General features: G+C 41.0%; 6 protein-coding genes across 9 annotated transcripts in view; 2 read left to right on the forward strand and 4 right to left on the reverse strand.

The window, feature by feature from the left end:
- Nucleotides 1-4,597, reverse strand: part of selenol (selenoprotein L) — a 9,335-nt gene extending 4,738 nt beyond the window's left edge. Inside the window, exons 1-4 of one of the 2 annotated variants that reach the window (XM_030405742.1) lie at nt 4,402-4,597; nt 3,568-3,646; nt 3,383-3,436; nt 2,888-2,933 (exon numbers count right to left, since the gene is read on the reverse strand). In XM_030405742.1, coding sequence (XP_030261602.1) covers nt 2,888-2,933; nt 3,383-3,436; nt 3,568-3,646; nt 4,402-4,507 — 285 coding nt within the window. In that variant the 5' untranslated portion in view covers nt 4,508-4,597. Of the gene's footprint in view, nt 1-1,555; nt 2,163-2,887; nt 2,934-3,382; nt 3,437-3,567; nt 3,647-4,401 lie in introns of those variants that run through there. The other variant, XM_030405743.1, reaches the window with a different exon arrangement.
- A 2,002-nt stretch (nt 4,598-6,599) lies between these two features.
- Nucleotides 6,600-32,963, reverse strand: ttc13 (tetratricopeptide repeat domain 13). Of its 2 annotated transcripts, none has more exons than XM_030405196.1 (23): nt 32,650-32,963; nt 31,193-31,287; nt 29,470-29,545; nt 29,300-29,370; nt 29,111-29,176; nt 26,972-27,064; nt 25,155-25,271; nt 24,957-25,067; nt 20,343-20,425; nt 20,049-20,190; nt 19,658-19,832; nt 18,615-18,771; nt 18,139-18,269; nt 17,925-18,057; nt 16,432-16,524; nt 16,137-16,220; nt 15,665-15,749; nt 15,272-15,378; nt 14,762-14,897; nt 12,613-12,692; nt 11,020-11,098; nt 10,188-10,267; nt 6,600-10,111 (listed from the first exon to the last, which is right to left on the reverse strand). In XM_030405196.1, the coding sequence occupies exons 1-23, from the start codon at nt 32,816-32,818 to the stop codon at nt 9,997-9,999; spliced, it is 2,478 nt and encodes an 825-aa protein (XP_030261056.1). In that variant the 5' UTR covers nt 32,819-32,963; the 3' UTR covers nt 6,600-9,996. The 2 variants fall into 2 exon arrangements, with proteins under 2 accessions (XP_030261056.1, XP_030261055.1); XM_030405195.1 differs by having other exon boundaries at nt 15,272-15,381; nt 32,650-32,962.
- Nucleotides 32,964-33,811: 848 nt separating this feature from the next.
- arv1 (ARV1 fatty acid homeostasis modulator) lies at nt 33,812-38,858 on the forward strand. Of its 2 annotated transcripts, none has more exons than XM_030405198.1 (5): nt 33,812-33,968; nt 34,418-34,537; nt 34,774-34,927; nt 35,014-35,238; nt 36,215-38,858. In XM_030405198.1, the coding sequence occupies exons 1-5, from the start codon at nt 33,873-33,875 to the stop codon at nt 36,340-36,342; spliced, it is 723 nt and encodes a 240-aa protein (XP_030261058.1). In that variant the 5' UTR covers nt 33,812-33,872; the 3' UTR covers nt 36,343-38,858. The 2 variants fall into 2 exon arrangements, with proteins under 2 accessions (XP_030261058.1, XP_030261059.1); XM_030405199.1 differs by having other exon boundaries at nt 33,831-33,864.
- Nucleotides 38,859-43,920: 5,062 nt separating this feature from the next.
- Nucleotides 43,921-52,514, reverse strand: fam89a (family with sequence similarity 89 member A). Its single transcript, XM_030405719.1, has 2 exons — nt 52,087-52,514; nt 43,921-49,998 (listed from the first exon to the last, which is right to left on the reverse strand). The coding sequence occupies exons 1-2, from the start codon at nt 52,333-52,335 to the stop codon at nt 49,711-49,713; spliced, it is 537 nt and encodes a 178-aa protein (XP_030261579.1). The 5' UTR covers nt 52,336-52,514; the 3' UTR covers nt 43,921-49,710.
- Nucleotides 52,515-57,822: 5,308 nt separating this feature from the next.
- On the reverse strand, nt 57,823-62,996 carry sprtn (SprT-like N-terminal domain). Its single transcript, XM_030405678.1, has 5 exons — nt 62,316-62,996; nt 62,010-62,109; nt 61,120-61,248; nt 60,719-61,016; nt 57,823-60,521 (listed from the first exon to the last, which is right to left on the reverse strand). The coding sequence occupies exons 1-5, from the start codon at nt 62,645-62,647 to the stop codon at nt 59,494-59,496; spliced, it is 1,887 nt and encodes a 628-aa protein (XP_030261538.1). The 5' UTR covers nt 62,648-62,996; the 3' UTR covers nt 57,823-59,493.
- A 471-nt stretch (nt 62,997-63,467) lies between these two features.
- On the forward strand, nt 63,468-68,002 carry exoc8 (exocyst complex component 8). The gene is made up of 4 exons (XM_030405677.1): nt 63,468-64,747; nt 66,047-66,300; nt 66,408-66,656; nt 66,775-68,002. The coding sequence occupies exons 1-4, from the start codon at nt 63,598-63,600 to the stop codon at nt 67,180-67,182; spliced, it is 2,061 nt and encodes a 686-aa protein (XP_030261537.1). The 5' UTR covers nt 63,468-63,597; the 3' UTR covers nt 67,183-68,002.
- The last annotated feature ends 2,368 nt before the right edge of the window (nt 68,003-70,370 follow it).

Below are 70,370 nucleotides of genomic sequence, written 5' to 3' on the forward strand. Positions count from 1 at the left end.
AGTGCTAAGATAAAGATATAAATAAAACAGTAAAATACACTATAAAATGAAATTAGATAAAATATACAATAAAATGATATATTAATAAAGTAGACAATCTGGGAATATATACAATGAAATGGTTAGCGTTTATAAATGAAAATGAGAATAAGTAATTAAAATTTGTTTGTCCGTTTCTATAAATAGCCATATGAGTCCGATCATCAAGGCAAGGAATGGTACAGTTTTAATGACCACAGGCAAGCATGACTTCCTGCTACTTTTTCACCAGTGTCCCCACTCTACAAATGCTTTTATCTGTCCCTTAATAAAGTCTATCTGCTTCAAACAGAAGCTGATGATGTAGAAAAAATTCTATGGAAATAGGAAAAAGTTTATTGAACTCCCACCTGACCTCTGGGTTGGTGTAAACGGCCTCCCAGTACTGCCAAAAGCCATACTTCCCTTCTTTGCAAAGTTTGACACATGGTCTTGACCATGTATCAAAAGGGAGGACGTAGAATATTGTAAATAGATTATGGCATACGGCAGGATTTTTCAACTTTTTGTTAAAAACTTTGTTAAAAATTGTGTGATTTGTTAAACTTAAAATGTCGTCAGAGGCATAGCCTCTGTCAGCCCATCCTAAACATTAAGATATTTTTTGAGCATTAAATAATGGATTTTATTCAACTCACTCCATGTAATAGGTCTAAATGTTGTCACATTATTGTGAAAAACATTTTCTCAAAAGGGATTGAATGCTTTCCATGTAAATATGTAACAGCGATCTAAATTGCTAAATAATTGCTGAGGGAAATAATTCCCCATAGGTCTCTCCCCTAAAAAATAAATAAATAAATAAATAAGAATAAATAATTAACAAGTAATAATGGATCACACTTACAAATAAATAATAATAGTAATGAGTGATAATAAAACATGATAAATAAATGTAGATAATTTTATTCAAAACAACTCAAAAAAAAAAATAAATAAATAAAAAACCTGCACATAAACCTAAAATCACATTGTGATAGCTAGTGGAGGTGCAGTGGAACCCGCTAACTAGACCTTAAAAACAAAGTTGACTGAATTGATAGCAGAAACAGATATGTCATGGATTAGTTTTTTACCTTGCATTGATTTTTATGAGAGGCTGCCTACATAAAATGACGAGACTGTGTCCTTACGAGATAATCACTGGCTGTCCTTTGAAAATAATTAACACCCCGTTTCCCCAAAACATTTTAACCATTTCAACCCCCTGCTGATAGTTTAAGCTAGTGTTGTGCATTTAACCATATTTCTTTGAAGCTAATCTTCCATGAGGTGAAAAGCGGTCCTTCTGGAGCCTACGTTGGTGCAAACTCCACAATATCCAGCCTGGAGACTAGACAGTGATAAAAGAACCTGAGGAGGAAGCACTGGAGTCAACCACGGTGGACAGGACCACATCAGATGCTGCTAACAATGCCCACTGCTGTCCGGATAGCTGAGAGGGACACCTGGATATATGCATCCTAGTGCAAGCCTTTTCCGAGCCATGCCACTGAAGGAAGGACAACGACCTAACCTGCGGAGTGCTGAGAGAGGACGCCGTTGGACGATTATGACTGTGGTCTTCATCCTTGTTTTTGGTCACCACAATGGCCATAACCCAATCCTGTTTTTCAACGGAACAAAGTTTCAAACCACCAACTGATTCACCTGCAGTCATCAATCACACTAATATCATCCATACTGATACTCATACACCCCATCTCTTATAAAAGGGTAAAAATGGACTGTCTACGAGAGCAGAAGAAGACACAGAAGAACCGATGCATGATCAAACAATCCTGAAAGGACATAAACTAAAACTTGCCACAGAGCAGGTGATCAGGAGAAAAAGAGAACTGTTTGAAAAAGAAAATAAGTGGAAACCCAGCGTTTTTGATGCTGATGAACTCTTTGATGGAACGGGCTCCAGGAAACCCATATGATGATTTAAATGATGAGTTGATATAATTCTGTTCTTTAATACTAACTGTTTGAATGAATTTTTTTTGTGTGTTTGTATTTTTGTTATTCACAGTAGAAACTGATAGCTGTAAACATTTCGAAGCTGTTAAAAATTTCTTTTCCTATTTTTGAAACTTTCAATGTAATTTCTCAAAATGTTGTGTTGACACTTTTGTGTCAAAAGGGAGGAATGTGAGAAAATTACATAGGCTTCCTTTTGTTATCAATGTACTGTAAGGACAAGAGGGGGAAGAGAGACTGTCACACTGCCTGAGGTGTCACAAGAGCCACAGGTGGGGGCACATCCCCACATGGAAAGATACACAAGTTTAGATAAGATAACATTTGCTGTCCCATCTGTTACATCAAAGGGTCACTGTCCTGGGAAGACAGGATACACTCAAATATCAAAGAGTCATTATTCTGTAAAGAAGATGTTTTATGACTGTTGTAAATGAAGGTAACCTCCTCTCTGTTCTGTACTTAAGGGATAACAATTTAGAGTTTGTCAGAGAACGCGTTTACGCCTTCTACTCCACGCTGCGTGTTATTAAATGACATCTGATTCATACGCTGAAGTCTGAAGTTCTTCGGAGACTTAGCAACTCTCTACCTCACAAAGGAGAATTTCCACTACAATACACAGTGCAGAAACAAGTGATACAGACACCGTTCACCCTGTTACGAGACACTGCACCAAAAATGTGATTCTGAAGCTGTTACTAAATGGTAAAGTTACGTTACCTTTAAAATGATGCAAACATTAAAGCAATACCACATGTATGCCCATGAATGTGTTTGTTCACCGCGTGAGAACTCCAGACTTGAATTTCAGCCATCCTATGCAACATCGAAGTCAAAATAGAAAGGGCGAAAGAGACGACGAGGCTTCACAGATACAGACCTCCAGCTGCAGAAGTTCGTCCACCTGCTCTCTCACCGCTGCACGGCTGCAAAAACACAAAAGTAGCGTGATAAAGACGTGTCAACACCGAGCTCTCTTTTCCATTAATAACTAACAAGACAGCGATCGGACACAGTAACCGTACCCCTTGCCTCCATCAGCGGATGAATAGACGGAGGGTTATAATACCTGCATTCTCATATTTTTCCTTGGTTTCATACAGATACTTTTTTCCTCAATGTTTGGCCTTGATTAATGTCAAATTCCCCCCTCTACTCAGCATCGACAGGATTAAAAGCAAGCATCGTGAAGCAGCTTTTATTTTTTCTGCTCTCCACCTGTGGAATAAGTTTCCTTATTGCCTGAGGTCAGCTAATACCGTCCGCCCAATTAAATCAAGGCTAGTATTGACTCATCTATCATGTTTTATAACAAGCATCAAATTTAGGTCAATCGTTGCCGGTGTGTGAATGAGGAAGAACATCTGATGCTTACTGATAAAACTTCTGCCAAACAGCTTCTGCTTCGCTCTTCTTCTTCACTCCGAGGCTGCGCGACAGTAAAAAAGAACATGATTACTTCACTGTATAAAAAAACAAAACAGCAAAGCTTGTTTCACTTGATTTCCTTTGCCAGCGACACACAGCTGGATGAATCTGTGAATACTGAGATCACCTCACCTTTTGAATAACTGCGCTCCGGCTGTCATCAAACCGTACAAAGTGGTGATCTTGTACGGGACAAACCTCTCCAGGGACTCTGTTTGAGAACAAAGGACCATAGTTATTTATTCAGGCTGATTTGTGCAATGTCATTGGCAATGAGCATGACAGAGATTACATTACACCACATTCGCCAGGGGGGGACTTAAAATCCAGTGATTTGATCACACTGATCTGCTTAACAACTCACAAGAGGCATGTGTGACACCACAATTATGAAATAATCAAAAGGAGCATTGTATTTTATTCATATTAGATGGTAATGTGACAAAAGTTACCACAGCCTCACTGATGAAAATTGAGAGTATTTTATTTTATCTACTTCCGTTAGATTTGAAGTCTTTCTTGAAAACGCAACCACGGACTTCATTTAAAATCCACGCATTTTTATGATGTATGCTTACTGGAAACAATTTATAAGCTATAAAACGAGAATAAACATTAGCACCACATACATCTGATCGCTTCTTCAATTCGGCGTACATTTAATCTGCTGGGGAGCACTAAATGTCGTCGTACTGATGTAATAATGTTGTCTTTTATAATTGTGTCTGGTGTTTCTCCTTACCATCTCCTCTCGTATAACGTGCAGTATTTTAAGCGCATAATAAGTGTTTTTGTGTATCTTCTCAATGCCGAATTACTTAAAAGACCAAAACAATTCATTCTCGTTAAATAAAACATTTTTTCTACGTGGTGTCTACTTCTCTGTGCACCAAAACACATTAAAACCTTCAAATTTCCAACGTGGTCCGTCACGCGAAATGCATCCTTCCTCTGAATCAGTCCTACCTGCTGCTTCCTGCTTGGCTTTCTCTAGAAGGACTTTGCCCAAGTTGACCAGCAGACTCAGACTGCTTGTCAGAGTCTCCTCTGACACAGTCACGTCCTCAGCCATGGCCACCTGCCGCCACCTTCTCCCACCTGTAGCGCTCGCGACTGACAGTGAAGAGGCACCCACGAGACGAGAGCCTAAAAGCAGCCGGACCACGTGACACAATCATGTGGCGCCGGGAGCCTTCAGGGTTCATGCAGCACCCAGTGGTGAGCAGTGACACCTACAAGAGAAGAAGAAAATTAAATTTATTTAAAAACACATGATTATAAGTATCACAATCCTGAATGCAACGTTTTCTTCAAGCACTTGTCAATAAGAGAGGAATATGATTAATATATTTTGCAGATGTTGGAATCCATTTCACTGCACAGCCTACGTAACGCACGTATAACTTTATGGGAAGTGGGAAGTAGTTGAGTTAAACTACGATATTTCCCTCCAAATTGTACTTGGCTACTGGTAATATTTAATAGTTGGTGTATTTTTGATAATACTTTAAAGGATAAGTTCACCCAAAAATCAAAATTCAATCATTATCTGCTCACCCTCATGCCGATTGAAAATTGGATAATGGTTTTGGATAATGGTTTTGTAGTTCACACAATTCTGGAGCTTCACAGCAAAAAAAAAACAACAAAAAAAAGGTGTTGCAGCAACTGCTGAAGTATCAACTAAAGTAGATGGGGACTTGTTTTAGTACTTATAAAAACAGCAGGGAAAAATAATACATAAAATGGTTTCATACAGCTCACCCGGTTGATCCCAAATTGATTTTAAATACAACATTTACATCCTTTTTTACACCCGTTTCAGTGTAAACTGGTCTGAACTGGTTTAATTAAACCTCTGAAAGACAACTGCTTCTGTTAAATTCACTTTAACACAGGACAATGCAAACAAAACATCTACCTTGTATGGAAGCCCATTCCTGCCAAGGAGACAAAACAGTAGTTGTACCTGATAAAAATAGAAATACTCACGGAAAATCCAAAGTATGAAAGTGAAGATGGTGGCCCCCCACAGCAGTGTGAATCATAAGTATCTCACCAGTGTTCACCCATCGTGACGTCAGCCATTGGTTTGTAAACTATGTTTGACACTAGGGGCCGTTACACCTTGTTTATTTAGTCAGACGTGACCATATTTGGACAAGAGATTGGAATCACAAGGCAGCCGTGCCCCACAGCATACCCGGCTTTATCATCTGTTTGACTCTAAACAGGGCCATCATTTACAAAATGAACATCATGCTGCATTAAAGAAGACTTGGACTGGAGATTGAGACCATAAACCATTTGCTGAGGTAGTAAACCAAGTGAGAAGTATGGTCATTTTTTTCATAAGCTTACACACAGACTTCATTTTGAAACCAGAGTTGCACCCTGCTGGCCATTAGAAAGAATGCAGGCTTAAGGGCTTTCACTGTTAATGGTATATCATTATTTTCAACCTAGTAAGTCAAAAAATAAATTATTAAAATTTGGACCGTTCAATAACCATTTAAAAAATTGTTTGCAGCACATTTCATATCTTGAGTTAAGTCAGAGAAACAACCATTTTGGTCGACTATGAAAGCAGCCGATTACCACCCATTTTCATGTTTCTTGTTAGTGGCGACCTCTAGTGGCCGTAGTAATTGTTGAGGTAGAAAAAAAGGAAGTCAGAAAAAGTGGTGTAAAGAGCAGAAAAGGCTGCAAAGGGAGGCAGTTTGGGATAGTTGAAGGGATAAATTGTTTCCATTGTACTTGCTGTCTTTTTAATTGTTTTTTTAACTTATTACCCGTTACGCAGTGTTTTTTCTTCCCATTTGTATCTTTCAATTCAGAAAGGATCGTTTTATCTGTTTGTGTCCAGCTGGAAACCAACAGTGAGTTACTCTAACTTGCACAGGTAAAGCTACATCACCTGCATCACATAATTGAAGCTGAATACATAATGTAGTTTCTTTAAACCCAAACCGCCATGTTTTCCTATCCTAACCAAGTATTTTCTTGCCTTAACCGAACCAAACTTTGACCATATGACGAAGGTTAAGTACTCCTGTTGCTGATACGCTGCAACAATCATGCTGTTTTAAGATTCGCCTGCACCGACCCACTCACTCATTTAGGTACGAGGTGTTTTGAGAAAATAAAAAGAAGAACAGAGGCTGTTAAAATTGTCAACCAGATTTTATTGACTGCTGAACATTCATTCACTCATTCAATAAAACATTCCCTCCTTCAAGTTTTAAGCTCTGAAGCCCACCTTAGCACTTAATAACCGGGTCACCCAGTGCAAGAAAGAAAAATGACGACCAGTCAGAACAATCATTGATGTGAAAAGGAAAAAAAAAAACGACACAAAGTAATGCAGGAAACAAAAAGTGGATATGCTGCCAGACAGATCAGCTTGCTCTTACTTCCTGGAAAGCATTTAAACTAAAGACTGGACATTCAATTAAGAAATTCGGCAGCATTTACACAACTATCAGTGATGATACTTTGTCATTAAAGGCCTCTGATTCATTAAAGAGAAAGAAAACTGTTGACATTTGTTCCAAAGACTGAAAACGTTCAGATCATACCAGGTGATTTTTCTACTTGTGCTTAAACCAACATTGACGAGTCATAAAAAAAAAAAAAAAAACACAGGCAGCAGTCGCATACACACCAAAATGGAGCCTCAGTGTCACTCACTCAGGTATTTTGTTTCATCAGGTTGCTTCATGTAAACATCACATCCCATTAAGTTCCCTCGCGCGACTCACCCTTTGGCCAGGTTAGAACAATTGTATCAGGAATTATGAACAACGTAAAGCAAGAGCAGCTTTGTGATCTGAATCTGTGCACGTTAGACGCGCGCGCTCAATCTTGTCAACTACGTTTTTTAAACTAGTAAACATTCACTACAGAGAATACCAAACAGAAAACTGCCAAGTAAAAGTCCGTGAGCATTTTCTTTTCACCCGATTCGGTTCTCCAGATGTCTGTGAGCTTGACAGAATTAGGCTGTGAGAGTGTTTGATGGTTAAGACATTTGGAGGGATGTGAGCTCCTCCGAACTAAACTACTGCTGTGCGGTGTTTCGAAGAACGGCTCATACACACAAAATTTTATCCATGAGATCATAAGAGAATGTAAAGAAAATCTGACATAGATGTTATCAAATGCAAGCTAAAGGAATGATAGCTGAGAAAAAGAACAGTATGTGGTGTGCTTTCCCCGCATCAACAACCAACCCTCAACAGTCAGAGATGTCAGAGAATATTCTGGAGGATTTATTTCTATCGCTCATGTTTGGATTATTGCTTTTTATATGACAAAAGGTCAGATTACATTAAATTAGGATATAGAATAATAGAATAATAGTACTGCTTTGCATCCTTTCAATTTAAATCAGCTGTTTAATATTGATTTTGTATTAATGATCGTTCTTCTCTGCTTTGTAAAATTGTGAATGTAAAAGAAATTAAATACTTAAGCAAAAATACCAAACATATTTTAAGATTTAAGTCAAGTCTAAGTCAGTTAAATACTAATAAAAATCTTTTTTTCCCAGCTGTTTAATTGGCTGCTGATCAAATGATCCATCAACTGACAAATCTTTTCAGCTCTGTGCTTGACTAAATGTCACGAAAAAATAACTAGTCGCTCTCTGAAACGTCTCTAAAATCTCTGACTGTTCCTCACAACTCAGTTCAGCAGCCACCTATCTTCATACCAACCCCTCTATTGGTCACATTAAAAGAAAGCGAGTTTCAGAGAAGAGACACGTCCTGTGAGTGTCTAGAAAACTAAATAAAAGAGACTGCTTCAAGTATCCCAAGTGGAATTCAATAGCCCTGAAAGTTCTTGTTTCATATTTTTTAAATCCCCAAACCTCCTCTCAGGCTGGACTGTGTGAGCACAACAGTGGTTCAAAAATAATCTTAAAATGCCAATTTACAATCTTAAATGTTGAATGAAAACTTGTTTTGAGATTTAACACTTAACAAATTTAAATTTAAAAGGTGATCTAAAGCTCGGATTTTAACCGGGAAAATACAACATAAGGTAGTTCATGCTGACGGTTCATGAGATGGACTTTGTGCTTTGGGTGTTTCAGTGTGAGCCCTATAAAGCAGAGTAAAAGAGGGTGGAAAGAATCACTTCTGCATCCCAAACTGTGACACTGATGTTCTCCGTCGTCTTCCCCAAACAGCTCGACTGTGGAAATACTGGGATGAATTCGAGGTGGCGTTGTCACAAGCATCAAAATGTCCGTATTTTTGCTGTCTGATCAAAAAACTGATTCAATATTGAACTTCAAATTATTATCTGTGGGCTGAAAGTCTATCATTAAAATGTATTTTTTAGTTTTGCTGATTGTACGGAAGCCAAGAACAGCCATGTAATTATTATCATTTTGTTCATGCCTAGATGATGAGCAAACTTTTTTGCTATCTTGAGATAACAAAGCTTGTTTTTTTTTGTGAGAACAGGGTGATTTATCTAATTTAGCGGTAGATCGATTATCAGGGCAGATATTCAGCATTTTTTTGATGGTCAGTATCTTTGATGTTTCCGTCAGATTACAGATCAAATATACCAATTCAAAAATGTGCTTCTTTGGCTCTGATGCAACAATTTCTCACACGAAAGGTAGTGGGGAGTAAGTAGTAGGAGTAGAAGTACCTCAAAATTGTAATCAAGAACAGCAATTGAGTAAATCATCCTTTACGTTTCCAAATATTACTTATCAGTCTCCTTGATTGCCAAAAATGGGTATCAGTCGGCCACTAATCTTTTCGCAAGAACACAAAAGGGCAATTTCTTGAGATAATCAGTAAAGTACAGTTAGGGTAGAGAGAGAGAAAACAACTTGTTTCTCAAGATCACATGAAGATTAGGCAGAATTTGAACCTGAGCTGAAATAACAGGAAGCAACCTTTGGTGTTCCTGTGATAACAAAGATCATGCTCTCAAAAGGAAAAAATGTAAGGACGGCTGTTCTTGGTTTCCATGAAACTTCAAATGTGTCAACGATTGTTGCTTTTTTCGGTCTTATATGGGTCAAACTTTCACAAATGTGTTGTTCAGAGCCACGTGTGAGGGAGTATTTAAGGGAGGATGACGGAGAAACGAGCAGGATTTGGAGGTGTGATCTGATATCAGAATAAGATTAATTGTAATTCTATAGTGCTATATAGTTGGCTACCAGACTTGTTTCAGTTTCTTGAAGACGTTTCACCTCTCAAAACTCTCCAAACCTCTTGAAACTGATACAAGTCAAGTTGCCTGAGATATAGCACTTAGACTTACCATGTCCTTGCCGACTGAGAACCTTCATCCACGAGATTAATTTTTCACAAACCAACCCACCTACCTGCCCCCCAAATGTGTCAAGTAACACTTTTGATTTTCCGTCTTTAAATTGAAATAATAATCATGAAGGCTCAGATGCTTTTGGAGAACTGACTCAATCAATGTTTAGGCTACAGAAGATGTCAGTCCCTTTGTTCTGCCCAGTGTTTAAGCTCCATTTTAAGACTTTATCAACCCCGACTCATCCACTGCGCAGAAGTCTTGTTAGGACTTCTTTGGACAGTGTGAAGACGAGTCTGTGTTGAGGACCTCGATCATCGTTCTGGTTGACGGGAACGTCTCTGCTACGGATGGAAGGCTCTGGTACCAACCTGGCAAACTGTTGAGGAAGCAAAGTATTTAAAAAATGGTCTCAGCCAAGAACAGCAAACAAAGAACATTGTTTGTCTGATTACCTCTTGAGGTTCATCCAGCTCTTGGCAGTTTTACTGAAGCTGTCTGGACTGGGTGTGGTCATGGCTTCAAAATCCACCAGCTGAAACAAGATTCGACAAGCAAACAGCAACTGTGAAGCGAGAGTTTTACGCACCTACACATGATGCTCTTTAGAATGAATATATCTGAGAATACACTGTCCACATTGACCATGCATGTAACAGCCATGTACCATGTTTCCACTTGTTTGTCTGCGTTCTCTCATTTCATCCGAGTCAAAAGGTTTCATTCATTTTTTAAGATCCATTAATCACCAGAAACTCTCTAGCCGAGCAAACAGACACCTTGACATTTTAAGGACAGTCAAAAAGTGTCCTGGATGACCCCAGCTGAACTTTTAGAGACTTTACCTCTCTCGCACCTGATCAGATTTCAGCGCTGCTTCGTTTCTGTCTGGCGTGAATTTGAACAATACGTCTGCTAAGCAAGAGCAAAATAAGAGAGACTTCGAGTAAAGTGTTTTTTACTCTTTTTATAGAGCCTTTCATGCTTGGAATACATAAAATTGCTGGCTGCATCAAGCTACGCTATCAAATTTCAGATTTTTTTTTTGCCTAAGTGCCTTTTATGTGAATGTTCTTTTATTCAGATAGGACAGCACATTAACAGTAAGAGCCATGAAAGAGCCAGACACCTGGCAACTGAGACGTGTGGGAAAGCAACAACACAGCGCTGAGGCAAAAAGTTTCATAATCAAAAGAAAGACGAGTGTTGTGTGTTCTGATCGGACATTAAGTTAGAGATAGGGTTCACATTACCATTCTCACATGCAAGAGGTGCATTCCTGATTACCTTTCCTTTCGGGACCCTGCCGATGACCTCTTTCCCACTGGCCATCAGCGCTCCCATCACGACTGAGTACGCCACCACACTGAGGAGAAGCAGAGCAGACAAACACTCTCACACACTAGTAGCACGATTTGAATGAGAACTTTGCCAGTTTACGTCTCAAACTTCTCACCTAAAATGTTATCAGAGACATATATATAAGCGTACTGACCTGCAGGACTGAGAACCTTCAGCAATATTTTTAGCGTACTGTTTATCTGCAATAAATAGTGTTTGTACGAATCAGTAGTGTTACCGTTTCCTGCGTCCAAGTTAACTCCAAGTGAAAACCCAGCACGGCACATCTGCAGTGCGTCAGCTATCAGTGGGAGTTTTTTGTTGATTTGTCAAAACAAAAGAGAACAAAACACACGCCTTTTTCTGTTTTCTATGGTCATGTTGCGCTAATTTCAAAATAATTTGCGTCTATTATTTGCGAGACAGTCCAGTTTTATGCATGATCCATCTTTCCGGCAGAGAAATACTTCTTTACATCCAAACTTTGACTGCTCTAGGATGCCTCTGCTCTCTGGGATTGTAGAGGTTTGCTCTCCTAACAGTTGTCTGAAACTTGATCTGGAGAAATATAAAACATGTTGGACTTTTATTACATAAAATCCACAAGATTCAAGGACCACTGGCTGCCAATACTCCTGCTCAAATTCTCTAAATGTTAATATAGTATTGTATATTGTTGTCGTGTTTTTCACGGTGTGCTGTGTGCCAAATGTCAACTGTTGGCTACAACGACAGTTACTTGCAGAGTCACTAGGCTTGTCCCAGCACATCACAGAGGAACACAAATTCCCCTTCTGCTATGCGCTATGAGAAGATGCAAATATCTAACGTAACACCTGCGGGCTGTTTCAGCAACTGAAAACATGCGGTTCTGCGAGCATAAAATCAGCTCAGGTTATTTAGAAGTTTCCTGTCCTGAAAGTTGTGGGAAACTCAATGTGGAGGAGAGAGAAGCTTCTTCATGAAATATAAAACATGTTTGACTTTCAATACCAAAAGTCCACAAGATTTAATGACCACTGGCTGCCAAAACACCTGCTGAAGTTTTCTAAATGTTATTACTGTATTGTATACGTTTCAAATGTTTTCACAATGTACTGTGCGCCAAATTGTCAACTGGTTTTTAAGGTGAGTCTTTAACGTAAGCAGTAAGCCACAAAACCAGTCTCCGTACATTACAGTACACCTGCAGGCTCTTTATTACCTGAACTGAACTTTACCAGCAAAAGGAAGAACATGCTGTTTTTCAAACATAAATCCAATCAGGGCATTTAGCGGTTTCCTGTCCTGTAAGCTGTCAGAAACACGACTTCCCTGACCCAAAATCCACAGGGTTCGAGGGTCACACATCACCAGTGCACCTGCTGAGACTGTCAATCTCTAGTAATGGTTTTTCCACGTTGTGTTGTCGCCAGACTTTTAATGTCAGCTAATTCAATAATACGTTTCTAAGAAGAATTTCAATGTAAGCTAAAATGAAAAACACAAATTCATTAGTCACTAGTTATGCTTACAAGTTGTTCAGACATTTTTAATTACCTGGACCCTCTTGAGAGGGGCATGAGGTTGCAGAAGTAATAAACCAAGGAGAGGATCAGGTTACACACAGCATCTGCATCCTGAAAATACAAAGATGATCATATAGTCGACTGTAAAGCGCATGTCTTCCATTTTTTAAATGTTTCACTGTGTGTTGTCACTGTTTTTGTTGAGTTAATCCAGCGAGGGTGAAAGTGGAAAGGGCTGCAAACTGAATGAAAAGAACCACGAGTCTAAACACACAACAGGTTATTTATACTGTTCAGGTATCCGTTTCAGGCCAGAGCCAAAACCTTGTCTGGCTGTTACAACAAAAGGAGCATTGTTGGCTGCTATCACAGCCCATCAGTATAAATCATGCAACAATAACAGAAGATGAACCACTGAGGCACAGACAGACTCTCCTGGTTTGATAATATCAAAGTCAAAAGTCTATTTTTCACTGCAGTTAGTCTGAAAGCGATTTACAGCATGTAGCTGTGTGGTTTCTGGGCTTCTCTTCTTTAAGGTGTCGGCGTGTAGTTTGATCATAAAAGGAGTCTGCGGAGTCAAGGCGGGTGGAATGAAGAAGCAACCTTTATTGAAACAAAATCTAGCGCCTTGAGTCCTGATCAGAAGCGGCCGTGTTCTGATATTATCAAATCTGTGGACAAAACAATGCCAAAAAGCTCTGCCCTCTGCTCCTTCAAAACCTCAGCCTTGGCTTCTTAGGAGGTTTTTCAAGTGCCACCCCCGTTTCTTTCTCTGCACCGGCCTTTAGAGCCCCTTTCCCAGTAAACACCCACTTCTTCTAATTGGTCATTTTGGCATATTATCCAATAGCCTAAAAGAGGAGTTGGCCTGTTTCTCTACTCTTCTCCCCTAACTCATCTGACCTGGCTGCGGTCAACTGTAGGGCTTGTCCCCAAAATGACCCAGATGGGTTCCCCATCCCTCTATGGGAACATAAACGTTTGGGCATCTCCCACCATTTGGTGGGGGCCAACTTCAGGTTTTAGTACTTTATGATGGCCTGCCGTCTACTAACCTTTAGCCTTCACCAGTTGAAAAACTACTTTAGGACCCCTGGAGCTGTGAGCTTCCCTCTGTCTGCACTCTTTAACCCATATGAGGATAAACAATTAGTCATCATTTAATCTACACTAAGTAAATTCAAAAATCAGAATGTGTTGCCATCCAGACACCTCAGCTGGAAAACACATTCTGCTACAATTCTGAAAAATGATCTAAATTATTGTGATATTCTCCTGAGAATTCATTAAATTCCCTCCACAGTTGGGCTGTCCAGAAAACTGAAATCTGCATTATTCTTGCAGCGGAGAAGAGAGGAACTGAGGACAGAAATGAAATTTAAAATGTGTAGATTGTTGTCAGATGCTGCTGAGTGGAAAATGCTGCGCTGACAGACGACTTGAAGTGACATAAATATGTTACATGTGTTGAAACGGTTGGCTGCTGAGCCCGGTTCACTATTATGCTGTGCTTAAGGTTTGAAAGTAGTTAAAAGCCACAGAGGAATTTCTGCTCTTTATCCGTCTTTTGCCTGTTTTTTGATGCAGCTGACACAAAATCCCTAACATTTTATGAACAATGTATTTGATTAATAGGGAAAAATGTAAGGCCCGAAAATGGAAAAAATCTAATTATCTGTTATTGGCAGACACGGAAATTATAGCCAATAAATACAGCCAATAAAACAAAGCCAAATAAACTTGCTGTCATTCAATTAAGAAGTAACAGTTATCTCATTGGTGTTGGCCATGAGAAGCAGGTAATTATCAGATGTCAGTGTCGCCTGAAATAAATCAGTATTGTGCGTTCCTATAAAATGTAATAGAATATTAAATACGACTATCACTCTTTCCTAAAACCCTGAGGCAACATCCTCAAATGTCTTGTTTTTTTTAAACCAACATCCCAGAACTCAAAGATATTCAATTTAAAATTGTCATTTTTGCTTGCTGAATGACTTTACCACTTGAGGGAATAACTTTTAATCAGTTGAGACGTAAATTAATCATTTCATATCATAAATCACTGTATTGGACATTCTTCTGCTGTCTGTTATGTGTGGAATGCCGAGGTCGTGCCAAAACGAAACCAAAAAAAACTCATAATGTTTCCCGTTAACTGTAGGGATAAATCTTACCCCGAGCTCAGTAGACAGCATTAATGCCTTTCCTTTTGCTGTGAGGTCTTTGTAGATGGACTCCACCTCTGACTGGTACTGCTGCGTCCGCTCTTCTGTCGTCTGCGTCTCTACTGAGAATAACATGTTGCCCACCCTGAAGACAGAAAATAGCTGAGTTAGGTGGGAATTAGTTCTCCATCTTCCTCGTCTGTCATTACAGTAAACTGGAAACATCCTGCACAACTGACACCAGGTCAGCTGTCGCACTGTGAATGCCTGACTTAAAAATAATGAAGTAAGTTCATTTATTTAGTATAACACATTTAACAGAGTACCAAAAAGTATTACAAAGAGGGCTATACAAACAGCAAAAGAAACAAGCAAAACAAGCAACAGCGTACCTTTAAAAAATCATAAAATTCTAAAACACGAGACGGCATCAAGTCATACTGGACACACATATACTGGTGTAACAAGACAAAAAAGCAGACTGTCCATTACGTTACATTCACTTGTAAGACGCTGTACCTGTCTCCAGTGATGGTGATGGTAAAACCGTCATACTCTTTCCCAGGATCCTTCATGCTTGGCACTTTGGAGTTGACCGTGAAGCCATCTCTGGTTTTACTGTTGAACTGCTTCACGAAATAAAACACACGAACACACACACACACACACACACACACAACAAACCTGGGTTTTCACTGCTGAACAACCATGAGACAACTACAAAAACAACTAGATGTTGCACTGCTACAAAAGTTTATTACAGTAAACCATTTGACATTGTGAACGAACGCAACATCAGGCTTTTTTGGAACTTGTGACAAACAGAAGCCGGGTAAACAATCTCAACTCAAAAACGAACAAAAAAAATATTTGCATTTTTCTTTAGCCAGTTTTCCCGTTTTCTGTCCTTACCTTCATTATAGGAAGCAGATCTTCTACTTTATTCACATTTTCAAGCGCCTGACGGACTTCTAAGAGTCCTCTGGGGTTGTACGCCCTGAGGAAATGAGAATTTGTTAGCTAAAGAAGCAGCAGAAAAGTGAGAAAGTATTCATAGTAAACACTCTATTGTATTGGCCTAAGGCTCCTCCTCAGCATGTGAAATAAATAAAGCCCGCAGGAATAAATATCTGACATGACTCTGCTACATAAGCAGCATACAGTAGGGGAGCACATAAACATAAATGTTGTCAAATAACTGAGTGAGACTATTATGCAGGTATCACTGAGGTAAGGCTCATCTGTACCAGCTTTAAGGAAAATCTAGGGATTTTAAATTCAAAGTTTCAGCATGGAAGGAAGGGAAAGAATTGAAAACACTGCAGCATACAGTAAATGTTTTTTAAAGTCGTGAAAGAGAGTAACTCGATGATGGGTAATTTACCCGTGGTACACCAGTATTCTGTCTTTGATGAAGTCTAGGATGTTGTCGAAGTATGCCAAGTATCTGATGTTGATAATCTGTCCCCTGGGGAAAAAAGAAAGAAAAAACTCTTAATAAAAACTGAAAAGTACTTTTATGAATGTCAGGAGCAAGTCTAGAAGGTTATATAACAAGGGATCTAATATATGATTTTGCACTACAAAGCTGAGAAAAACTCTAAAGCGAGGACACATAGAAATTCAAGTAGCTCATCGGACTGAGGTGTCTGACACCGTCCTCTGGTCCAAGTTGTCACCTGATGAGGTTGATATGATTGTTGAAGCCTCGACTGAGGCTCCTGGCGGGCATCTGGTCTAACCACAGGACTGGCTGGTCTGGATCTGCGATCCTGTGAGCACAGCGGAGAAGTCAGTTCAGTTGGTTTAGTCTGTCAACACTGAAACCCAATTAGCCGTCAACCAAAGACTCTTTGATGGAGCGTAATTTGTCTTCTCTGGTTGGAAGGACAGAGGGAAAGTTTACTTTGTTCTGTGTCTGTTTGTTTAGTTTGATGCTATAAGCCAACCATGATGTCTAAACAGAAGCGATTCAATCTTAAGAGTTTACAGAATTTAGCGAGTGACTTCTCAGTTCTCTTTGCCGTCAGTCAGGCACATGAGGTCATAGCTGAATATGAGCTTCACTCCTGACTTTATTTATTTATGAAGACAGAGCAAGCTTGAGGAATTGGTGGCGATCACATAACATCTGTCTTCTTCTGATAACTTTCTTCCACTGTGATTTAGGGTTATTTCCCGAAGGTGATTAGGATTCGGCTGTTGCTCCTGAGTTACACAATTTTCAGGTCACTGTTCTCACATCACATCGTGTCTACAGACATCAGGCACTTAAATTCAATGCTTTTTAAGACTTTTCTAAGGTCATTTTTAACCAAATTCAAATAAAAACCCATGGTAACAGGCTTGTAAACCCATGGTAACACGCTTGTAACAAACACTTTGAATGTCCTAAAATCTTCCTTATACAGCTTTATGTTTGACCATAACTCAGTAAGTCTAAGTGAGAAACGGGTCTGGGTTCTTATTGGTTAAGACAGATTTTTGGACTGGTAATCTTTTTCTTATTTAGGGACTTATTTAGGGACTGCAGGTAAGCAAAATGATGAAGTAGTATATACAGTATGTGTTCCAGTCCAGAGGTGGGGTTTATGAAGGAATGTGGTTATTAGAGTGAGGTTAACCGACATTTTGCCAACAGGTAAGTGCAAGTTTAAAGTGCAAAGACAGAATTAGGTAAGTTTAACAATCTGTTACGACAGAAATGTGGACTAATATTGACAAACCTAAATTCAAAGATGGGAAGATGTAATTAGATGTAATGTTTTTTGACAATCTATCCTTAAACATTCCTTTTTTATTCTATTGAATTCAAGACATTTTCAGACTATTTTAAAGACCTGCAGATGCATTGTCTCATCTAGCTGAAACATACTTAAACATAACAGGAACTCAATCTAAATCCACTTTATTGAGTTCGTAAATCATGTTTATGATTACTTTATTATATTTTATTACAACACAGATTAGTTGCCACTGCTCAAAGTCCACAAGGATAAAGGTAGCACACACACCCTTAGCAATACTACATAAAAAAACACTGGGAAGGTGCGTCCTCTCTGATTCATGGCATGCTCACCCTCCATCCCTGATGTATACATCTTTCTATAATTGTGAAGGGGGGATTATTCAAGCTAAAAAGGGGTGCTCAAGTTTCTCAAAAACTCCTCACCTCCTCCATTTAACAGCTATGTCGAACATGTCTCTCCACTGCATTTGTCTGGTCTTGCCGTTGACTCGTACTTTGGAGTTGCTCCACGTCCGATGCATAGCCTGCATCACCTCCAGGGTCGCTAAACCCATGGCTGAAAAAAAGCACACACAACTCTTACTGCTGATGTTACAACTTAAATCATCAGTAGAGCCTCAGAGTGTATCAGTGGTACCTCTGTGTATTCTCCTGTTGGGTAAGAAACCAGGAGTCTCGTATTGCATTAGCGCCCCCAAGTGGTCAGCTGTGCAGATCAGCTTTTGGACTTCACTGCTGTAGCTGTCAAAATTTTGAGGCAGCACGTCCCTGAAAAACACAAATACAGGAAGACATGAAGGAGGAACTTTGTCAAAGCTTTCATGAAGTCTGCAGTTTGTGTTTTCTCTTGATCACAAAAGGGTCCCCGTCAACCTTTTGATGGCGTCTTTGTAAAACAGAAGAAACAAGTTCACTATAAAACATCTGACGAAAATTATGGTTGTGATGGATCTGATTTCTCAGATTTCCTAATGATGACAATGACTGACTTTAAATAATACCAAGAAACTATGAATGTTGACAGTATTATGTTAAATGCGTTAATTTCAGAGAAATATCTGCAGCGAAATGGACAGTTAGGTGAATCACCTTAAATGGACCCATTAAACCTACTTGATATGAGGCTGCAGGCCCGGCTGTTCTTCATAGTCTTCTATTAGAAAAGGCAGGTTTTTGGCCCAGTGGTTCTTAAAGTTCCCTGGTAAGTCCTGGTCCACGTTGTACTCTGCTACCGGAATATCAAGGTGGGAGTGAAGGTAGCGAGAGTACTCTGGTGAAAAAAACAAGGTGGAGCAAAGCAGAGAGGGAATATAAGATATAACATAAATGAGCAGCATAGATTTATTTTTTATTTTTTATATTTTAGCTTATCTGACCTGAAAAACGAATTAACGAATGGACACTGCACAATATTTACATAAGATGCAGTTTCTTCTTTCATAAACATACTGTACAACAATGATTCATGACATCTGAATAATCTAGTGTAAGTATATAGTCCTACTTTAGTTGATATAGAAATATCAACTAAAGATATTCATGCTAATATCAAATACATTTACACAACAAATTAATTATTAAGTGGTTCTCATTTAGAAGTAATTCATCTTTTTAATTCAATTCAACAAATGACACAAAGATCTTTAGCTAAACCCAACTGACGCTGTCATTAGCTACAATATAATTAATGATATTCAGTAGATGATATGGAAGAATTTCAATAGAGTAGCTCTCAGTTACAGCTGCACCATAAGGTAATAAAAAAAATAAAAAAAAAATAATATCATAATTATTTGGACAGATTTTATCATCAAGATATGATTAATGGTTAGTGGGAATGATAAATCAGACACCACAACTGTTCTTTTCACTGAAAAAACACAAAGTCAAGTTGTAAAAGAAAGAGATGTGTACATCAAAAAGTTCCATTTGATGGATTCTTATTTATATGGTGCCTCAAAATGTCAAGCAGCAAATAAAGGTCCTTCATACAGGTGCTTTTTAATGTACAGATCTCCCGCTTTCTCAACTTTACAAATGAAATTAAACATAATATTTGAGTTGTGTAAATGAAAGCTGTGCAATAAAACTTTTTTTTCCTACATTATAGCGTCTTCTATGCATGTGTTCATGTGTGTGCATGCAGGGAGACCAACCTCTGAGGTATTTCACTTTGAGGTATTCAGAGCTGGCCTTCTGTCCCAGCAGAGGGTCGTTCAGCATGACTTTAGTCTGAGCTTTGATGCCCTCGTAGAACTGTCCCATCGCCACGTGACTTAAGCCCTTCATGTACTGACACACCTCGTTGTAGGGCTCCAATTGAAGACACCTCTGGAGGACGGATGGGAGGAGAAGGAAAGGTGAGAGAAAATCAAACGGGGCAAAAAGAAGGGTTGGCTGAACAGACAGCTTAAGCTTTTACACAGGGCTGTAGTTGATGAACTGGATGCTACAGTTGTTTTGTGTTACTAACTGCTGTTGAAATGTAATTTGACTAATAAGGAAAAAATGACATACGACAAGACTGTTTAATTCGACTGTGGATACCTTAAAGTTGCCTATAGCCTCCTGCAGCGAGCCGTGGTGGTACAGCATCATGCCTCGGAGCTGGAGAGACTGGATGTGGTTCTGGTTCAACATGAGGGCTTTCTGGAAGCTCTCCATCGCTGACTCAAAATCCCCCAGCTCTCTGGAAAGAGGAAGAAGAGATACAAAGACAGCAACAGTAGACATGTGGTCAGGCAGACAGAGGGGAAAGGTACGACTCTCAATTCCTCAAATACAAACACACGTGTTTGGCGGGGGGGGGAGACACATACGAATAACACAAACTGGCAGTACCTGTAGGCCTGTCCGAGGCTTTTATAGGCATCTATGAAGTCAGATTTCAACTTCAGGGCCTCTTTGAATGTCTCAATGGCTTCCTGACAAAGACAAACAGAGTTGACAACCCAGAGTTAACAGGAAGTTGCAATAGGGAACAGGAGGATAAACCTTAGATTCTGAGTCAGCAGATGGTTGTATGAGATCTATTCAGACAAATTATAGTTCACTATGTGACTCATATGCGCCTCGAGTGACCACTTCTGATAGGATCTTAATTCTATGCTCACATTTGATAGAATCTGAGGGAAACTACACTGAGAAAATAACAGTTTGTTGTTGGCCATACGGATAACAGATATAACAGTCCATCTGGTACCTTCCCTTCAGCAGAGACTTCAAAAACATGAGTTGTTTGGCAAATACAAGCTGTGTTTGGGGTGTTTCAGTCTGTAGCAGATGTACTGGAGATACTGAGGCGATGGCAGACACTTTTACTTAACTTGAGAATCACAACTTTCTCTAGAGTTTTCATGTTGGCTTTGACCTTTTGCTCTTTGTCTTATAGAACAAAAGTATCACAATAGCTTGTTCATAGATTTGTTGGCTTAAATGTGCAGTTTTTTAATGATTGATGATAAAAGTGAAAACAGTAATTCAGACTGTTTGGCCCCTGAGCACGAGCCTAACACAAACTGGCAGCAATGTGTTTAATGTCAACTAGTAAAGACTGACTGCCGGAGCTGAAGGGGAGGGGGCAATTGTAGCAACGAAGTAGGCTAGAGCAAACAAGATATTGGTGAAGCCTGTGGCGTCATAAGCATGTCAACAGGGGTTCCACACGGCAGGTTTACGGTCAGACAAGCGCTCTTTGGGATCTGACTAGGGAATAATCAACTTTAACCAAAAAATCCCCAGTTTAACAAGGTCAACAGTCTATAGAGATTTTAGTGGCTGCTGTGTAGCTGTTCTTAAAGTGAAACGCTCGCCAAAAAGCAATCTAGGGTTTATTTGTGAATGTATGAGTCAAACCTTTGTGTAAAAGCATAATTACGACGAAAGAGGCACTTTTAAGCGACCCAACAGGAAGGCTTGAGGAGCGGTCCACCATTACTCTCCTTCCTGTTAGGTCGCACTTGGGGATCGACACTTTTTGTCTGCCATGATGGCAGCGTGCCGATGATACAGCTGCTATCGTGAGTTGTTCTAAAACCTTCTTTTTAGTAAACTCGTACACAAGTACACAAACAATGTTCTCAATGCTCATGTTCATGTGTAGAGACCCTGGTGATACTACGAGCAAAGTTTCATGTTGTGTCGAGCCTTCTTAGTGTTTTAAAAACAGCGATTTTGATGCTAGCATAAGAGTGCCCCAGCACTCCATTGAAAATTAGCTTGCCCGAAAACGAAACTAAGGTAAATCTTCAAAGTGCTTCTTTCGTTGTAATTATGCATTTACACGAAGGTTTGACTCATGTACATTCACAAATAAAGCCTTGGTTGCTTTTTGGCGAGATTTTCACTTTAAGTAAAATGCTCACCACCAAACCACAATACTGGCATGCTGATGTTTTGCAGCAACAAAACAACCCTCTTCACCATCTTGTTTTAGCATGTTAGCATGCTAACAACTGCTAATGAGCAATAACCACAAAGAAGACTTGATCCTGAGATCCTGTCCCCACAAAATCTAGTGCCAATCCATCAAGAAGTAGTTGAGATATTCAACGGAGTAAGTAAACTTTTGCCTGCTGGTGGCACTAAAAGAAAAAAAAAAAAAAACTGAAAACAAATTTGTAAACAGATTTCATGGTAATCCATCCAACAGTTGTCAAGAGGAAAAGTCAGAGGGTCACCAAAGTCAGAGAGGAGTCATCCTGAGGGAATCATGTACATCTGTACAAAATTTCATGGCTATCCCTCCGCTAGTTGTTGACATATCTGAACTGAAGTGTCAACCTACAGACCGATCAATAAAAAGAACTTGAGATCACTTCACATTTTTGCCATGGCACAACTTTGATTATTTACCCACTGCAAACTCTCTCCATATAGCAGTGGAGAAGAACGTTTAGTGTAAATGCAGGGTTTCCTCTACATGTAATTGACTGTGGCGCACCGCCACGGCAAAATAAAAGCCGCCACACCTTAAAAATTCAGGCATAAATAAATCTAGTGTTAGAGAAAGGAAATATTTTACCGTCGTCTTCCACCGCAGTATTTGACGTTAACTAGCATGTTGGATATTTAGCTTGATAATTAGCTAGAGGATTAAAATGGTCACTTAGAGCAGAGTCCTGCACGGGTCTCAAACCCGCCCGAACCCGCCATACTTATAACCGCATCCGACCCTTTTTCCGACAGTAGCACAAATTACATTCGTACCCGAGCCAACCTGCTATAAATTGATACCGACGTCCGAAGGAAAATTGGAAGGACGCAATTTTAAAAAAGTGAAAGTAAGCCAGCGTGGGGAATGGGAGTTCTGGGAGGGCGGAAGCACGCATTAATGAGCTCATATGAAATATAAATGCTTATCATTTGTGTCGCTAATAATGACTGATGATAAATGACGCCTTGAAAATGGGAATCGTAAAACCCGACCCGCCTCTTCAGGCGTCCGACCCGATCCGCATCTGTGTCCGACACAGTACATTATTTTTCACCCGTGCAGGACTCTGACTTGGATAACTCCTCTCTTAAAACAAATAATAAAAATATTTCTTTACAACATGAATCTTCATTCCAAGCCCATGCAGGGGTGTTCATGATGGCTGTGTGAGAGCATTCCCTAAATTCCCTAAGTAGCCTATGACATAAGTACAAATATTACATTATGATGACCCAAACTGTACACCGCCCCCCCCAGTCTCAGAAAATACTGGAGGAAACACTGAAATGAAATAAAGGTTTTGATCTTTCATGACATGGAACACAATCAGGAGACAAAGGGCGTATTCACACTACTTTGCTTTCTCACAGAACTGAACTGATAAAAAGCAGATTGTGCAATGTTGACTTTGTTTCCATGAGGACCCGCTGCTGCAGATTCCACTATCATGAAACAGAACTCAAGTCCAACTCTCACACCCAGAGTACATCATACTTGTGATCAGAGAAACAAGTCTTTTTCAGTTTGTTCACAGTGTTGTTGTTTGCAGTGAGCTGCCTGTGGGTGCTGCTCAGGGATTCCCCCAGGAAATTGGTAAGGAAAGCGCTAGCTGAGGTGTTAAAAGCAGCAACACCCCCCTCATACACACATGTGACTGGATGAAACGCAGCAACTGAAGGAGCTTTGCAGATAAACCTTGCAGATTAAACAGCTGCAGACGCTGCTCCACACTTAATATGACATCAATTTATCAAAGTGTAAAAAACATTGAGAATGTCTCGAATTAGACCTTGACGAATACAGAACAGCAAAATAATTAACTGCTGAGCCATATGTATTCAGAATATTACATTTTCTTGGGGTGGAGTAACAGATTTTGTTTTATGTGAGTTGCTGGAGTGATTAAAAAAGTATTTTAATCAAAGGAGTAAATGCCCAGACAAAGATGAGCAGTCAGGTATTAAGCTGGCAGTTTGGAATAACATTTAAACCCTCCACCCTAACAGCAGTCTTTGGTGGGGTCAAAGGAGACTTATCTTGATTAACAACAAGCTAATTTAATGGCTTTCACTTCCACTGAGGCCAAACTCCTAATGGAAGCAAGATTCAGTGGATTAGAGACCTTCCTATAAAAATATAAATATAAAGCATACTCTTAGAGGCTCAAGTGGCAGGTTCTAATATTTATGGCAGCCATTTGTATCTTATGTAGACAGTTGATCTCTTGTTGGTCTGTACAAGCCTGGACTCATCATTTGGATCAATGACTAGTGATTATTTACTCCTTCCTTTATTTCTCATTGTTTATTTTACTTGAATAATGACAACTAAGACTATGAGTTGTGTTGCTCTCTGAATAGTTACATGTTTACTTTTCTTTTAAGTTTTTGTCTGAAACAGCACCGTTGATGTAATGTTCCTCTGCACTATTTTTTTTATACATAAAGGCTATTAATAAGGTTTTAAAAAAAGACAATGGGAAAAAGGTAACCAAGTTTGCTCATAAAATAAGAATTCAACACCATGAGCTTTTGGTCTAGTTCATGTCCACACTGATAATGCATATCAATCTATTGTTTATCTAATTTTAACTTTTTCCGCATACATTCATTCCACATGTTGTAAACAAATAATGAGTATGTTTTTTTTTATTATTTCCACCATGAATTACCGGAGTTTTCTGAAAGAGCTGGATTGGTTTAAAGTGACTTTCACAAAACGTCCCTAAACGGCCAAAATGTTTCGAGTGGTAAGAAGACACCAGCCGGAGCCTTTTACAGTCAACAAAGGCCTTTTGTCATTCTGATCATAAAAAGTAACAAAGGGGAATGGAAAGCACAAAAGAAGTGCGGGTTAGGCTTTGAGTCCTGCTAGGGTAAAGAAAAAGAACAATACAATAAACAGTATTTCAATAGTCTGACTTCTCAGCTTTTTTGGAATGATCAAAACATACACAACCAAATTTCCAGATGTTTTTGCTGGGGGAAAAAAAGGGCTACAATAGAAAAAGAGCATCTTACTTTGAGCATGCCTCTGTGGAAGAAGGTGAGGCCTTTATAAAGCATCGCGATGGGCTGGTTCTTCTTCAGCTCTAAGGACTGCTGGAAGTCTTCCATAGCTGTAACATAGTCCTGGCGGGAGGGCAGAGCACAGGATCAGCCTAAGGCACCATCAAAACATGTATGTACACAGAGAGGCCGAACATTTGACGATCAGACCTCTGAGATGAAGAGCAGCGTTCCTCTGTGTCTGTAGAGACGGGCCGAAGGCTGCAGCTGGATGGCTTTGGTCAGATCGGCCAGAGCCTCGCTGATACGACCCAGAGGAGACAAGATCTGAAGACACGTCCACACAAAAATAAATGTAAAGATGCAAAACGTATTCTTTTCTTAACTATTCAATTCTTTTTAGCAAATCACACTGATTAACAGATAAAAACGACAGAAATATTAAGAAGAAAGTAAACATTTTTCTGTTAAATAATAATAACAAATAATAATAATAATAATTATAATAACTAAAGCAGAGTTTTAAGAATTTAAGATATAATGTATATCTGACCCCACTGCTGATGTTAACTGACATATGGGTTGCATTATGTTTGTGAAATTTTCTGATGCTTTGATAAAAAAATGTAACTACTGTAAATGACAAAGACAAGTCCGTTTAACTAGTTTTGTGAGAGTTCCACATTGATTAATGATTTCACAGATGTATCTGAGCAGCATCTTAATCACTATTAAATATTATATATTTGTAACTTTAATAATAATATTATTTTATATATAATATAATATAATATAATAATTTAAAGAGCTTGGATGAGGATAACAACCAAAACTGAAACAAAAACAGAAGTTCCACTACAACTTCTGATTGCATCAGAAACAGACTGTGCAAATGACGTGGACCAGAGGCCAGTAATTTTGAGCTACTCAGATATCTGAACAGAGGTCAGAGAAGTACTCAGATATTGTACTGAATTAAAAGAAGCAATACAACAGTGTAGAAATACAAAATACAATACAAGTCTAAGGCATGCGTAAAATTTTTATTTAATTAAAAGAACAAAAGTAAAAACACCAAAATATATTTGAAGTTCCAAAAGTACGAAAGTAAAAGTAGTCATTATGCATTATATATTTCAGAATAATACTGTAATTACTGATGCATTAATGTGTTCATCACTTGATTGCTGCAGTTGGTAAATGTGGTTTCACAACTTCATATAGTTTATCTGCTTGGTGGCTTTTGAATTTCCCCTCCAGCATCAATAGAGTTGTTTCTAGTCCCGGAAAAATGCATCATCATTTATTTGATCTGAATGTATTTTGTATTATACTAAACCTGCAAGTGACCCATAAATAAACCTGTCAAATAACTGTAGTGGAGTAAAAAGTACAATATTTTCCTCTGAATTGTGGAAGTACAAATACTAAATACTAAAATAAAGTACACCGCTGCATCTGAACATAAAATAGATCAGACATAGAGCTGATTAATGATCAGCTCCAAGTTATAAACAGGATAGAAATGAGCTACACGAATGAAAGAAGGGAAATACTGGAAGTGTAATCAGTTAAATTATATCCATTGTTGCCAAGAGCAGTCAGCTTCAAGTATGTTATGGCACTTGAAATCTCTTTCAGGGGCTTTGGAGACCTATAATAAACCAGGGTTCTCCCCAGACGGTGGAACAACGGCGCTGCGCCGCTATACGGCTAGGTCAGCGCCGCTATACTCAACAATGTTAGCTGCTTTATAGCGGGTGTTTGTGGGCTGCCGCGGTTGACGGTGACGAGCGTCCGTCCGTCCGTACCCCGGTTGACGGCGGCGACGAGCCCCCGGCTAACGGCGATGAACGATCAAGCGTCTCCCTCCCCCCCGCCGCGGACTGACAGTGACGAGCGCCCGCACCCCCCCCCCCCCACTGACGGTGCGCCGCTATACTAAAAATTTCTGGGGAGAACCCTGTAAACTATACTAAATGACTCTTGGCACTGGGTTACTCTCTCTGTCCAAGGTCAGGCCTCACCTCTGCTCTCTGTTCGTAGACCTCTGGCCAGTTAGGCTCCAGAGTGATGACTCGGTTGAGCTCGTACAACGCCAAGTCAGCATTCTTTATGTCCTGGCGTGGAGACACAGGAAGGGGAGAGGGTTACATTTTGTTGACATAAACCTTAATGCATAGTGAACAAAGCTAGGAGCAGAGCCACAAAGACCTAAACTATACACAAATCCTGCTGTCCAGCCCGTTTCCTGGAGGGCACACCCATAACCGCAGAGTCCTGGCAGATTGAATTTGCATTCATTGAATGGCACACTGAGTCATTCTGCGTTTACCTGAAACTGCTGCTGTCGCCAAAACTCAGGATGCCTTTTATTTTAAGCCATCCAAAAAAAATTTACATAGACAACATATCCCGTTGCTGCCTAATACCAGGGTGGCTTTCATAAAACATGTTGTATTTTCTTAAATCTAATCTTAGAGAACATTCTGGCACAAAACTCAACATGAAAAGGAGTCTACCAATTAAATTAAGATTCAACGTGACTCAACTTTTAATGCAAATACTGTAAATGCGCCACATCAATACAGAAAACACTGGCAGCAGCTTTGTAATTTGTTATGAAAAGTATGAGTCATCTGCTATGAATAATCTGAAGGCCTTGGCTGCAGCTACAGCACCGAATGGTGGGTGTCTCTGACAAACATTAATTATCGAGCAACACTTTCTCCCAAACAAGTACATAATACTTTGGAAAGAAATACTTCATGTCTTAGTCATAACTTCTTTTTTGGGTTCAGGATGTAGCTGCTGTTACATGGACAATATTGCTTCAACCTGACTGAGATCTTTCTGATTAAAGATTCCAAATTAATCGTTCACCTGGACGGTGAATGCAAGTCATCCATTAAGATGTTTGATCCCCATTCCCCAAAACAATTCATCTGAATATAACTTCATGAATGCGTGTATAGTGATTCCACCAGCTGTGGAACATCGAATGTGCCAATACACATTGACCAATAGAGCACAGGTACCTATAAATTCTCAGATTTTTTAATGGAATTTTGCTTGCTCTGTTTTATGGGGAGCCCACTGCAGCAAATGCCCCTTTAAAAGTATCGCAAATATAACATTTCTTAGCTTATCAGTAAATATACACATCTAACAGTGGGTGAAACACGACCTCTTATGAATCAGCAGGAAATACTTGTAAATTCGGCATATAACTTTCTGAGAGAGCTTTAGCTATTTCGACAAAACTTAATGCTTTACTTGAATTAATGCTTTAATACCTACAGCCCGTTCAAGCAACATTAGTTAGGTGAACAGTAGTCCTGGTGACAACAGGCAGACTGTTTATAAAAGCTGAAGTGTTATTGCTACAAGTGATACTTCTTTGATTGGGAATTTATGTATAACTCGAGTTAATCTGTTGTTCTATTAAACAGCTTTTCAAAGATTTAGACCAGCCATCTGAAGCCAATTGAAAATTAATTCAGATAGGGCCAGATCAGTCCTGTGACTTACAACGGAGGCAGTTATACGAGGCATTTTTATTCTGATCGGGCTATTGTTCTGATCATTAGTGATACGTTAGAATCCATGTAAACACAGCTATTACGGCCAGGCAGACAATCTAATGGCTGGCCAGACAGGCTGCTCATAATTTATGAGGCACATTCAACTTCATTCTAATGGTTGGTGAGAGAGTTACTAGGTTCTTCACAGGTGCACAGAAATTACAGTCTCATAAAATTACAGCTCAACTGATATATCGGTTGATATAGGCCTGTCGCAGATATACTGTCATTGGTGAATATGCTGCCCAATATGTGCCGATTAGAAAACGTTTTTTTTTAGAGAATATACTGCAGAAAAACATGCAGAAAATATATAAGATTAGTAAATTCCCAGTAAAGTTTGCCCTTCCAGACATAAAAATTATGTTGAAATTAAAAAAAAGGGATGACTGCAATAACTGTGCACATCAGCTGAAAAAAAAATCCATTAAAAAAAAAAAATCGGCCAAAGAAATCAAGTAGTGTTTAAAATAAAAAGAAATGCACGAAAATATCAAACTACTTGCGATGGAACTATTTATAAAAAAGCATGTGTGCTATTAAAGACAAACAGTGCAGTAGTATTCCACATTTATCACTCACCTGTAGACTTTTCTTCCCATAAGCTATCCCTCTCCCATAGATGGCACTGACCAGCTCCGGGTCGCCCTTTATCAAAGACACAACATGTCAGGAAAACATTCTTGGCTTGAACACAAAGAAAGGAAGCTGTGCTGCAATCCTGACACATGAATTGAGAGTGGATATCTGCTAATTCAGCAGCAAACTCACCTGTAATAAGAGTGAGAAGTGTTTGATGGATTCATCGTAAAGACCGTTGCCTATCAGAACGTAGCCTATAGCTGCGACGACAGAAATGATGAAGAATAACATGACAAAAAAATCATACAGGTCTGCTCCGCATTAATAAGGCTTGTGCTTAGAACTACTTGTAAACTTACCAAGTTCTTCGTTTGTGTTGTGGTTATCTACGGGGAAGGGGATTTTTTTCTGTTCTATAAACAACTTGGCCTGGTTCTGTGAGAGACAGAGAAGAACAAAAAAACATCACATATAGGCATATAAAAAAAAACAGACGTGTATCAAGAGACGGCTCTGACACACAGGAAACAAAATAATGGTTTCCTGTGTGAAGACAAACCCACCACAGGGGAAACACGCACAGTATATAACACTGTGAGGCTCAAAAGTGGAAAGCTAAAAACTTGTATTTAATGTCTCTTGAAGGTTTAGAATCCAGGGACACTTTGCAATATAAAAAAGTATACTTAATATGTGCAAAGCAAATAAAATCAGCCTTTGTCAAGGACATTTTGGTGAGTAAAAAGGGGATTTAACAAGCTCCCCAGCATCTCTCAAGGTTACACTGTGCAATTCACTCTCACAGACGAGAGAAAAACATCCTTTCTGGTGGCAAGCATGCTCACTACTGCCAAGCACATTCTTCATGCAGTTAAAATATTCAGTGCAATGCATCCGAAAGCTAGTTTTCTCTCCTTCTCAAAGTGTCACGTTTTATTCACTCTGTAATCCCAAAAGGAGAATGGCAGCATCACAGGATGCAAATTTGACAGCATGTAAATGTTGCTGTGGCAGCAATTTGGGTTTCCAAATATGCAATGAAACAACTGACAAGACACATACATTTCAACATTTATATCATCAGAGCCAACATCACTGACATAGGGTCAAAAGGTAGAACATTGGTTCCCTTTTTTCTTTATTCTAAGGCAGATATACTGTTAAATGTGTAAATTACAGGGTTTTTCTCCCTTCATAGGCTTTTATCAGGATGAAACTGCTCTGAATGTGAAGTCTTGACCTAGATGACCTCCAGTAGTTTTCCCCTGGCAACAGTGATTAAGAGGTGCACTACAAGTGTGGTCAGTACACTCAGACATCAGTGTTGAGTGCTCAGTACTGCACACTGTGCATAACTGTCATTAAAGCTCATTTATTGTAGAGAGTGAGATTTTCTGTCTTTTTTGATTATTTAACAGGCTAAGGTGCTATGTAAACACTGAAAGTATCAAAAATCCAACAGAGCTGAACTCACTATGACTTGAAAATGTGTTCCTAACAAACACAACTTGGACAACATGACTCAACGCTTTTCTTTTAATTATTATCACTAGTGTAAGTAGACACGGAGAAATGCAAACAGCCTGTATTCAGATACTGTGCCTTTTAATGAGCCATTAAAATCACCGGCAGAGCTGATGTGAAAACATGGCGGGCTGAGCGTGATCAGGCTTCTCAGGCCTTAAAGAGACGGGCACTAGAACAGAGCGTTAAGACAGAGGATGAATAAAGGTCCTGCAGCAGTGAAATGTTTTAGAAAAATGAATAAACACATGTAAACATGTTCTAGTCGACACCCTAAATAAAAGTGTAAACCTGAAAATGAGCATAATATGGGCCCTTTCATTTTTATCTCAGAATATCAAGAGTATCAAGGAAAATCCAGTTGATTTAGAACTGAAAGACTAGAGTGCTACGTTGTCACACAGAGAGTTTGCACATGGCACAGTGTTGTACTATTTATATAAAACAAGCTGCTTAGAGTTGACCAGAAACCACTTGTATTTGACGGAAATTGTTACAGGCAGTGGCTGGTTCAGATCTGATAGCTCGACGTGCGAGCGTGTATGTGTGAGATCTCACCAGGATCTTCTCTGCGTTAAGTGAGAAAACTGACTCGCAGGGCGGGTTGCTTCCCTCCTCGCAGTCTGGGTCCTCCAGCTGTAAAATTGAGGATTCTGAAAAGACAAATATTCTGAGCATTTATAGCGGGAAGCACTGAGCGGCTAATATCTGTGTAAACAAAACAAAGTTTTAATAATAAATAGAATCTCATCCTGCCAAACTGTTACTCTTTCAAGTTACATTTTAACAGTCTTATATTTCAAAGGAAAAAATGTCTGCGGTGTCGAGCAGACCTGACACCACTCATTGCGGATTCCAATCCAACAAGGTATGACAGCAATGTGGTTTAGAGTGACTCCACCTCGATCTTCAGACAGTTTGAGCTATCTAATAAAACATTCTCGTCATCCCACGGAGACAACCACAACAAAAGCTCCATTAAAATATTGGCGGATTAAAGTAGCACGTTCATTTAAAAAAATGTGACAAATAACGGAACAAACTAGTATTTTTGCGTCATCAATTTACATCTACTTGCTCTGAGTATTTTTACTATATTTTTTCATGGCAAACAATGCCAGCACAGTGATCACCACGTCTCTTTTCGATATCTTCAGGGTTGATGCAAAATTGATGTGGAGCAAAGACATGGACTGATTTGTAATGTTTCCTCTGCATTACCACACAAAGATGAAATCTCTTTGATAGTAATAAACTATTTTTTCTTATTTTGACTCAGAGTTCAGTGAGAGGGTTTAAATTAGACCTGCTGATTGCCTAGGAGGAAGGAAAATCACGTTAAAAATGTTTAAATATATATATGCTACAACAAAGCCATAGTGCTTTAAATATGACTAATATAAATATGTCTTCACCTCAGCAGAGATGCACTGAACCGATCAGCACCAACCCCAAATGAATGTGAACTTGTATAACCAGTTCACCTGTCATACTTGGTCTGCTCCTAAAAACTGAGATTTGATTAAAAGAAAAATTGAATTCAATAGCTGGGCGAATTAGTAGTAAGCAGAACCCACTAGAATATCAACACCACTGGACCAATGTTCTAGTTTCTGTTTGTTAAAGGCGCGCTTTAGTGGCCGAGCGAGGCAAAGCTAAAATTAGGCATTTTTTGACTGGAGTTTGGTGCTGGCCTCTTGGGGTAAGCTAAAACCAGCAGTTTGTAAGTTTACCGTTGAGTTTGAGTTCCCTTACTGTTTTGCACACGTCGATAGACTCTCAGTGAATCTCTCACAGCGGTGCTACTCTCGTTCACATGTATTTTTGTTTCAAGTCCCATTTAACCTCCACGGCAGTAAGAGCCGCAGCTTATCTTAGTTATCTCCTCCGGGCTGTCACCGCTTGTTGTTATTAGCCCCTTAACGTTAGCTTACACTCGGTTAAGCTAGCCGGGTTCAGTGACAGTTACAATCGGGGAGGACGTGGCAAAGTAACAGCGATAAGAGACACTTTACCGCAGTCCGCCGCGTACTCTTCCCACTCGGACAGCGAGCTGCATCCCTGCTTGTGGAGCTCATTGTTGAACAAAGTGAGAGTGGAGAAATACTCGGAGGAGAAGATGGCCCGAGACAGGTACAGTAGTGAGAGCGCTACCACAACAACAGCCCGGCTGGCAGGGGCCATGTTGTGCTACATGTGTGACGCCAGAGAGCGGAAGCCGCAGCAGCTCGACCAGACAGAACCAAACGAACACGCCCCCCTCACGAGCGACGGGAGGCCAACGAGAAGACCGCAGCCGGAGAAGATGAGTTAGACTGCATTTCCCAGCATCCTCTGCGGCTGTCAAACTGGTTCCTCCACCGTCAAGTCCAGACAGAGCAAAGCATTTCCGTTGTAACTTTCAGGTTAAAACCGTCCATCACATATTTTTACTTGCAACTAATTACACGTATCAAAAGGAGTTAGGGACATTGGGATATTGTAGCGTTTCACTTGATTGTTTATTCTGTGACATATCTGAATTTGTATTTTGTGTTTTGTGAAAATTGTTGTTCCACACATTTCATTTGACTTTTATTGCATATTCATGCACATGCATATATGCACCCATATCCTAATTTCCCTAACAAGTTTTGAGTGATCTAGATAAGTCAGCAAATGATATTGATCACTACACTGTTTGACACAAAGGACTTATTTAGTTCTGATTAGCCTGTGGTGTTTTTAATTAGTTATTTTAAATCCAGTTAGTATTTCTGATTCTGATTCTGTTGCAAAGTTAGAATTTACCAAAAGCATAATTATGTTATACTATGAGTACGGTATATAGTTGTTAAGGGAGAATTCAGATCATTTATACAAGCAAAAATAGTAATATTGCACTAAAAGAAATTGTCCTGCACTCACAATGTAAAAAAATTACCAATGTAATGTAATGTAACTTAACAGTTAACAACAGCAATTGAATAAATGGAACAGGGTAGAAAGTACTACATCCCCGACAGGAATATACAATGGCATATAAGTGTAATAATAATAAAGCTCCACAATAAAGAAAAGAAAAGAAAGGAAAAATGCATTATAAAGGTGAATGTTTTTGAAAAATGTCCTTGCAATAACATTTAGCAGCGGATCACTTTTATTCTGAAGGCAAGGCGAAACCGTATGGAACATATTTACTTCCGCCTCGGTTGTCTGTCATGCTAGCGGCTTTTCGTAGCAGGTCGCAGGTAGAAGTATGGGGAAAGATGACTTTAGGTGCATTGAATGTAACGAAAAAGCATCGGAGTTGCACAGGGATTACAGTAACGGCATCCTGAAGATAACCATATGTGTGCGTTAACCATTAACCTGTTGGTGGTGGCTGCATTTGGTGTAACGTTACTGTTTGTGTTGAAGATACTAGCTAACATGAGTTGGCTCGAATATATAACCTGTTTACATGTCTTACTAAGTTACAGCCTACTGATTTACTTTATTTGTTTTCCGTCAGCGACGTATGACCAAGAATAAGTCTGTGAATCTAACCGCAGAGCTACATTTCCACATAATGTAGACATTTTGTTACGGTGACACCTGTGTGTGGCTTCACTGGTTCATCTGGTTGAATGTGGCAACAGACTCGAACCATCCGACCTGATGTCGTATCACAAATACGTAGACACAACTTGGGCAACATGGCTACGCGCTTTCACAGTAATCATTAACATTAGTGTCATCCTTAGGCTGCAACATGGTAATTATAGCTTTAGCTGACTTTGTCTGTGTGTTTGTGTTTTGCAGGAGTCATGCCAAAAGCCAGTGGACAAATACATAGAATATGACCCAGTTATCATCCTGATTGATGCCATTTTGTGCAAGACACAGGCGTTCAGACACATTTTGTTCAACACAAGCTTGAATGTAAGTAATATCAACTGCTTTTACCTCACTGAACATGGATAGTTCACCAATATTATAACTGTGATCGGTATGTGGGTGCTGTGTGTTCATGACAGGCCTTTTGCTGGACACATAAGTCATCAAAAGTAGTGGGATGCTCAATTTACAGACCTGCAGGATCACGTAGATTGCCCATATACTGTCGTGTGTGCCCATGTTTTCTTCACGTGTGTGTTTCTTCTCCTCCGCCTCTGCAGATCCACTGGAAGCTGTGTGTGTTCTGCCTGCTGTGCGAGGCTTACCTCAGGTGGTCTCTGCTCCATGGCTCCAAGCAGAGCAGCGACCCCGCCGACATCATCAGGTACACCAAGGAATGGGAGTTCTACAGCATGTTTGGACTGGCCAGCCTCGGTAAGATGATGCCATTCGTTTGAAGAATTGGAAAAAAGTAAAACCATCCATCTCTCTCTGATGATGTCCGTCTGTGGTTTTTGTAGAGCTGTGGGCGTTCTGCGGCGGTGTGCTCTGCTTCCTCTGGCTGGTGGTGGGTCTCCTGCAGAGCAGACCCCTGGAGCTCAGCCTGCTCCTCAGAGGACTGCTGCTGTCCTGCTACGGCAAGGTCCTCCTGATCCCCGCTGTCATCTGGGAGCACGACTACTCCCCGCTCTGTCTGGGCCTCATCAAACTGTTTGTGCTCACCTCAAACTCGCAGGCTATCAGAGGTAGGAGGATATGCCAACGTCGTCCCAATCTTTAATCTCATTTTTATTTCAAGGATCAACACATTTTTATTGCATCGAACACTGACCAAGAATTTTTGAGAGAAGTCAAGAGTCACTTCATTTTTGAAGAACTAATTGGTCTGAAGGTAGAAGCTCAAACCTCGCGAGACATGAGGGAATAACCGGAGTTTCATAATTCAAAACATTTTTTAAAGCACCAGCAGGTGGCAACTAACTCTGATTTCTTACCTTGTACACTTTATTTCTTCAGCAGCAGCTAAACTTTGTGCAGCAAACAGTGAGATGTTGTTGAGTGGTTGTATGATTTAGTTTCTGTGCGGGATATTGATAGTAAACAAGTCACGAAATGACTGATGATTGGTGTAACAAAGTAATGAATGAAGTCTATGCACTGGTTTATTTTCAGTCCCCTGAAAAGTGCAAAGTGTTTTTGCAAGTAAATTTAACAGCATTCTGCCACACTAATGTCTCGTTGACCTAGTTTTTCCTCTACGGAGGGCTGAAACTGCCAAAACCAGAGAGAAAGAAAGAAATACATTTGGGAAAAATGCAGAATGAGAATGATACAGAGATAAATAAGTAAATATATAAATTCATGTAAAAATGAATACATTGATAAACAAAATGGGAAAGTACATGAATAGTTAAATGAATACAGAGGTAAATAAATACAGCGTCTAATTATAGCAGAAGTATCTATGTCATGTTTTATATGTGAAATAATGGCTGAATTTATAACGGCATAGTAATTGATTTATTATTTTTGCCGTGCTCCGTATTTTCCGACCGTAATTTGTTGCCACAATTGTTGATTTACACCTTCATTTTTTGGGTGTTTGATTCCACATTTTTCAGAGGTCCTTTTAACTGACATGAAAACAAACACTATTCATGGAATAAGCGTATGTATTCATAATCTCCTCCTCCATTTCTCTCCCCTCTACCCCTCCTCCAGTGATCCTGAACAGCAGCAGACGTCTGTCACTGATGGCGGTGTGTGTCGGCCTGCTGTCAGAGACCTGCGTGGCTCAGGCCTGTAAAAAGCTTCCGTGGAGCATCCAGGACGTTTTGACGTTTGATTGACTCGTCAGACAAATGCCACTCATCTCAGGGGACGATGAAGAGATCGTGGATGCCAGCCTGTGCTAGAAAGAGGCAGTTTTCTAATGAACCTTCTGCCCGCGGAGCTGGAAAAGGAAAAGGACATTTATTTTGAAGTTTTGTTCTTCCAAGTTTCCAAAAGGAGACAGCAGAACAGACAGTGTTTGTTTTTTTTCTTCTGTGCTCTTTTATAGAGAGAGAGATCCATCTTCGTCTTGCAGGGATGTCGAAGAAGCGGCAGCCCTCTTTTCGTTTTTCATTTTGGTTCCCAAGTCAAGATCCCCTTGAGATTTGTATCTGTCCCAGAGAGGAGCTGCAGCATGGGAACATCCCCTGATTTAAATTACTCTCATTCTCAGGGCCACTCTAAACACAGACCCTTAGGTTGTAATTTGACAATAACTGCTTCTCTGTCTGGACAGGAACCAGCCAACACTCTACACATTCTTTGGCTCACCGGTGAAAGACTCATTGTAGCTCACACGCGCACAGAAACAGACAGGATATATTGTCAGAATAAATGAATAACTTAATAAAACAGGCACAACATTGACTTTTTTATAAATCATTTATTGCAACGTTGAAAGCCAGTGATGAGAGAGAATGGTCAATTGATGATTTAGTCTATAAAATGTTTGGATAACGATTTCCTCACCAAAATTTTGCTGTCCAAACCGTTCAGTTGCAAACATCCATTCAAGAAACTGCTGGAAAGTAGCTGCTGGAGTCACTGATTCCAGCATTTAACGCAGTATCAGAGGCATTTCCAATACTGGTATCACTGTCGGATCAACCCTATTCTTTACTTTTTTCAACATGTGGCACTGAAACTGCTGAAATTCTTTGAGGTGAACTGCGAATTAAGACGGGGTCCGCCATTTATCTGCTGCATTTGTTTTAGCGAAGGTTGAGCAAAAATCCACCAAACTGCAGCAAGAGTCCTTCCAGATATCTGAGTCACAGCAATCGGTGTGGAACATGTTCACTAGCTTCGGCGGGTAAACTTTACAACACCTCCCCGGAGTGTTTGTGTTCAATTAGTAAAGCAAACGTCTGCAGCAGGCCGAGTGTCTGCGGAATGAGGGGAATTTGCTCTCTCGCTGCAGTTACCTTCGGCGTAAAAAAACTGGACAGCTGAACCTGCCTCGGCCCCCCCGGGAGTCTTTGCAGGAGTCGTGCGGTTATTAAAAACTGCTGCACAGCCGGCCGGATGCGTGAGGCGAGGGGAGAGCAAGGCGAGGCGGAATTCTTTCTAAACAAAACCATCTGACTGAGGACTGTTGTGGACTGTTGTGGACAAAAGCAGACATTTGAGGAGCGTCATCTTGTTATCTAAGAAAAGCTGATCGGCATTTTTCACCATTTTTCTGACATTTTTATAGACCAAACAATGAATCGCTTAGTTGACGACGCACAGTGAAAAACGTGATAGTTTCAGTCCTGAATTATCATCGAATTAACAGCGGCGCCAAAGAAATGGCCTTTTTTTGTCCGATATCGCTGCAATTGTTACCATTTTCATTCTGAACACTGTGACTCGTCCTCTGTGTCCTTTCTTTGGAGCTTTTTGTCTTAAGAAGAAGAGACATTTGCTTTCAAAGTGCCTTCTTTCAGTTTGCTGGTTGTTTAGTGAATCAGCGCTTCAAAAAAAAGTTTCCTCCGAGCGAGTTATTCATGTCATTATCACGAGATAACAACTGCTGTTTCCCAGAGATGATGAGATTTAGTAGATGATACAAGATACAAGACCCAAATCACTGCAGGAACCATTGCATCATGGGTAGCAATGTCATGAACAAGAGCGTAGTGACCGTCGCATCACCGTCAGACCATCATAAAAGAACAAAACAAACGCAGAAAGAAACGCTCTCCTGCCTGCGTGAACGTTATCTTGTGATAATGATGTAAATAACTTGTGATCTCGAGAATAAAAATACGATTTGAATTGTTGTCATGGGAAGACGGAGGAAATAACACGTTTGACGCGTGGCTGTTTAGGGTGTCTGTTGTTAAGAGCAGTTGTTCGTAAATATTTCTAATAGTTAATGTTAATGTTAAAATGTTAAAATTCTACTTTTTTCCCCCTCCTTATACATGTTCACACGACCTGACGCTGCCATTGTATTCACAGAGAAAACGTTTCTCACTGGGCCTCCAGAATGTTTGTTACTTGTGTTCATGCTTAAGTCCTACGTCTAAAATTGCGTTCCAGACTAAATATATTAATATTACTTGATGTTTCAAAGGAAATCTTAACGTTTAAATGCATCTCATTTATCTTCTGCTTCCTACTAATGTTTAAAATGAACTGCTGTTGAATCAGCTGTGACTTTATGTTACAGACAAGCCCTGAAATTTGGGCCAACTAGTTGGGCGAGTCTGCGTTGAGCTCGCAGAGAAACACTTTGGTTTAAATGTTGCTCTCTGAGCTGTCTGTCGCGCAACTGTACGGCAGGAGAAAATAAAATATTTCTATTTTTGGACATAATCACTCAGAATTGTGTCTGACTATTTTATTTTACGCAAGTGTATCTGTGTGCTGCTTCTGCACATGGATGGATACGTGTTGTTACAGGCCTGTGAATAGTTAAGAGACAGCACACGGACATGGAATGTTGTGTTGGGAGTCCTCACCCTTCTGCAGTCTCTGCGGAGAGGAGCGCAGCCCGGATCAGTGTAAACACAGAGATGTCAAAATCAGCTCGACTGAGACAAACAAACATCTCAGTGTGTCAGAAATAAACCGGTGTTTTTATGGACTCACACGGCAGAACGATGGCAGAAAGCTGGAAAAGGTTCGGGTCCAGTTAGGAGCTACACTTAAAAACATTCTGTTTAGAAAAAAAAAAACATGATTTGTCAGTTAAATTGAGGATCATACAATCTTGCTTTAAACGCTTTTTGCTCATTCCGAATAAACACAACAAATCAGTAAAAGAGAAACTTTGCAACTAATCTTAACGTCATTGATACTGAGTATACATTTGAGGACAAGGGAATCCATTTTGAAAATATCAAAAATAGAAAAACATGCACATACATACTCAAAGGATGGAAGCTTACTGTTTTAAACGTACTTAAACGATGCACACATGTGGGATTAACCGTAGGAATCAGCCAACCTATGTCCTGTCTGCTTAACTCGTCAACACAGTGCCCGTATCTCCTGGACAAAATGTTTCTAAATGTGGAGTCTGGAGAGTGTTGGTCAATTACTGTGGCATGCAGTGGTTTAATCTAAGTCAGACTAATCAGATTACTGGAACAGCAGTCACCTCGCAGCCGCTCACCAGGTCTGGACCGGTGTGAGCGCCGAGGACGGGAGCTGGAGGGAGAACACGACCTGAAGTCTACTGTGGCCTAAAACCCTCTGGTGTCGCTGACAATGTATTCTTGTTTATACACATGAGTTGTCTTACCTAACTGGTACAGACATGAGGCCATAGTTGATGTAACTTTTCATCTTTCTATTGGCCCAGTCCCTGATTTCCAAAATTGAACATCGGCCTTCATGTTGATCCGTTAGCCTATAGCTAACAGTGCAGCTGCCCCTATTCATTTATTTTACAGAGGAGACTTTCTGTTGGTTTTGAATGTAATAAATACGCATGCTGTTTTTTATTGGGGTTTTTCCATTTAAAAAAAAGCAACTTAATGAGCCATATTTAGCCCGAGATACGACACATGAAGTGCTCTGTATTAGCCATGCTAGTTGCTTCAGCACAGCTCAGCTTTGACCTAGCTTGTCAAATGCTAATATCAGAATAGCTAGCAACCTTATAACAACAACAGACTGATGTTTAATAGTTGCAATGCTCATATGTTAGCCATCCTAAACATCTTAGTTCAGCGTGCCAGCCTAGCATGCAATAAATTAGCACTAACACAACACAGGCCTAGGCTGCAAGGAATGCTGCATTCATATGCCACCGGATGGTCCTGCTTCCGAGTTCGGAAGTCTTCTTTTCAAAGTCTTTCTGTTCATGTGAAATTAAAAGTCGTCCCTGCTGGAAAAAACAGCATAGACCAGCACCAAAACACAACACATGCTGGTCTGCTAGTCACTGGTCACCAGCAAGACCAGCATATCTTGTTTTTTGGTGCTGGTTTTGGTGCTGGTCTATGCTGGTTTTTCCAGCAGGGGGAATATATGAGCAACATTGACTTTAAAAAGAATTTGTTGACAGCTGTTTAAAGTACTTGAGTGACAAGGAACAGCAAAGGAAACGGATCATGTAAGCCATGAAATATGTTATAAAAAATGTGCATGTTACCACCAACCCCAATGTCCGCCATGTTTCAGCGTCACATGACAGCAACTTGTGCGCAAAAATTTTCACCGACTTTCCGAGCAGTCACTCCCATTTGAAGCGGCGCAAGCGAGAATTTTCCCAGTCAGATATACCTTCCTCCGATTATTGTGACACCACATGAACGCACAAGGCTGATTGGGATGTCATCACCTTTGTCATTTTTTTTTTTTTCATAAGCCAGGTTAAGATTGTAATGTGAAGTTTTTAAACGTGTGCTTTATTGTATCTTGCTCAGTCGACTCTATTCTTATCTCATCGTATTCATTTCTTGTTTTCATGAAAGCCGTTTAGGGACGGGTGTTGCAAATTAGCACCTGCTATAAACACTATGATACCTGCGTCTGACAGCTGTTTCAGCTTGTCCATGTATAAAGTACTTCACGTGTCCCCTATATTTATCTATTAAATATTAATAAATAAATAAATAAATGTTTTTCTTTTCTTTAGATGGTGATACAGTGAAGGGTTCAACAAAATGTTTGCAATTCAATCTGAGCGAAATATTTTAAATATTTGTCCCAAATGTTTTGGCTGTCCATTTAAAATGAAAAAATCAACCCCACACTGTAAGACTTAAGGGTTCCTCCTCCGTTGATAAAGGCTGGTGTATCGAGTCTATTTCTGGGCCAAAGTGGTGGACTGACCGAGTGACCGCTATCTTAAAACAGACAGAAAAACCCCTTCACATCGTGGCTTCAGTTATAAACAGTGCATTCGAAGCAGATCCAGAAGTCACTGTGTCAACAAGCAGCACGCAGAACTGCATGCAGACGAGTGGATATCCAAATTAGGTTGCACATCAACCGGTGGTCATTTGTGTGTTTTAGTCTAAAAAAACAGGCCTAAAACACAAATAGGTCACGTCATGGCCTCACTGAAATGAAATAGAACAACACAAATGAAACAGGAGCACACCACAACACAGATGAACTCTCAGCGCCTTCAGTTTTGAAGTGACAAGAGGAAAAACTCTTTTATAAGAATTATCAACAACAATCAGCCGGTCGACACAGCTCCGCTCTGATGTGGCAATCTGTCCCGGCCCTCCCCGCGGAGAGAGTGATGCACCTTGGATTTGCTCTCTCAATCAAGATTATGTTAATCTGCTCTAATCTCCCAACAGACGCTTGGCCGGCCGGCCGGCACGAGACCAGAGCACAGAGCAGAGAGAGGAAGACAACATGGGCCTCAAATGATGCACAGCTGTGTGCACAGACAGCCTCTGTACAAGGGCAATATCAACGCCATGCTCTAAAGCTTTCATATGAATGTTATCAGACATGAATAGATGCATTTAATCGTTTATTTGACGTCCGATGAGTTGTGGTGCAGCTCCAGAGCAGTTTGACTGGTCAGCACTGGTCACAATGTCCTGAATTCCTGAAATCCTGAAGCTTTACTGTTCATTTAAAGATCCAAGTGCTGTTTAAGGGGCTTTCCCAGGACTGTCAAGAAGATTTGAATGCAGGGTTTGAAAAAAAAAAACCACAGTGGCTCAAGAGATCTTCATGGCCAGACACAAAAAAACCCAACAGTACAGTAAACGGGAGTAGTGCAAGAGTTCAAATAACAATACCAAATGACAAAATACACAATAAATAAGTAAAAATCTGTGATTAGTGTTTACTTGAATAAAAAATATACAAGCATTAATAACGGGAAAACCACGTCTATAGTGTGTTATACAGCCATTTATAACGAATTATAATGCATTTTATTTACGACTACACTCACAATGCTTCCTGATGCACTATATCACCAGTCATACAAAATACATAGAAGTGATTTCAAATGAATTATACGTTAAAATGTCTTATCGATGCTTCTGACTGGTTATAAACTAGAGGGAGCCTGACGGAGTTTTATGCTAACCTGTTCAATGATGTTGTCTTCATCGAAAGACTTACAGACTACAAATTATGCACGAATGACCTCTGCCAGTGCACCTTTGTGATACATCATGACATTACATACATCACATTTGGGATTATCTTTGCTGATGTATTAACATGTAAGCAGCATTTTTGCAGTAAGGCTAATGTAACCCTTTATTATACACTATTGCGTGGTGTAACTTGCTGTATAACAATGCCTCAAATTTAATAAGATCTTCATAGTTTTGTTTTTTGCTTTGGATAGTTTTAAAGGATTATTTCACTCCAAAATATTATATGTTTCTTTTTCTTTTTTCAGTTGTGTCGTTCATGTCCTTGTCTACTTCAATTGTTCAGGAGAATGCCGCAACTACTGTTCTCAATGTTTCGTGGATTGCGAAACTTCACCCAACTTTTCATCAGCACGAGGGTGAGAAGGTAACGACTGCGTTTTCATTTTTGGGCGAACTCATCCTTTAATCTGCAGTAAGTGCTCAGATACAGGAAGCGGCGCAGAAAGGTCAAGATGTATGTGCAGCTGCAGCTTTCACATAACTAGCATGTCAACCGGCCGTGTCAATGCTCAGTGAAGAACAGAGCGGACTATCAGCCGTCACTGCTCGCTGTTAAATTGCTTTAATGCATTTTTATGACCAAGTTTCTGATTTTTCCACTGCAGAGTCGAACGGTTGTAGCGTGACCCATTTCTCCAGTCTCACAGGGAGCCTCGGAGTGTGAGAACATAAACAGTGTTATCGTCATCAGTAATTCATCTGAACCTCACAGCGCGAGGAGCTGCTGCATCAAAGCCCTGACATCCTGCTGCAGTAATGATCAATTAGACCGGAACTGCAGCAGCATGGCAGCCTCTCAACACCCAGCCAAATGCAGATCGGTGCATTTAAATGCAGGTCAGAGCGAGACGCGTTCGGGAGAAAAGAAGAAGAAGAAGAAGTAGGGCAGCAGAGAGAGGGAGATTACTGCAGTTCTGGCTGAGGGAGTCTAGTAGAGTTTCACTGGGGCTGCTTGGATTTTGGGGGAATGAAAATGACAGTTAATATTTTGTGTCTCGTGATTTCTGATTCTGATTTCTAGCAGGGCTAGTGTAGACGGAAATATCTCAGAACTATTGGATGGATTTCCCTATAATGTTGTACATTCGTGTCCCACAGAGGATGAACCCTATTGATTATGGTGATCCAATGATTTTTCCCATCTGCCGCTCTACTCCGTCCTCTGGTCAGGGATCAACTTTGTGTTGATTTAGCCAGTTTAAGCATAAAATCATAATGGTCCGACTGGTTCAGTTTCTACTATTCTTAATGTGTTTCAGGCAGAAGAATAACAAAAAAAAAACTCACTCCAAACCTGAATAAGTATGGAATCACTTTATTAAACTGGTCTCAGTATAATTACTATGATAGGGTTGAGACTAATCGTCCAAAGAAACAGTAGTATGGTCAATCATTAATGATGGATGGTCACAACACAGGCTTCACAGGTTCTCTCAACAACTTATTTGTTTCCACTATAGTGATTTAATGAATGATTAGGATGAATGATATACAGTATAGATATGAAGTCAAACATTTCACCATTGTGGTCTCTCACTAACTCCCCGACGACAGATTCAACCACATTCAACAACTGGTGGATGTTGATCTAAATATTAAGTATGTCGACGTTGATAATCTGTTGGAACTTAATACCTCTAAGGCTCTCTCGTGTTTTCCTCGGCTGATTCACACGCTCACATTCATCCTATGAGAGCCTGGCCTTGACACAGGTCGGGCTGGAGAAGAGTCATTTTGAGTTTTGGTGAGAAAACGTGAATTCATATGTGTTTTTAGGCATTCTGCAAGCAAAGGTTAGCAGCAGGACGTTTTAAAGTGGACGAAACATGGCCAATTGGCGATCAAATCAATACAAATCAACCTCTGATTAAATTAATTTGCCTTTTTCGGTGCACCCTCCTCCACGTGCTTCCTATTGCGTGCGCCTTTTGACTAACCACTGAAGCAGGAGTGTGAAGTGAACGCTGAGGCGTGACTGTGATTACAGTAATAACCATGACTTAAGTCAAAACACATGACATCCTTGTGGTTTGGGTTCTTGCATTGCATCCTGGTGTTCTGAGGCCACTCTAGGTAGGGAAAAAAACGCATCGCTCCGCCTCTTCTAACAAGTGATTTTGAGCACGTGATTGTTCAAAGTGGGCTTTAGAAAGAAGCCCTTGTTGTGAGAGAATCGCACCAAAAACACGACATTTACAGTGAAATAAGTCGACTGTGGCCGCTGTAAGCATGTTGGTACATCACACTGGGAAAAAAACACACCAAATAACAGAGTGTCACAATACAATCGTGTTCAAAGATATCTTTTTTTTTTTTTAACCCTAACCCCCCTAACCCCTCCAGGGTGAAAACTTTTCTCATCAGAAGCCGAAAGTTTACCCTGAGATGACGTCACCACGTTACACATCCAGTAATCACATGAAAAACGGGGGTTTCGTCAAACACAACACTGATCTGCGATAATAGGGAACGATTGGCTGGTGTTCAATTTGAAACGCTTGTGCTGGATGTAGCGGCTGTACAAGGAGCACCGTGTGCCTGTGTCACCAAGACAAATTCATGAGAGGATCAGGTAGGTGTAGTTTTTTGCAGGATTTATCACGGAACAACCGCAAACAAGTGCAAAATCATCGCCCGACACCCGAAATGTTCGCGAGGAGGGCACCGTAATTTTGCCGATGACGCAGCTGATTTTAAGGCTGTTGCAAGAAGTTTCAGATGTAGTTTGAAGGAGTAAAAATGTACGTCGCCGTCCGAGTGAGGAGGGGAGAGAACAGCCTCTCAGGGGTATGAAGCAACTCAAATTTCAGAGGCAGGAAGCATCAAAAACACGCCACTCCCGACAGCTGCGCCCTCGTCCATAAAGTGAAAAAGGAGCCTTTGACGGAGGAGGAAAAAAAAAAAAAAAAGGAAAGCTAAAAGAGTCTGAGCTCGGCGTAAACGTCCAAATCTCTTAGCACACCTTCTAAGCAGCTCTTTCTGGGATTTTCAGGATTTGTAGTGATGTAATACTCTGCCATTAGGGGATTAAGGAGGTCGCAGGAGTCATCAGGTTTCAGATTCTGCACGTAGCAGCTTTAAGAACCCCAGTTCATGTCGAACGAGTCAAATGATACAAGACTGTTTTGGGTTTATTCTCGTCGACGTCTTGAACAGCAAACCTCAGGTCTGGAACCTTTGAGGTCCACAAAGGCACTAATTGTGTAGACATCCAATAAAAACAAAACGTCCGGGGTCAAGCCTTTTACCCGAATCAGTTACATCGTTTGATCAAATGCTTCAGATTAGCGATAAACTGCAGAAAGATTTGTAACAAATACAAAGAGCGAACGTCAGATGATGGACTCATCGTGTTCTGTGGAAGAGTCCTCTCAGGTCTTTTTGTTAACGGGCGGGTTTTCAAAATGTTAAAGTGAGTAGGTAGTGTGTTATGAGTTCAAGAGAGGATTTAAAACCTCGTACAGTTAAAAATGTAATTGAATTTCTACCGGAATTGCTTCGATAGGTTAATTAAAGGAATAGTTTCGAAATTAGGGGGAAACGTGCTTATCTGCCTCCTTCTCGTCCTGAACTTGTGTACACACGAGAGAAATATAATGTTTGATAGTACGTTTTAGAGGCGTCGACTGCCGTTTTCCTCAGACAGGTCAGCAAGAAAACATTGTGTTTCTGCAAACCACGATATGTTGAATCATATGGTAACCAACAAAACCAGGTCATTTTAGTCATTTTGCTGCTGTTTTCTTGGGAACAAAACAAAAAAGGTAGAGACATTTTCCAGCCGTGTTTAAAGTGATAAAACCAGGAATTTTAGACCCATTCCTGATTTTTCTCCTTACCCTACCCAGACCTAAAGCACAGTGTTGTCAGAACATAAAATAAAAGTGTATCTCGTGGTTTGCCGAAATGTACAATGCCAACATTTATTCTCTGCAGTGGTCTTTAGGCCAAGCTGAGGATTAGAAAGCGAATAAGCACATTTCCTACGACGGGTTTGTACACAGTTACAGACACTTTTGACTTCAGGGCTCTTTGCACAGTGGCCGTGCTGATGCAGAGGTGTTTCACACATGAAGCAACTGAGACTTTCACTCGCCAGTCAGTGGATTTTTTTTTTTTTTTTTTTACAGAAGTAGAAAAAACAAGAAACATTTCATTGTTCAGTTGAAGACATTAGTGTTTCTCCTCAAGGACAGAGACAACGTCAGCTTCAAAACGACTCGCAAAGACATTCTTCAAGACATCAGGCGTCATTTTGTTCTGTACCTTTAGAATACAACGGAACCATTCAAGATCAGTTGAGTAGAAAAGCGTGTTTTCTGCACCTTTAACCGAATACATTTCGTGTTGAGTGTTGTACTTTCTCTTTGGTTTGTGTTCTACGAGCACACAAATGGCGGACCAGTCTACGGACAGATGGCGTCAAACGATCTATACAGATGCAACATGGACGCGCTACGGAAACTCGCCGCGGCATCTCAGAGCGGCGGCTGGTGTTGACAGAGGAAAAGTCGTTTTGTAGTTCGGGTGATAGAACAAGCTGCTGTGGATCAAGTGTGCTACAGGTTCAGCTGAGAGCTTTGCTGTTGAGTTTAGAGTTATAAAAAGGGACAGTTCACCCCAAAATCAAAACAACACAACTTTCCTTTTAACCATGGACAGGAGGCTCGTACTTATATCAGCATGGGGCGTAAACATTGATGGCGTCCTCCTCAGCTGAGCTGTAATGTTAGCTAGCTAGCAGTTTGAAAAAATGGTCTAATTCTTTAATGTGAGTATTTTCTGGTTTCTTTACTCATTTGTGACTGTAAACTGAATGTCTTCGAGTTGTGGGCAAAAATAGCATATTTTAGGACTTCTTAGGCTAATGGGAAACACTGATGAACATTTTTCACAATTTTCAGACATTTTATAGATCACACAAGAAAATAATCGGCACGTTAACTACGAAAATAATCTTTAGTTTTAGCCTGAGCCCTTAAAGAACATCAAACCAAGGGCTGTCATGCATTATATTTGAGAGAATGCAGACATCTCTAGGGTTGATGTCACTAAATCCTCCATCTAGATGGAAAAATAACACAACAAGTAAGAGGAAAAATGTATTTTTGATTTTGGTCTTAACTGTCCCTTCAAGGAAGACTGCACAGATCATTCATATGTGTAGCAGAAGTAACAATATCTGCACATCCAAGCGTCTTCGCCCGTTGAAGGATGGCGGCGAGAAACATACGTAGAGTCTGAGATAAGGCCGACGCCCGAGTGTTGAAAACACTCTTCAAAACGGACAGAGCGAGTTCGTTTTCCTATAATGTTCTCAGGCATACAATAAAAGCAAGTCATCTCGAATTTAAAACACTTGCAGTTACAATCTTGTTAGTGACCAGTATTGTCAAGTAAAGAAAAACTCCCACGGTGACGCTCAGAGAGTGAAACAGCCCCTGGAAGCTTTGCAGCTATATTCATTAAATGTCTTAAATAATGTTCAGCCTGGTCTTGAGTGTGTATAGTGTAACTCCAGGTTAGATGCAGCAGAGGATATTCTGTTAGGATAAGATCAGTTAAGTTTAATAGGATACAAAGCATTATAAAGTACCCTGTTTTCATTCGATAGTTGCTACCGTGTTTCCAGCTTTGTGTTTACAGCTTTGTGTTTGCGCTGCGAGCCACATGTGAAGGTCGCAGTGACCACAGAGACAAATCTGTTGCACATCACCGTCACTGCGATGAAGAAATATTGCAACTAGCAAGTGCAAATTTTGGGAGATGTTGATCGCAGCCGATCACAGTTTCTTAATTCTTGGCAACTTTTATTTGATTCGCGTATATCAAGAAGAAAAGAGTCGAAGCTGGTTATAAGGAAAATAGCTGAATACGTCGTTTCATCCTGAATGTTTTCAGTCGACGCTGGCTACTAAGCGCTTGCTACCTTGTTATATTGAAAGATAGCTGTTGTTGGTTACAACTTGAGCCTTGTTTTCATGGCTTTTCATCATTATTACTGATAGGAATGATGGCCGTTGCTATGAAAAGAAGACCCGAGTTGATGTGTGGTGAAAGCAGAGTATAGTACATTATTAGCTGGATCGAAACCATCTGGGCCTTTTGCGCCGCCCAGTCAGAAAACAGCGACGCATCAAAGCTGCAAGTAACGCGTCGACAGCTCTGAGGGTTGAGGGAAGCGCGCTCGGCTTGCAAACTGTTTTCCAGCATTTTGAACTTTTCACATTTTCGGAGCAAACATGAGCTCCTTCTGAAAAAAAAGGCAAGGAAAGTGGAGCCCTCACTCCTGTACAAAACCTCATTCAGTTTTTGAGTGTTTTATACTGTGAACAGCTTTGAGGGCGTCACCGCTTTCTCCGTTCTTGAGGTCTGACAGCGTCTGTCCAGATGATTCCACCACTTTAAAGACAGTCTTTCTTCCTGTCTTTACACCAACACCGACTGCAGAGTTCAGAAGTCCCATCCTCCGTGATCTGACCTGTAAATGCTGTACCCCTGTACCTGGGTATTTTCAATACAAAACATCCGTAGAGAGTAACAGGAAATATCTTGTTATTTATATTAGATAATAAATAATACAACTTTGTTCATATATTTTGTATATGTAAAAAAAAAATGTTCTGCCAAAAAGGGAGACTGGCTAGCAAAACCCACTTGATATAGAAGAAGCAGCAGCAGAGCTGTTTATAAAAAAAGAAATCATATATATTGCCTAATTTTGAGTATACGGAGTCTTGGAATACAATCCATGTCGACTCCTGAGCTTGAGCAGGTGTTGTCAGAACACCGGGCCTCTCGGCTCCGCAGTCTGTAGCTCCTGGTCACGCTGCAAGAAGAAAAAAACAGAAAAAAAAAACCCTTCTGCAGCACAAGCAGGGATGTGTTTCACCTGAGGAGGAGTCGAAGATAAGCTGGAATTTTATTTGTATAGTCTATTATGGTAATGAGATACCAATCAACTGCTGTCTCTGCCCAACCAGTTCTTCCTCTGAGGCAAGAAGGTTTCCAACTTTTCCTCCAGCTTAACACAAAGTCTTTCACCTCCAAAAAATACATATCCATCTGCAGAGAGCTGAGAGCGAGCCCTCAGATGGTGACGTGAAAGGAGTCCCAGCTGTCGTCTTTGCCGCTCCCGTTCTTGGCTGCAGCCATCGATGCCGTCCCGTCTCCGACCTCTCCGTCTGGCTGTTCCCCGGTGGGAGTGGCGCCAGGCTCTGGGTAATACTCATCGTCCTCGTCGAAGTAGCCGTTCTCCATCATGCTGAGGCTGGAGGCGGCGCTCAGGTCCTGGCAGCTGCCCTTGTACTCCTGGATGGACTCGTGGAGCGACCACAGCTGGCACAGCAGGGACATGTCCTGCTGACGCAAACCCACCTGCAAGAGGACGGATTAGGATCCTGATTAATACAGGACACATTTCAGATTTTAAATACATTTGAAGTTAGCCGACTCTAAACTACTACTTTTAGTCCATAAGTAAAAACAGCCACAGACGATTTGAGCTGCAGCTAAAGATTATTTTAGAGCTACGTCTTCTAATCAATTAGTTTTCACTATTACTCGAATCAACTATGTTAATAATCGATTAATCGGTTTGAGTAATCTTTCTCAAAATTCTCCACCGCCAGCGTCTTAAATGTGAATGTCGTCAGTTTTCTTTACTCCTTTATGACTTTGTGCCTCAACAATTAGTTGATTATTTTATTAAAACAGAATTTATCAACATAGATTTTGATAATCATTAAAATGTTGAGGTCATTAAACCAAGAATAATGCTAAATATTATCTGGTTCCAGGCTCTAAAAACTGACATTTACTTCTTTTTCATATATTTCTTTAACAAAGACTGACCAAAGTATTGGTTGTCTTATATATGTGAAAGCATGTTTAGATTACAGAACAATAATAGGTAACTTTATCATAAAAAAAAAATCCAAGTTTTGATTCATATATTCTGTGTATACAATAAGCTCAGCCAATATACTGATGTTGGAATGTATTCCTCCCCAATACTGGTCCCAAAAACTAAGTATTGGCTCTAATTTGTAGAATTTTATCTCTGGGCTTTTGAACTGTTGGTTAGACAAAATAAATCAGGCCTGATGGCATCTGTTTTGCTTCTTCCTGTCATTTTATAACTATGGATTTCAAAAAGATCCAACAAATCCAAAAATGTGGTCCACTTAATAAACGGGAAATGAGAAATAACCCTTGCTCGCACCTCTACCTGACATTACGAGACTAAAAAACAGTCTGTTGGCAGGGTTGAAAAGGGCATTCCTACTGCATACCACTCAGCTGACAGTGCAGTATGAACTGAGGGTCACTGCATTGTCTTCCACACAAACTACTGTCGGCAGACAAGCAAGTCAGAGTCGGTTCAAACAGCTGAGAGCGAGCTCACCGCTCCATGAACTGGGGAACAGCTTACACTCTCTGAAAATATAGGGCACTGACAACTTAACAGACAATGTGAACTACAAACTGATAGTAATACATTAACAGCAGCGAAGCAGTAAGCCTGGAGCAGGGGACACGCTGCAGGGAGAGTGAAGCACACGAGGCAGAAAAGGGATTAAGAAAAGCCTTTAACCAAAAGTACAGACGTCAGAGAGGTAGAGTTTCTGCAACAGTTACACTCCTTTCACCTGAATGACTGGATATGAGGAAACAAGCAGTTGTTGTGTATTGACCAGGAGCCGTGGAATGAAATCTGGTCTGGTTCTCTTGTATGATAATCCCTGCTTCTGGCAAGGGAGTGTGTACTAAGTGTCTGACTCTCAGTGAGTGCAACAACATTCACCACAGGATTTCACACAAGCCAATTAGTCATGAAAAAAATACTTTTACAGTGCAGCTAAAAAGGTATACAATTGAGCTTCGAATAAAAAGTCGGAACATGTCTCATCCAAAGCAAAGCTGCTCTTGCTTTTCTCTTGCAGAAGGTTTTCTTAACGCCAGATTTTATTTGGAAAAAGTCGCGTTTTATCTTCCCGTGCTTACTAACGACTTTGTATGCTGGGGAACATAGAAAGTGGTACACTTTGGGGATTAACAGTATTTTCATAACTTCGGCATCTATGAAGGTATACTACATTAAAATAACTGGTATTTTTTGGCGTTGTTCGATTGTACCATCTGGGAAAATCTTAGTGCCCTGAGGCAAAAGAAAACGAAATCCATTCCTGAAAGTTGTTAATTTATCAATATACTGAACTGTAAGGTAAATGGTATATATGCCGAATCTATCAGGAGACTGCAATAATTTGTGAAAAGTCTTTAGGTGTGTGCTAAAAGGCGTGTAAGTTTGCCTAAAAGCCAGGCAACACCAAACTACCAGAGTTTCTTTGGGGGGGTTTGGCTGGATACAGACGCACATCGGGATTAGCGCCTATTGACAAACCAGGGGTGAGCACTTTCCCGTCGCCAAATAAAAAACATGAACAGTCCTAGAAACGTTACCATCTCTTTCCGAAGGAGAGCCAGAGCGGCGTCCAGGTTGGCCGGCTTGTTGGCCAGCAGGTTATCGGCGTTGTTCCTGCCTCGGCTCAGGTCGTCCTGGATCATGGTTTTCTTCACGTACATCCTCTCCATTTCTCTCCAGGAGCCGCCGCTCGAGTTCAGCAAGCCGCTCAGGCTCTTCGGCAGCGGGGGCAGCCCCTCGATGCAGGCCATTCCTCCCAGCGAGCCGTTCGTTGACTTACCATTCATTGTCCCGTGAGTTACTGAGCCGAGCAGCGCTGGTATCGACTCTGGAGGTGGCCGGTGGCTGGTTGAATCCGACAAAGCGCTGAGAATAAACAGTCCTCTCCCGAAGCAAACACACCGAGCAACAGTCCGCCGTGCTGCTGCTTCTCTCTGCCCCGGGCGGCCAGCGACGCCACGTCAAGTCAGCCGGAAGCATGGCGATGGATTTCCGGTAGTGGTGATCAAAATAAAAGCGCCGACGTTCACTAAATATAAAACAAAGTTAATTTGAATATAAAGTGTCCTTTTTGAAAAACTTCTCCCTATTTAAGCGCCTATTTTTTTAATATAAATCTGTTTTTTTCTTAATATTATTTTAGGATTTGATATACATTGGTTTTACAATTTCTCTTCAACTCTTATAAACGGGCCTTCCCCACCTGTGTCCTGAAACAGCAGCTATATTTGGTTTCATGTCTTGTATTAGATTGGACATAGCTGAATGATAATGGCTACCTAATTGGTTAATATGGGCACGTGTATTTTACTGTAGCCCAGTTATGCGTCACTTCTATGCAAACTTTAAAAATCCCTTTGTAATAAAATAGAAACATTTCTGTTACACATTTACATAATGCAACTAGAAAGAGGAAAACGAAAACAGGTGAAGAGAATAATCATAATAATAATAAAAAAGTTATATGGAAATAACAATGTTAACAAATGTTCCCACAGATTTAAAAAAAAAAAAAAAACATTTGACATTTCTGACATTTTGTGGGGACAAAAAAAGAAAAGAAAGAAAATGAAATAAAATAAACAGCTTCAGTTTCAACCAGATGTTTTCCTCAGTGGATAAAATCTCCAGGCAGAGAACTAATACTAATGACCATACATATGGTCATTGTGTGCTCTGATAAGCTGTAGATCTTGACGTGGGCTCCAGTGATATTATATAACTTTGGAAACGAAACTGCATTAAGAAAAATGCCTTGTAATATGGCCTACAGTCCTGCCAAGCTCTGATTTTATTTTGAATTGAAACTTCCGGTCTTGTTATGATCACTGTTGTACACTTGACGGTGTCTGATCCTGGCTGAAGAGAGGAGAATCCGCTTCCTGTCCTTTTAACAAAGTGGCTGCTGGGCGTCTCCCAGCCAACATTTACAGGCAGGAAAGCTGTCTTTATTCTCAATTAAGTAATTTTTTCATCAGCCACATTTAGTCATGTATAATTTTATAATTTTTTTGATATAATCATTTATATAATTTGAACACTGATTATTGGGACAAATGTCTCAATGTGACATGAGAAATAAGGCACAAACTTGACAAAGCCAGTATAAGTCTAAATAAAAATGATTTCTTTACACTTAAAAGTAAATCTTACATGAAACTAACTGGTGTTTATACACACAAATTGTTCCAATATCATTTATATTTGCATTTCATCCTTAATCTATTCAAATTTATTGGAGAAGCAAGTCAGTTTCTAGGCACAATCCTCAAAGTGTGTTGTCTTTCTCTTGTAATCAAACTGATTGTTGCCTGTTAATATGAGCAGTCAGTACTTTTAAGCATTAGACCAAATGTCTGCCTCAATAGAAGACTGTGTTAATTTGAGTCCCTACAATAAAACCAAAGTGTGTAGACAGAGGGTTTGGGGTCATGACAGGAGCGTGTGTGTGTGTGTGTGTGTAAGACAATAGTTTGAGGACAGATGGTGGGTTTCACTTCCCGCCCCCCCAGCCTGCAGAGCCGTCACAACAATAACACAACAATAACCTTGAAACCAACACACAATAGCATCAAACACGCTCCTCGCAAAAAGAGGGGCATGTGCTGTACCACACACACACACACACACACACATTCGGAGTCAGGCAGATGGATGGAGCCTGGAGCCTTGTATTGCTAATGGCTCTTTTGATATGAATTAAACCTGACTTGTTTCCTACAGACACAAACACTCATAAGCACGAAAGACACGTTGTTTCGTTGTTACTGACACATTTATTTTGCCAGTAATTGTTTGTTTTGTGTTCTTTTTGTTGTTGCTAATGGCCCTTAATTGTAATGAATAATGATTTGATGGTATTTTGCATTCAGGAATCGGCTAAAAGTATTGGTAAAAAAGTTGCCATAAGTGTAACACCTTATGGAGTCTAGGATTAGTTAATCAAATCAAAAAGAGTGTAAAAATAAAATAATGATTTATCCCTTTAAATCTCTAATCAAGTGGGCTACTGAAAAAAGCTAGCTACCTGATGCTATTTAGTAGCAAACGCTAACACAGATAGCTAAGAAGTCAGAAATATGACTTTACACATAATTAAATAATATTACTTGTTAAATAATTGAAATGGGGTGTAAAAAAAAGATAAAGCTAAATGCTTTTAGCCCACTGTTAGAAGCATACCATGATGCTATAAATGATTAATCCTACATGCTTGTAGTTTTTACGACTAAAGTCAGCCAGGTGGTGAATTAGCTTGTTGGCTATGTGCAGCGTCTGAAGCTCGATGTGTTGGCTAGAGCCAACAGAATCCTCCCGTTTGCTCCATCGATATTAAACACGCTTACTTTTAAATGGGCTACACTTCTGCAGCTCAAAACGTGTATATTTAAATCCACCATCTACTTCATGAATTAGGATGAATGCTCAGTCAACCTAAAAGATACAAGTCAGTTTAGCACTAAATAGCGAGGTGTATCCCTGCTGGAAAAACCAGCACCAAAACACAACATAACACAACATAACACAACATATGCTGGTCTTGCTGGGCAAGACCAGCATATGTTGTGTTTTGGTGCTGGTTTTAGTGCTGGATTCTGGGATGGATAATCAACTAATGTGACTTTTTTCTGTCTTAAATTGTCCTCTGCTTTTGTCAGTTTTACTAACATGCTATCAGTCAACACGGTATCAAACGTAATGCTCGTCCTTGAAGAGCATCACATCCCCTCTGTACAGCCTAATCCTGCTCTTACAGCAATTAGCCATCAGCTGACGGTCCACAGCTGCACGGTTAAAACCACCGATCAAGGACAATCTGTTTCGTGTGATGGTTTTATGAGCAGAGGGTCCCCTCTATAAGCTTTCATCACCCACCACCACCGCCACCATCATCATCACCACGACTGCCTCCTGAGATCAGAGGATTAGGCGTGTGATGGCACCCCCTGGGGATGCATGTAACCGAAGTAGGCTTGTATTAATCTGCCTTGCTAAAAAGCACAACGGGTTTGCATCTCTTAGCTTAGTCCGGGTAATAATGGTCTTAATATATCTGCTTAAATCTCTGCTGGAGAGCGATTTCTTGCTGACAGCCCAAAAAAAAATTGTACAGTAAAGTACTCATGCGGGGACAGAAGACCCCCAGACACCACCCATCACACATTCCCTCATCGCTTGTCTTTCATGTCACGATCATTGATTAAAAATTCAATCAGAATATGTTGATGAATGATCTTGCAAAGAAATAAAAAAAAAAAAGGAACAGGAACAATCAGCCCAAAGTGTGCTCCGGTCCCATCTAGCTGCTGCGAGGGCCCAGAAAACAACACTGCATTGAACTTGGAGCTTGTCTAAGATGCATCACTGTCAGAGAGACAATAGGTCTGAAAGGAAGGAGGGTGTGTGTGTGTGTGTGTGTGTGTGTGTGTGTTCGGAGGAGGAGGTCAGCTTCCTATAGTGTGTCAGTGTTACGGCAGGTCAGGGAAGAGGAGTGGCCGGTCTGAACAGCTGCTGTCACCGACATGAGTTCATCCTCTGCTGAGGGGCCTCTGGAGGGGGGCGAGGAGGACGGCTTCCTCCAAGAGTCAGACAGGAACAGGAACAGAATGAGTTGCGGTAATTATAGTGACAATAGGTGAATGTTTATAGCATTAAGTCACGAAAAAATCCATGAGGAAGTCATGCGTACAGTAAGGATATGATGAAATTACATCAATGGTGCGCTCAGGTCCAACGCTGAGCAGAAATTCAGAACTCAGCGTCACCATGTAATTCCCGCGGCCCTCCATTAAATCGATGAGGGTATACCGAGTTTGATGACGACATGAAGTTGCATGAGATCATGGGAGTTGATGTCTTCATTGTTAAACAACCACCACCGCTGCTAAGATACCTATCTGAAAATCTGTCTACAAGCGACAAACACAATCAACAATAGAGTGAGCGAGTTCGCTGACTTCCTTCCTCGCATTCCAACGTATGATCTGGCGTCTTTCTTCTGTTTACCTGGAAGTTAAAGCAGTTAGAGGGGCTGAAGGGGCTCTGACGCCAGTGACAGGAAACCAAATGAAACGCTCTTTGTGTTTTGGACGAGGGCGAGATGAGGGGTGTTCAGTTGGTCAGCACTGCGCGACGCCACTGAATTCTACACACTTTAACCTTTAACTTTTGCAACATAAACTTTGTGAGGCCTTAAGAGGTAACACCGACTCAGAATATCACAAAAAACTAAAGAACAATTTTGTGCTACTTTGGTTTTTCCTTTCCTACCCCATCATCATGTCACAGGCCCTCATGCATCTGATGACCCTTTGGAGGGGACCCGACCCCTAATTTATTAACCTGGAAACACCTGTCAGTGTGTTATTTAAATGCCTGAGTGATAAAATGCAAAACATCATCCATGTTGCTCCTGCATTCCAACCTGACGCGCATGAACACACCGAAGTCAGAAGGACGACCTGCGAAATTGGGAAGCGTGACCTTTCCGAGGAGCGCCCGAACGCAGCATTATACATTTCCACACCATAAAGCTTGGTGCAATTACGCTTTCTTTCCCAGATATAACCTCCCGGCAAAGGGTGACGCACGTGCAGCCAGATGGTGATCAGAGACGTGACTGCGGTAATTGAAATGCGACGGGTGTTTGCCGACATGCTTTGTCGCCGGCTCTGGCTGCGCTCCAGTCTGTCCTGGGGGGACAGGAGGGCGTAGTCCTGATCAGCAGCTGGCCTCGTGCTGTCTGACCTCTGACCTCCGCGATCCTCCCCCCTCTCTCTCTCTGCTACACCCACCAGCTCTGCTCTGCTACACCCACGTTCTGTCTGCTTTTTTTTTCTCTTTTTTTTTTTTACTCCAGCACAAATCCTTTCATTATGAACAGTTTAGGTCGCTCGCAGATGTCTTGGTTGTTTGTTTTTTTATGTGTTCTACATGATGAGACCAGATGGCTGAAGCTGCTCGAGGGAACAGTGACACCGTGTTTAAAACTATCATTGTTATCATCATAGAGAAAATAACAGAAACTACAACTGATAAAACAACGTCGCTTCTGGCTTCTACTGGATGGTATGTCATATAACCGAGACATTAAAACAATATGAGACCTTCCTGCTTCCCAGAGGAGGAATCCTACTGCCTTCTTCATGTGGTTGACAGTTTTTGAGTGTAAAACCTTGATAATAACTTCTGATATCAATGGACTTTAGTGGATACATTCGCTTCTGTGTCATCGGTTGTTGGATACCTGCGGGAATGATGCTTCATACAAAATCTCCATTTAAATAGAACAGTAAAAATGTTTTTATTTGACAACAGACCCTAAAAACTTTTAACAGTTTCCTTTAAAACAAACACAAACATATAAAAGCCGAACACATAGATGTGAAATTCTCATGCCGTCGAACACGTCCTCAGTTTTTCTCCCGTAGATCTGACCGATGAGAGCACATCAGTACTATCAGAGGCTCGATCAGATTCCCCGTGCACTCCCCGACCCTGCAGACGGCTGCGGCGCGAATGTGACGACGTGCAAAAAAAAATAAATAGCTGGCGGCTGTGAAACCTGAGGCCCGCAGATCAGCAGAGGTCAGACTGCAGCGTCTCCCGCTGTCTGAAGGGCGCATCGATCTACGGGAACCCAACCCCAAAAATAACCCCTCTATACTCATAACGCAGCAGCTTCTGGATTTAAAACTTAATCGGTCTGCTTTCACAGCATGCTGATCAAGTCTGACTTAAAGGGTAATTCCTGTGTTTTTAAACAAAGCCCTATTTTTATTTTTTTTTATTTTTTACATATTTTGGTGTCAAAATGACTTCAAAACAGACGAGTGACATGTTTAACATCAATGTCAGACAAACTAACTGGTATCGATTCATCAGCTGATGTAAAGACATTTTTGCACTGGGCCATAAAAACTTAAACTGAAATTTTGAGCAAATTCTTCAGCATTATAATCTCCCCGGCAAAAAATAAGAGCTTTCATACCGGCACATATCAGACAAACATACACTCCAATACCTACGTATCTGCGACAGACTGATAGTGGTCGGGCTTCACCAGCAACTCCTGCATCCTACGAGGTAAAATTGCTGTTTTCGTCAGTGGAGTCTGGTGGCTTTGAGCAGAATGGTTTAACGGCGGATTTGTGTAAAACAAAAAAGGATCTTACTCCTAAATGGGTCCATAATGATGTCAGACAGTAGGAAATAACAATCTGAGTGGAACAAAACAAGCAGTGTCAGTAAACTTAGTCTGACGAGCACATTTGGCCTCGACGATTATGTTGCAGTCGTTGCAGAACGTTTTGCGGCTGCGTCTGAGGCGAGCTAATGGACCGATTCCAAAACTTTTCTGTCCCTGTTGGTCATTCAGACCCAGAACTATGTAAAGAAAATGAAGCCCAGGTTTTAAAAATACCGGAATTACCCTTTAACTCTTATCAAAGTCCCACAATAGCCCTTCAGTGAAACACACGAGACATTTCACAGGACTGAGCAGTGTGATAGGAAGACGTATGAGAATGCTGTCCTTTAAACACTTCCTGTTCTGGTAAAATACACAAACTGTTACTGGAACAGTTTATCAACATTTACTAGAATTTTGTTTAATTTTTCCTGCCTGGTGAAAATGACCTTATTAGGCAAGTAAAAGTCGACCTACTTACTTCACCTCCCTTATGCTGAACCATGTTGTTATGTTGTCACACTAAGGCACAAACTGTCCGACAGGCACTTCTGTGTGAAAGACTGATTATTGCATCGAAGTTAAAATACTGAAAACCAACCAGCCTGGTCATAAAACTCTATCTGATCCCTCTCAAATCAAAAGTGTAAAAATTCCCTCTCAAAGTTAAAACTCAAAACTCAGAACCACAAACTCCCTGAAACTTCTTGGTGTTATTGCAACATCCCTTTTACTGCACAGGTCTGCTGCTCCTCGCTCAGGAGAGGCACGAGTCAAGATGCACGTTGATCTTTGACTCCTGCACCTTCGCCTGGCACACAGGACAGCTGACCATCAGCGCAGAGGAGGAAGACGAGGGGGAGGAGGGGGTGACGGTGTGCAGTCCTGCAGAGGAACGAATGGAGGAAGTGGAGGAGTTTGAGGAGGAGGAGGCGGCGGCAGTTCTTTGCTGCATTGCAGGCGAGTTTGTCTTTGCAGACTCCCTCGAGGCTGCTGAATCGCTGGCTAATGTCTTCTGGAAGAAGTTAAAGATGGCGGCTGAGCTGCTGCGCTCGTCCCACGGCCTCTTCCTCGATGCCTGACCTCCACCGGCAGCTCCTGGCGTGCTGTCACCGTTAGAATGACTGAAATACTTGGACTGTGCCGGTTTAACAGGGCTGCCTTTGGTTCCTGATGAAACTACGGATGAAAACTTACTGGACTGACTTGGACTAGGGTCAGACGTTCTGGTAGAGGTAGCTGAGTTCAGTTGTTTAGGTACGAAGGAAGAAGAGGAGGAAGCGCCCGTTGTACTGTTGTTTGGTGACTCTCTTTTAGTTCCAGTGTTTGAGGAGGAGGACTGACTCTCAGACTTCCTGGGGCTTGTGTTGCCGAACAGTTCTCCAATGGACCTCTGTTTGATTTTTGTGTCTTGGCTACTGCTACTGCCCTTGTGGGGTTTGGGGATTCTCACTGGTGATCCGCTGATGTTGGTGAAAACCCTCGTATTGCCGACAGACCTTTTTATAGGTGGCTTCTGCCCCGTGGAGGTCGCAGGTCTGACAGGGGGGAAGGCGTTGGAGATTCCTAGGCTACCCTGGGTAGGACGAACAGGAGGACTGAGACTGTTAGCCGGAGAGGAGGGGGGGAACAGTGTCTTCTGAGAGGAGATGGGGCTGGACGAGGGTGCTTTCACAGCTGGTTTCTGAGATGGGGCGGAAGACACGGAGGACTGGGACTTCCCTCCGAGTAGAAAGCCTTTGCCAGCAAATGGGATAATGTTCCGTATGTCCTGTGATCCAGAACCTGAGAGGGAAAAGGCACAAAGTCAGAGGCAGGCAACAGAAATGTATTTGCGATATCTCTGCAAATAAATTGGGAAAAGCTTCTCTAAAACATGAGCTGCTACCAGCTTAAAACGAAAACAGTTATCTGCCTTAAAGGGGTAGTTCAGCATCGAAGGGATCATCAGTTATTTACTTGTAGAGGAACAAACTCCTCACCTGTAGTTGTACTTGAAGCCTTTCCATTTCCTGGAGCCTTCCTCTCTGAGGACGTCTTCCCGTCCTTTTTACCATCCTTCTTGCCTTTTTTCCCGTATCCTTCGGGCTCCTTGACCTTGGTGTAGGTCCCCCCACATGACCTCCTGTGAGCCTCCCACCAGGGATCCAGAGCAGACGGAGCCCGGTTCATGGCCCTCTTCACGAAGCCAAAGTAGGGCTTTTGGTTCTGGCAGGGCCCGTCGCACTTCCACCAGTGCTGCCGGTACACATCGACCTCGTCATGGAAACTGTGGTAGACCTGAAGAGAGGACAGAGGGAAGAGAGAAGTTTCACAGTTATTTTAAATATTAAATCTATGTGCTATAATTTCAGCTATAATGTGTAATAGAAGATACACCTACAGTGATCTTGGTCCCAGTGGCCTGGTTGATCCGGTTCATGTGTTTGCAGAACTCAGGGCCGTGTCCGTCGCGGTCCCTGTTGTTCTGGGTGACAAACAGCAGCGCGTGGATCATCTCATGAAGGAGAGTCTGCGGAGACAGACAAACAGAAAGAAATAAATCTTGCAGAAAAGGAAGGGCACGTTAATTCTTTCCATTTCCAATCTGACACACAGTCACAGCTGATCACCAGGAGAGATGCTGCTGTGTGTGAGAGCAGTTTAGAGTGTATCTTTCAAACTCTAACCCGAGATATTTCCTTACTTTTTTTTATGTATTATGAATGTCTTTATTTTGAATCTCTAATCCTATTTCTAGTAAATTGCTTGTACACATTAAAAGCCTTATAATAAGCCGTTTTTATCAGTCAAGAAAACATCAATTAAACATTCAATTGTGTCCCCTCTCAGTATTATTCTAATCCTTTTTTTCCTTGTCAGAAAATTGCTGTTTTGAAGCAGGAGATTCTAATCACTGGTGGATTAAAGCGTTTGACATTTGATCCATTTAATGTCAGGAAATGGTGATCAGTGCTTCCCAAAAGCCAAGATGACATCCTCAATTGTCTTGTTTTGTGCAAAAACAAAACAGAGTAAGTTTATTATCATAGAGGAGTAAAAAAAAACATTTGTATGAGATCAAATAATTTGGACTTTTTTTAAGATATTAAAATAATACTCAAACATTTTTACTCTGTTATCAAAACAGTTGGCAAATAATCACAGTTCATTTTGTTGACAATCCAATCAACTGAGGAATGAATTGTTGAATAGTTGATACTAGACTGTAACTTTACTGAGCAGTCAAATCGCTTCAGTAAAAGCAGGATCACAGGTAACCTTCCAGCTCACCTGCACCAGGTCTCTTCTTGGTCTCAGCTTCAGCAGAGGCTCACTGAGTCTGATTGAACACAGTCCACCTCGGCCCTCGTAGGAACACACACCGGCACACCTACAAGGAAAGAGCAGGAGACATCAGAAGACAAGTCCCACAGTCTTTTTATAAACCCAACTGGAAAGATCCTTTGCAGCCCCTTTCCTCCTGTCACACCAAACCCCATGCAAAACTCAGACCATTTTATTTAAGTGACAGCATCACTGCACCCAGCTACTAGTCAGTGTGGGCCACACAGTAACACTTGACAACCAGTCACTTACAGTGTCATTCTCGGGCTCCACTTCACCTCGACGCCGCTGAGCTTCCCCCAGAAGAACGTGTCGTTGAACTCCAGGAACATGGATCTGACATCGGGGTTGGGGTCCAGTGTCTCCCAGGACTCGTCCACGATGGACAGCGGCCTCTCGGGCCGGGCAGTCGGCTTCCAGTAGGGGACAACATCACTGCCACCTCCAGCTACCTCCACTTTCCTTTTCTTGCTGCTTTGTCCGAGGTCGTCATCCTCAAATCCGTTTGAGGAAAATAACGACGTCTCGTATTCATTGTTAAACTGCTCCTGTAGCTGTATGGCGAGCAGAAAGTCATCATCCATCACAGGACAGAGAGTGGAGAAGGTGATGGAGGCTGAGCTAGCTAGCCACGTAGCTTTTGTAAACGTTTATGTTAGCCTGCTGACGCTAACTAGCGAACGTAACGCTAAAATGTCAAGTGCTAAAAGTGACAGAATCACCGGAGCAACGACATAGTCATGTTTGTGTCATGATTTCAGCAGAAACGTCCATATCTTCATGTTGGACAGAGATTGTTTGTTGTTAACGCTAACTGTCAGTCCAAAGCTAGCGCCAACACTTCAGTGTCAAGTGCTTCTCAGTACAAGCAAAACACATCCGTTATGGGTTTCAGAATAAAACTTCCGGCAATACAAACATCGGGCTCCATGTTTCAAAGGGCAAATTGTGTGGTCAATACATATGTTTTGGTTTTAATGTCATTTATAAATACACAAAAGTACAAATGTTTGTTGTTCTATTGAATATGTTTATGCTGAAATTCAATTGTTGGACCATGTTCTGCCTATTGTGACAGTACGTTTCCGCTCTAGATTTGAGTAACTCTCGTACACTTGACAAAACTTTCGCCGGTTTGAAAATAATGGCAAGGCATTCTGGGATTTGTTGTCATTTTGAGTAGTTGGGCAATCAAAAATGCACTCGGGGACGAGGTATTGTGGTTTAAAGACTAAATTAATGAATGTAGCCAAAGTAGGCAATAATTCAAGTCTTATATATCCTGTGTGTTTTCAGAATTGAAAAAAAAACAGTCTACTCTTCAACAAACGACTAACATTAATTAAAAGCTGCCGCGATTTGTTGGCCAACCATTTTTCTGAGTCCCGTGACGCTCCAGCCGGGGTGTCAACTTCCTGTTTGGGAAACAAGCGGAAGTGAACTGAGGGGCGTCCATGAACTGCTCCTCTGTCTACATTTACCTCTAATTTGCACGATTTTTTGCCTAAATAAGAAAACACATTCGCAATAGAGGATGTCGGAAACGGGCAACCGTCTCCGGAAGCTGCTCGAATCGCCGAATTTCGACCCACAGAACTACGTGAAGCAGCTCTCGCAGCAGTCCGATGGCGACAGAGATCTGCAGGAGCACCGTCAGAAAATCCAAAACTTGGCCGACGAAACGGCCCAAAACCTGAAGAAGAACGTCTACAAAAACTACAGACAGTTCATCGAAACGGCCAAAGAGATTTCCTACCTGGAGAGCGAGATGTACCAGCTGAGTCACATCCTGACGGAGCAGAAGAGCATCATGGAGAGCATCACTCAGGCCCTGCTGCTGACGGACAAGGACGAGACCTCCAAAGAGATGCAGGCTGCTTTCCCCAAAGAGACAGAGGAGGTGAAGCAGAGGACGCTCACCTCACTGCTGGAGAAAGTAGAAGGGGGCAAAAACATCATGGACACCCCAGGGAGGCACCTAGTCTACAATGGTGACCTTGTGGAGTTTGACGTTGACAACATGTCCCCCATCCAGAAGGTGCACGCTTTCCTCATGAATGACTGCCTGCTAATCGCCACCTGGCTGCCAAACCGCAGAGGGACTGTCAAGTACAAGTACAACGCGCTGTATGACCTGGAGAGCTTCGCTGTGGTCAATGTGAAGGACAACCCTCCCATGAAGGACATGTTCAAGATCCTCATGTTCCCGGACAGTCGCATCTTCCAGGCGGAGAACAGCAAAATCAAGAAGGAGTGGCTGGAGATCCTGGACGAGACCAAGAAGAACAAGGCCACCAAGGACCGGCACAAGAAAGAGGAGGAGGTGCCCACTTCTCCCGTCAGAGCCGAGGTGTCCACCAACCCTTTCGATGTGGACGATGACGAGCCAGCTGATGCGGAGGAAAGCGTGGACCTCAGCCTGGAGTGGATCCAGGAGCTGCCGGAGGATCTGGACGTCTGCATCGCCCAGAGGGACTTCGAGGGCGCCGTGGACCTGCTGGACAAGCTGAACGAGTATCTGAAAGACCAGCCGGTCACCCCGCGGGTCAAAGAGCTGAGGCTGAAGGTGGACGAGCGCGTGAGGCAGCTGACGGAGGTGCTGGTGTTCGAGTTGTCCCCAGATCGGTCACTTCGAGGAGGACCGAAAGCCACCAGGCGGGCCGTGTCCCAGCTGATCAGACTAGGTCCTGCTTTGTTTTAAAAAAGACAATTTTTCTTTTCTGCAGCGACACCACTCCATGTTCACTTTCCTCATTTGCATTAACTTTGCATGAGTTGGTTAAATCTGTGTTGTGTTCTTGGAGCAAGCGTGCAAACATCATTCAGCACCATTACTTTCAGATTATGATCTCAGAGGCTGTTTAGCTGTGATGATAGAATGCTGCCTCTAAGGTTTCACACACATTTAGTGTTTTTAAAATGCAGCAAAAATGGAGAGAATTGTCCATGACGGTGTCCTAAAGCCCAAGAGGATGTACTCGGATTGCTTGATTTGTCAAACCAGCAATCCCTAACCAAAAACATATTTAGTTTATATTTAGCTGCTTGAGAGGAACAAAAGTCACAGTACCTGCAACCGAGGAGTAGAAACTAGTGGATTTTTGGCTTTTTTTGCTTTAAAAAAACATTGGATCAATTAGCAAAATAGTTTTAGATTTATTTTGTGTCTGTAAACTAATATTGTAATCAACTCATCATCATAAATCGAGGTTGCAGGTCAGTATTTGTGTTCTTTGGGTCTTTAAGAATATATGAACCTAGCTGTCTTCTTATACTCCTTGTTGTTTTGTTACACTGCCCGAATAGTCAACTCAGGTTATCTATCTTTAAATGAATAATAATTCCGTCATGCATTTTACATTTTATTTGCAAAATGTCATATAATTCTGATATTTGATCATGTTGTTTGGTGCAGACAATAACGCCCAGACATAAATTTGATCAATTGGACCGTAATTACAGCTTGGAAACATACAGACAGAGGAAAATACTAATGACCCGAGATATACAACCTAGCCAAGAGTTTGGAAATCCTGAAGTTGTGAAACCAAGTTGTCCTAAAGAACCCCTAAGAAAGACATTTTTGACCTGCTAGCGACCAAACTCTGTATGATTTTCTGAGTACTTAAAAAAAAAAAAGAAGAAGAAAAAAAAATATCACATATTTTCACTTATTTATTTATTCACACATTTTAAATTCCTAAAAGTTGTTTCAAAGCCATCTACACACCGTCAGGTATTCAGTGTGATGGCAGAACAACACAACATTTCTTTAAGATATTTTTTTTCTTCAAACAGTCAATTTAAAGATATTTAGTCAAAAACATGAAAGAATCAGCCTTCAGCTCCACATTTACGGAAGGTGATTAGAAAATGTGAAACTCTAGAACTAAAGCATAAACGCTCTGAAAACTCTGCCCTGTCTCACCACATGAAGTGAAATATTTGCACTGAGTCTTAGTTGTTTTTTGTCTGTTCTGCAGGTCAGTCCACCAAAGCCTGCGAGCTGTTTCTAAAGAACCGCGCTGCCGCTGTCCAGACAGCCATTCGGCAGCTCCGCATAGAGGGAGCCACGCTGCTCTACATCCACAAACTCTGCAACATCTTCTTCACCAGCCTGCTGGAGACGGCCAAGGAGTTCGAGATGGACTTTGCCGGGAACACGGGCTGCTACTCAGCCTTCGTGGTGTGGTCCCGATCAGCCATGAGGATGTTTGTGGACGCCTTCAGCAAGCAGGTAGACTCTGAACTTGAGATACTACATTTTTAAGTGGCAAAATTTTAAAGCCTGTGAAAGTCGTTTGTCCTTGTCCTGATAATGTGATTTTTTTTTGTCTTTATCAGGTGTTTGACAGTAAGGAGAGCCTGTCGACAGCAGCAGAGTGCGTTAAAGTGGCTAAGGAGCACTGTCAGCAGCTGACTGAGATCGGCCTGGACCTGACCTTCACCCTGCAGTCCCTGCTCGTTAAGGACATAAAGGCGGCCCTGCTGAGCTACAAGGACATCATCATGGAGGCCACCAAGCATCGAAACTCTGAGGAGATGTGGAGGAAGATGAACCTGATGACGCCTGAGGCTCTGACTAAACTCAAGGTGGATATCAAGTGGCTTTGTTTTTCCCTCAGCTGGCAGTAAACATGTTTTTAGCGTGTGGCCTGTAGATCAGTTCCCTATAAACCCTGCTTTACTACATTACCACGTTTCTCCTCAGGACGAGATGCGCACCTGTGGGATGGGCAGCTTCGAGCAGTACACCGGGGACGACTGCTGGGTGAACCTGAGCTACACCATCGTGGCCTTCACCAAGCAGATGATGAGCTTCCTGGAGGAAGGCCTGAAGCTCTACTTCCCCGAGCTGCACATGGTGCTGCTGGAGAGCCTGAGGGAGATCATCCTGGTGGCCGTGCAGCACGTGGACTACAGCCTGCGCTGCGAGCAGGACCCCGAGAAGAAGGCCTTCATCATGCAGAACGCCAGCTTCCTCCACGACACCGTGCTGCCCGTGGTGGAGCGGAGGTTCGAGGAGGGCGTGGGCAAGCCGGCCAAACAGCTGCAGGACCTGAGGAAGAGCACCAGGCCAGTTAGGATCAACCCGGAGAGCACCACATCTGTGGTCTGAGATTGTAATGAAGGACAAATGACAATTGAAAGAAACACTTACATGTTCTTCTACTGCCTGTTCTGGCAACTTCAACTCCCATTTAACAAATAACCTCTAAATATTGGTTATTTTGAGATGGCAGGACAGAAAATGACAGGATGGAGAACAGCAGAATAAGATACCTGAAGATAGGAGTTTTATGAAATTGTACCGACACACACACACAATAATACCTGTTGATATTGGGGTAATTATGTTGAAAGATGATCTGGTGATTGGTTTATTGCTTTCAGAAATCCCTATTACTGCATCCAATAGTTGTTTTTGAACTGTTCCTGTTTCCATATCAGGGTGTGTTGAAATCCAGGAAGTGAACTGTTCCTCAAGGTTGTGTAGTGGTACAATGAATACACAAAAAAGAAAAGTCACATTTCAGACAAACAGCCGATACATTTATGTTTCTGGAGCAGACTGGCCGTGTTATTTGCAATTTTGCGCATGTGACCCGTGTTTTCTCTGAATTTTAATCACACAGATGTATCAAAGCCATAGGCAGAAACCTGATCTAAATGCAATGTGTGTGTGTGTGCACTCCCCTCGAAAAGCTAATGTTTATGCTGTTGGAAGTTCTGGCAGCAATATATTTCCATGTTTGATTCAAACTCACCCAGTAGTGATGTTGATGATTAATGAACACTAAATAATATTCCAGCCTGCTAGGACTGATTGAAAAGGGACGACTGAAAAGCAAATGCACTGGTAAATGTTGGCTGTTGTAAGAGTCAAAGTTTGTGTTTGACAAGAACACATGAAGTTGAATAAACGTCATCAAGCACAAGTGCAATCTTAGTTTTTTTTTTTTTGTTTTTTTTTGGGAAACACAAGTTGATTTGAATAACATATCAGCTAATGTAAGAGAAGAAGAGTGGAGTTGTTGTGTGGATGTTAGATGAAACATTTTGAATTAACATGAACAGATTTTTTTTATTATTTCTGCTGTTTCGGTTAAAGATATTGTACCTTGCCAGGGCTGCAGCTAACGATTCTTTCCATTGTGCATTAATCTGTGTGTGAGTATTTTCTTGATTAATTGATTACTTATTTACTTCATAAAACACCAGGAAATGGTAAAAGATGTCGATTAGTGTTTCCCAAAGATTACTGGCATAATTGAATAAGTAAGTGAATAATCCAGAAAATATTCACATTTCAGTGGATTCAATCAGAAAATTTGGACTTTTTTCATTAAAATTACTCAAACTGATTAATCAATTATCAAAGTGGTTGATTTGAGCAGTTGTAGCACGAGGTTTGTGCTACAACTGCATCACGCTAGTCGACTTAAGAACAAGACATGCATTTTATGTTCGATTTATATGATTGCCTGATGAGCATCCAGGTTGTTTATTGACTTTCCTGTCAAAGGTCTCTTCCTTTCGTACATACGTAAGGACATTCTCAGAAGAATTAGATTCATAAACCACCTTTGCAACAAACACGTTGACTATTCATGGCAGAAGAGGCACAGGTAAGTCTGCCTAACGATGATGATGACGGCTCCCTTCAGTCTTTGTTCTGTAGTGCAGCAATTAAGAACTACAAAACACAAACTGTCAGCAGTAAAAAAGTCTTTCCCATTTCACCGATCATTTTTAATTGAATACTTCAGCAAAGAGAGGCATTACGTCTTCAACAGATCTGTGTTGTGATGAGTGGAAAATCATATATCGATACACTTAGAAGTTTTATGTTGGCTTGAAACCAAACTTTAAACCTTTAACAGGAGGACTGAAGTATGGACTACACCTTCATGTGATAACAACACACGTTTCTGTTTAGGCTGCACAAAATAAAAGTGCTGCAGTTCATGCACTTTATTTATTGATCATAGATTCGAGGTAATGCTGCCCTCTTGTGGCTGTTTATAATGTCAAAAAAAGAAAAATGGACTGAGAATCGGCATCAGTAATCAAGTATGTGTACACATGTGACTGCGGTTTATATCGCTGTCAGTGTACTTACACAGAAAAAGAGATATGGCTAGAAATATGTATAAGCTAAACTTAACAAATAAGATAAAAGGATGAGACGAAAAAAAAGACAAGTGATGCAAAGAAATAAAGAGTAAATGCTGGATAGCTATGTGTACATACTGCAGTGTGGATGGATTATGAGCATTATATGCATATATACATATATACATGCACATTATACGTACTGTGCATGATTCATATTGGCAAACGATTTGACGCATGATGCCCACAGGCAGGAAATATATTAACCAACAGCGCATGATGATAAATGTGTCTTTAAATTTTATGGAGGGTTAATGATGAATAGATGGTGCATAGACCATTGATGTTAATGCAGTCCTTTTTGGTCAGTTTTATAATAAAAAAGCAACATTAAATGAGTTTTTTTTCTCCTCTTAGATAAAGGAGAAACAATTGTCCTTAACATCCTCATTTAGTCTAAGACAGCTGGAGAAATGTCTAAATCCAGCCCCGTGACCCGTCCGCCTCGCAGTAAATCCAATTCCACTTGTGTTTTTGCAACATAAAAAACAATTGCTCCTCTCTCTGTGTAAAACACTTCCCAGGAGCGACATAGCCCTGTGTGCCACGATGGCAGACGACGGTATATTTTTAGACCTCGCTCATGATTCAACACATGATTGTCCCTCTCTGCTTCACAGCTCATCTCATTATAATCACTGATGTGATCGAGGGGCTCCAGGAAAGCCTCGGGTGAAGTTATCAGTTTATCCTCGGAGAAGAAGAAGCATCAGGCTGCTGGGATTACTCCAAAGGAAGGCACCCGGCCGACAGTCTGAGGGAATGTTCAGTAAATATTTCACGTGATGGAAAGATGAAAAGATTCCGAGCCTTCATCGGGGGAAGTATCCGACTGTAGTGAAAGAGCTGCTTCTTTATCGATGGGGATCTGGTACATTCCTCTTTAATCACAGAGCAAAAATACGTTTCATTTTTGAGATAACTGTTACCAGACTCATCCGGCATCACATGAACGTAGTTCTTTAGGTTTGATTCCATTATAAACTGTCCAGAGTGATTTACGTACAATATAGCTTCACATTCACAGGTGCAGTTATATATTACATCTATGTAAGGCGGCAGTTTTGGAGAGTAACTAAGTACATTTACTCGAGTATATATTTTGAGGCCCCTTACTTGAGTATTTCCATT

This window comes from Sparus aurata, chromosome 22 (genome assembly GCF_900880675.1).
Source record: "Sparus aurata chromosome 22, fSpaAur1.1, whole genome shotgun sequence".
Taxonomy (NCBI): domain Eukaryota; kingdom Metazoa; phylum Chordata; class Actinopteri; order Spariformes; family Sparidae; genus Sparus; species Sparus aurata.

Coding starts and splice junctions, on each gene's coding strand:
- fam89a (XM_030405719.1), bottom strand. CDS start 52,335: ATGAATGGTAAGTCAACGAACGGCTCGCTGGGAGGAATGGCCTGCATC. Junction 49,999..52,086: donor CTCTCCTTCGGAAAGAGATG/GTAACGTTTCTA, acceptor GTCCTCTTGCAG/GTGGGTTTGCGTCAGCAGGA.
- exoc8 (XM_030405677.1), top strand. CDS start 63,598: ATGTCGGAAACGGGCAACCGTCTCCGGAAGCTGCTCGAATCGCCGAAT. Junction 64,748..66,046: donor GTCCCAGCTGATCAGACTAG/GTCCTGCTTTGT, acceptor TCTGTTCTGCAG/GTCAGTCCACCAAAGCCTGC. Junction 66,657..66,774: donor AGGCTCTGACTAAACTCAAG/GTGGATATCAAG, acceptor GTTTCTCCTCAG/GACGAGATGCGCACCTGTGG.
- arv1 (XM_030405198.1), top strand. CDS start 33,873: ATGGGGAAAGATGACTTTAGGTGCATTGAATGTAACGAAAAAGCATCG. Junction 34,928..35,013: donor GTTTGGACTGGCCAGCCTCG/GTAAGATGATGC, acceptor TGGTTTTTGTAG/AGCTGTGGGCGTTCTGCGGC. Junction 35,239..36,214: donor AAACTCGCAGGCTATCAGAG/GTAGGAGGATAT, acceptor CCCCTCCTCCAG/TGATCCTGAACAGCAGCAGA.
- sprtn (XM_030405678.1), bottom strand. CDS start 62,647: ATGGATGATGACTTTCTGCTCGCCATACAGCTACAGGAGCAGTTTAAC. Junction 61,249..62,009: donor CAAGAAGAGACCTGGTGCAG/GTGAGCTGGAAG, acceptor CTGTCTCCGCAG/ACTCTCCTTCATGAGATGAT. Junction 60,522..60,718: donor GGCTTCAAGTACAACTACAG/GTGAGGAGTTTG, acceptor TTTCCCTCTCAG/GTTCTGGATCACAGGACATA.
- ttc13 (XM_030405195.1), bottom strand. CDS start 32,818: ATGGCCCCTGCCAGCCGGGCTGTTGTTGTGGTAGCGCTCTCACTACTG. Junction 29,177..29,299: donor ACTTCTCACTCTTATTACAG/GTGAGTTTGCTG, acceptor TCTTTGATAAAG/GGCGACCCGGAGCTGGTCAG. Junction 15,750..16,136: donor AGAATACTGGTGTACCACGG/GTAAATTACCCA, acceptor TCATTTCCTCAG/GGCGTACAACCCCAGAGGAC.